This window comes from Pocillopora damicornis, chromosome 11 (genome assembly GCF_964200805.1).
Source record: "Pocillopora damicornis chromosome 11, jaPocDami1.2, whole genome shotgun sequence".
NCBI classification, from domain to species: Eukaryota; Metazoa; Cnidaria; class Anthozoa; order Scleractinia; family Pocilloporidae; genus Pocillopora; species Pocillopora damicornis.
Window position 1 is genome coordinate 20188110 of NC_142680.1, and position 72089 is coordinate 20260198.

A 72089-nucleotide genomic window follows, 5' to 3' on the forward strand; every position below is an offset into this window, starting at 1 on the left:
GAACACTGGGAAGGCGTAGTCTAGGCAGGACCTGATGGTTGCGCAATAGATTACTACAAGATCGATTGTAGGTACTTTAGCCCGCTTAAGTTGAATCAAAAAATAGTGTTTTGAGTTGGATTTCTTTATTATTTCTGTAATATGGTTGTTCCAAGTTAGAGTTGAATTAATATTGAGTCCAAGAAGTTTAACACACTGCACAGATTCAATTAGTTCCCCGTCCACGTTGGTTTTTGGAAATTGGGGGTATTGAGGGCTAAAGCTGATCAACAGTTCTTTGGTTTTTGCGCAATTCAATTGAAATAGATTTTCCTCAGACCAGGACTGTACTTGGTCAACTGCACTTTGCGCGTGACTAATCTTTCCTTTCGGGACGGTTTCTGATACCGTCGTATCGTCAACGTATTTCCACAGATTAAAATTGTCGAGCGAAACTGACAAATCGTTTATCATTAAAAGGAAAAGCCAGGGGCCCAGTTTGGTTCCCTGTGGTACTCCGGCAGGCACTTTGCTCCACTCAGAGAAACAGTCATTGCCAAGTTTAACTCTCTGAGCCCTATTTGAAAGGAAGTCAACTATCCAGTTAATAACGCTCTTCGGAATGTCCAGTTGATTCAGTTTTGATATTAGGATGGACTGATCTATTAGGTCACGGCCGGTTTGATGAAGTCAGAAACTATAAAATCCTCAGCAAGTTTTGATAACGCAGGTGTAAGTGAAATTGGCCTTAGCTCCTTCTTGGGATCAGTCACTTGTTTTACCTTTGGGAGGGGTGTTATATTCGCCAATTTCCAAACTGACGGCAATTTTTGTTCTTTGTAGGAAGTGTTCAAAATGTCCGTTATGGGCTGTGCTAAAATTTCGGCGTATTCCTTTAGAACCCAATTAGGTATGCCGTCCGGGCCAGGAGCTTTGTGTTTGTTGAGGCGTTTCAGATTAATATACACTCGATGTGTTGATATTTTAGGGCATATCAAACTTACGTTTAACATCTGCCTCTGTAGATTTTCGTGACATGTCACGCAGTCTGAGGTCAGTCAAAAACACGCTACTTTTCGAACATTTTCCTCTTTTTCGTGTATTTCATTTGAATTGCTATCTTTCTTACCTTCAGTTTCTAAAACTAACGTACATAAGCTTTCTATACCACTGTATTTGAAGGAAATCATTAAAATATTTCGTTCGGGTTTTTGAAACTTATGGTTAGCGATTCAGATATGTCGAAGAGGGGTTCACGCCACATGCAAGCAGTGGCCATGGAGTCTGGGACTATAACTCTAAAGTGCATGCCTAAAACTGGTCATTACCGCGAAATACGAAAAAAACAATAAGTTTGGCGCAATTTGATGTATAATACATGAGGTTTGGATATTGTTTGGGTTCGGGAAATGGGACTCGAAGTTTACGCACTGGTGATTTTTTCTTCGCTGGCTCTTCTCGCGGTGGCGGTAGATGCACAAAACGATTTCGGCGAAGAAACAAATGGTCCAAAAGGGGAAAAACTGCCTTGGTTTACTTACGAAATAAACAAGTAAGTAAAAATTGCGTTTATCGAAGTGTATTCCAACCTGTTTCTTTTTTCTTTTTAATTTTTTTCAATTTTTTTTCACCGAACTGATTTTTTTTTTATCAGCTATCTCATATATTCCCTGTCGAAGAAGTCTGATCAAGAGCCGAACGACGAAAGTGCTGATTCTGTGATTGTGGGAATCGTGGAAAAAATATTGAGGGAATCTGAGATTCGCGGAGTTGTTATAAATTCCAGAATTCTCAACGTCTTCAGGAAAAAGATTTCTCTCCTCCATTCAGCGTTCAAGAAAGCGTCAAAAACTGGGGGGAAAAGTATAAAGAAGCTTATTGATGCGTGGAAGGCAAAAAACCACTCCTTCAAAATTTTCTATCATGAGCTTGAAAACAACTCATTGATTGAGGAAAACCAACAGCTTCGTGGGCAGAAAAGGAAAGCTGAACTGGATTTAGCCGCAGAGCAGGCAAAGAGATTAAAAATTGAGCAGGAGTTTGAAGATGTTATTAGGGATTCGGAAAACAGAAAAGAACAATACAAACAAAAATTCAAAAGATTAGCGAAAAAAGCAGCAAGAATGCAAAAAAAGGGACAAAGAGGTCCAAACAAAAGCAAACGTTTCACTGATTATACCAAACAACATCAGGCAAGATTAAGGCGAGGATTTAAAGAAGACTGCCACTCAGCACTGTCATTTTTAGGCCTCTACAATTTTATTGCCACCAAGGTTGAGGTATTTAATAATGACACTCAACAATATGAAACTATTTCATTGGTAGAAGAGGGAGAGTTACAACTATTGGAAACAGAGCCAAGAGAACTGACTGACAATGATATTGATGACATCAATATGTGGGTTTACTTGAAGGAAAAATTGAATATATCTAATGAAGCTTGGCATGAGTTGGCCATGAAGTGTAAAGACATGCCCACAAAATATAAAATATGCAAACACCTAGATAAACTAAATGCCAATTGGAATCTGAGAAGTACACCAGGGGAGGCAGAGGGAGTACAGATTTCTTTCAGGGGGAGTCTTGAGGAACAGATAAAAAGGCTGCAGAAAAATGGAGTATTGGACAAGGTTACTACTATTAAAGTAAAGCTCAGTGGTGATGGTACCAACATTGGGAAAAGGCTTAAACTTGAAAATGTCACATACACAATTTTGAATGAAAAGGATGCAGCAATGAATGAAAAAGGGAACTATGTTCTAGCAATAATTAAGACAACAGAGAACTATGACAATCTTAAAGAAAGCCTTGCTGATCTAAATAATGAAATGTCAAATTTAAAAGAAATTACTTTAAATAGTCATAAGTATAGCGTTGAGTATTTTTTGGGAGGAGACTGGAAGTTTCTAGCCTGTGTTTGTGGTTCAGGGGCTGCTAATCAAAATTTCTCTTGTATTTGGTGTAAGTGCCCAGGAAATGAAAGGTTTGACATCAGTTAAAAGTGGTCTATAACTGACAAATCTCTTGGGGCAAGAGATTTACAAGAAATAGGTAAGTATGCAAAATCTAAGCAATATAATTGTAAAACCAATCCATTATTTGATTTTATTCCTATTGACCATGTAATAATTGATACACTACATTTATTTTTGAGAATATCTGATAATTTAATTGAACTTCTGATCAGGGAACTTCGCAGGAAAGATGCCATTGACAAGGTATCTACTTTTTCAAATGGGTTTTGTCGAAATAAGTATAGACATATGGCTGGGTATGAGAAATTTGTAAAAGAACTTGGAATTAATTTTGAATGGAAAATTAATAGGGACAGCAAGAAGTTGGAGTACAGAGACCTTACTAGACCTGAAAAACTCTTGCTTTTCCAACATATTAATTTTCACTTACTATTACCAGAGTTTCATAATGTGGACAAGCTGCAAGCCCTTTGGGGTAATTTCATAGATATTATAGGTGATCTTAAACTTAATTACACTACAGATGATGCTATCTCTAGCCTCAAGGACAAAATCAAAAAATGGTTTCAAAAATTCTTAGACCTTTACCAAGCAAAAGATGTAACACCATATATGCATTCTTTATATGTTCATGTACCTGAATTTTTAAAGCTATACCAAAATTTAGCTTATTACACTCAGCAAGGTATGGAGAAGTACAACAACACTGTATCAAAGGACTACTTTCGATCATCTAATCATAGAGGGGTTTCTGCTCTAAAGCAACTTTTCTTGAAAAAACACAGAATACAGCTTTTGGAAGCTGCTGGTTTGGAAAGGGTGAAGGAAAGCTACAACTGTGGAAACTGTTCAACTTCTGGCCATACCATCAAAACATGTACTGCAAAATGCAGCAAATGCGATGCTCCCACTTTCTGTGCACATCTTGTTAAAATAGATGGTAAATGGAAGCCAAGATGTGATTTAATCAATCAGTAATGATATAATATATCAATGTATTAAAGGAGTGTATTACCCAAAAACTGTTAGTAGAAGTTGTGTAGAATAATTTGCTATGCCTGTGAAATGTTTCTTGTATACAGTATTCAAGGAGTCTTTTTCAAAAATGTTACTGCATTGATTACAACAGAATCACAGACTGAAATATATGGGTCATTTATAACCACATGTTTACATTTTATGAAGGTAATTCACATGCAAGTAAAATAATTCTTTGACATCAACTATCAAAATCAATAAACATGTGCTAAATCAAATATATTAATGATGGACCATATTTTTGTATCCACATCTGTTGCCATCTCCACGGACAAATGTAAAAACGACGCGATGCCCGTCTTCGATTTCAGATCTCACGTATTTATCGCCAATTAATTTAAATTCCACTATGGGGTTTCTTTTTGTCAACCAAAATCTCACAGTCCCTGGTACAACATAAGCAAAATCGCCGTTTTCATTCATGATCCGCTCATTCCACTTTGTGCCGATATAACAATCCAGAATTTCATTTGAAAGAATTTCATATATGAGTTTATTCCTCTGATATTTTTTGGATGAAATCCTCCCAAGACTTTTATAGAAAACATCGTCATCGACTTGAATTTCAATACGAACTTTTGAATCCTCTCTGCGCCCGGAGTACAACTTTCACTTGATCTCCCTGTAAACGCGTTCATAAAAAGTTTGCTGGCGATCGCTGAAGGAATCATCGATTGGTTTTGACATCGGTTCCAATCGCATTACGGGCAAATTATGTTCATCGCAAGGCCTCCATTCGTCAAATTTCTCGCAGTACCCTTTGAAATGAATTTTGCCATGTTTTCTCGCTTTGTCGACCTATATTATCTCTACAGGATAAATATTCTTATCCGTAGTTTTTATTTTCTTGCATTGCTTGGTCTTAGCTTCTGCGAATTCGTCAATAAATCTCTTCGGAGTCTTATGCTCCCGCTTCACTCTGTTAGCCGCCATTTTTAACATTGGCGCTCTTTGCTTATTTAATTGCTCTGCGCATGTCAGGTGAGTAATACGGTGGCTTGGGACCAATTTAAGCAAATGTTCAGTTTTCTATGGGATAAGTTTGATATGGAATTCGGCGCCTTCTCCTGTAGGAAGGAGAACAGACGTGTTCTCACAGTTGATAGGCTGATAAGACTGGAGCGGTTCTAGAAGAGCTTCATTTATTGCACTGGCGATTTCTTGGGGGGACATGTTGGTGAATTGCTGTACATCGAGGGAGGACAGTAAATTGGGGTTTTGTTTTTTGGATCCACTCAGTTTATTTATCTCTTTCCACCACTGACGGGGATTCACGCCTTTGAGATCTTGCACTTTTGAAGTATAGTAGGCTGCTTTGCATAGTTTCCTTTCTCTATTGACAGCATTGCGGTAGAATCTGAAAACTGGACCCTTCTTGTTGGAATGAAATGCATTTTGACGCAAACGAATCAACTCCTTGAGTTTTATTGTCATCCAAGGGGCGTCCTTCGGGTAAACTTTAATCGACCTTTCTGGCATGATGTTATTTATGCCGTTAATTATCAGTTCGTTGAAATTGCGGAGTTTTCCCTCACAGGAGCTTTGCATATTGATGCATGACCAGTCGACATTGCTGAGATAGCGGCCGAGACTTGTCTTCTTGCTTTCTCTCATATCCCTGATATTGATCTTTTTCCTGGTATGTTGGTTCAGTATCCTTTCCTTCGGCTTTACGATGACTGTGCTATGGTCTGACAGACCAAAGGGGAGGAAGCTCTCGGGCGTTGAGAAGCGATTGCCCATGTTTGTTAGTATTAGATCAAGCGTGGCCTGGCCTCTTGTGGGGAATTTAACAAGCTGCTTTAATTTAAAATGGTTCCGCAAATGGCAAATATCAAGACGGTTAAAATCGCCAGTGACAATAATTCCACAATTTGTATACAGAGATTCGGCTGATTTTAAACTGTCAAATAGATGGTTGAGCAAATTCTGACTGTCGGATTCTGCTGGACTGTTACGGCCTGGGTAGTAAACGACGGCCAGCAAGATACAAGAAAAACCGCGGGGAGAGCGTGATGGATCTAATTTGAGCCAGATTATTTCATGGTCGTTACAGCAACGTAACTTCTCGGGAATTTCATATTTGACGTCCTCCTTGACATATACACAGACTCCTCCATGCTCGTGAGATGATCGGTCATTCCGTGTGATGTTATATCCTTCAATGTTTACAACTGTGTCGCTGATGTGGTCTTTCAGCCAGGTTTCTGTAATGCAGCAGACCTGAATTTTTTCCCTTAAGATTAGTTCTTCAACTTCACTCAGCTTAGGAACCAGTGACATAGTATTCGCTAACATAATGGTTGGTACGAAATGGCTGGTGTTTTGCTTTTGCATTTTGCCATTCTTTGTTGGAATTGTAATCAAATTATTGATGTTTCTTCCCGGTGCCCTTTGATAACTTCTTTGCAAGTGTCGTGTTTTCAACGATTGATTGGATATAATTACTGGTATTCGGTGCTTTCCTGCTCTCTTTCCACGATATCTCAGAATTCCAGCAAGTTTTAACGAGCCTAGAGCATTAGAAGGTGGCGGTATTGAGATGGTACGGCGAATATTGAGAAGATCTTGGCGTGAATAACAGAGTCTCGTGCAGTCGTTAGTATGCAAATAGGAAAGACAAACTGAATTCCCGCGAATTTTAAAACTTGGAGGATGATTTATGGTTCCATCTGTTTGCCAGTTTCGTTGATGTAAGGACGAGCTTGGGCCCGAGTTGGTTGCAACATCCATATACATAGTTATTTCAATCGGAGGATCGTGTCCGGGAATGCTGAGGGAAACAAAGCCATGTTTTCTCCAAACGCAAATTGCACGGCCTGTTCGGTGGAAACCGGTGGAACCGCTAATGTTGACAGACGTTAACACTTGAGATATTTGATAGGGATATTCGATTTGGTCTTGTAGTGGCAAGTCTTGCAGCTGATTAACTGGTAAAATACCAATATAAGATACTAAAAGCAAGCACAAAAGTGCAGAACGAAAAAGATTCGTGGCTGCCATTTTGGCGCCTGCGCAGAACTCTAATGCTAATTTATGTTTTCATTAAATTTTATAATTTAAACAAACTTGCAGTTCTGTCTCACACTATTGTTTAGCAATAGACCTTAGCCTTTTACCTGTGACATTCAAGAGCAAACACTTAGAATAAAATATCATACAAAACTGCTAATCAACGAAGACATTTTTTTACGTTTGCTTGATGTAAAAACTGCAAGGCACAAGCGTGAACTCCAGGCAAATAAAACGCAATAATTATTAATCAAAGGACTTTCGAGCGCGCATTTTTAACCAGTTAAAGATGACTAGTTGGTGTTTGGCAAACACAGTGCTCTAATTTGAAGTCAAACAAGTTATCGAATGCGTTATCCAACTGTTAACTTCCGGCTATGATCAATAAATTGTTTTGCTTCAGTATTGTAACATAACAATCCGTCTTATCGAACGAGGATCGTTAATGGGGTAAGAAAATCACTTGCATCCAGAAGAACTAATTTAACCGGCGTAGGCAATACAGCTGGCTTGATACGAAGAAAATTCCGTATCTTACTAACAACCAATGGCTTAAATCGCGGCTACTGTGGATAAACTTTATTTCCAAGTGTACGCACAGCTAAAGGACAGAGAGTTGCATCACTAACGGCAATACATGGGACGAGTAAGTTTCGTGCTACGGCAGTTATTTTGAATTTAACAGCTCATGATTTGATCGAAAAAATGGTTTCCACGTAAGGTAGTGCAAGAAACGAGCTAGTTTGATTTTACTCCTATATCTTAGTGATATGAAAGTACATTTATAGGATAAAGTGGACCCTAAAAGAGAAGTGAAGGAGACACTTCCAAGTTCTTCTCTTACGGATGGTGAAACAATTTCAAATTCTTAACCTCACTGCATGAAATAAAGCGCTTGACTTTGACTCAATATTATCGTGCGAACCGTTCAAAGTAAGGCTTGTTAAAGACACGAAATTGCAATTTTGTTGGAAAAATTCAGAATGTTTATCAGTGTGTGAAGATGCTTCTATAAATTGTAGGGGTATGAAATAGTTAGGAAGGTGGGGGTATGAGAAGGAGTTTAACATTACAGGCTCTTACTGAGCGAGTTCTCTTAAACTGATTGTCCTTATTTGTTGCTTACAATTACAAACTTATCCTAACGTGTTTAATGCCCTTTAAAAGGTGCCACCTGTTGTTTGTCTATTTCCTATTGTATAAAGATTTAAGATACATCTTAACTAGTGCAGTACTTGAAGAAGTCGCTAAGAACCGAGTTCCGGTTTTAAAGAAAAACCCGAGAAATGAAAAAGATCAATAATTTAATGGACGGTGAAAACGTTTTCTCCGGCTTTTTAGAGAGCAAACGCCAAAACGCAAACGCAAAAGCACTAGCGCTGTTGCGTGTTTCGCCTGTTTTCCTGCCAATCGGCTCATTATTTTGTGCAAAAGTGACTTTAAAATGCAAACGCACGCGCACTACCTTCGTAACAGCGTAGTTCTGTTGAAGATGTGGATGGAGATTCACAACGCTGTAGCTGTGTCTTGTTGTGGGTATTGCTCAGTGTCTTGATTTCTTTGTATAACTGGCAAAATGGGAGTAAAATTTATTATCTAAAGTAAACGTGAATCGAATTTCAATCATTCAAAATTGATAACGATGATCATGACTGATTTTGTTTCAGACTTTTTGAGTTCAACCCAAGAATTCAAGACATAGTTCCCGCCTTTACGAGTTTGAAACTTGAAGCCGTAATCAATTCTCGATCGATCTCTGTATCTTCACGTCAGACGAGTCATGACTGCGCTGGAAAATGCTATGTTTTCTTTAAACGACACAGAGGTTTTCATCGAGTATTCAATTTAGTAACACAGGACGAAATTGCAAGAATCCGTAAACGGAAACGTGGCAGAAACATGTTAAACCGTTCCGGAAACACGACGGATAACCTGTGTTTCCGTTACCGGTTTCGTGACGTTTTCTCGCGTTTCCGTTGCTGCGTATACAACGGAACCGGACCACTTTTTATGCATGTTTCCGTCAAGTTTCAGCTAGAGGAAACAAATGTTTCCGCAATCGTAATTTCGGGTTTACATTTGCGGAAACACAAGAAAACGTTGCGGAAACATGTCTTTTCCATGTTTCCGTTGACGTATTCCGGGCTACTGAATGGGTGATGGAACCTGCGGAAACACAAGAAACCGTTCCGGAAACTGAGGTCTGTTTCATGTTTTCCGCTACAGCTTACCTCTCGGAAACGTGTTAATTCAAATTTATCTTACCCTTGCGGAAACTTTCTAGCTTTGGTAAACCTTTTTTTCCCTCTTTCTTTCCGAAACGCACCCTTATAATGTTCATGGTAGTTGGAAAGTCTTATTAATTAATTTACAGAACACCTCTTATGGCGTTTTCCCCTTCAGTCAAAGAAATACTACAGCTATATTTTGCCAAAGCGTCATTTATTTTTCTTCCATAAGATAAGGTTGTAGTTAAATAGAGCTTCAATTCATCACAGAGCCTACTATTCGTAAAATACTTGTAGTATATACATCTACTTTGGTTTCTATGTCAGACTGGGAAAGAAAACTTTTCACCAATTAACAAATCGCATTCCAAATTACTTTTGAACAAATGTTACAATGGCTGTTCTGAGCACTATAAATGAAAACAGGCATAAAGTTTGCCAAGAACAATGAACGTCTTTATAGTGTTTTCTAAAATAATGTCTATTCTTAGGAACCTCTCAGTCCAATTATTCGGTACGAATTGCCCAACGAGGGCCATTGGTGGGGCAAGGCCGTACAGATGGCTCTTCGGTTCTGGTCAAACGTGCACTTGCACGACGCTGCTTTTCGCTAAGTCCTTCCAAATAGGCCTCGTCCAGTTTTGCTTTCAAATTCTTCAGTTCGCTTTTCTCCCACACCAGTTTACGTACTTTCCTTGGTTTCGGACCCCTAGATGAAGCAGGATCATCGTTGTCGCTTTCTTCCGATGACATGAAGTCGATGGCATTTGGCGAACAGAAAATTTCTCTTGCCTTTTCTTTGTCGTTGTCCGACAGGATAGCCTTCTCTAAGCTTGAAAGGCGTCTTGATAGTTTCTAAACGATATAAACAGAGAACAAAAGTGTCAAAAAATGGATGCATTGACCCTGGCTTGTTGAGGCGAGGAATTGTGCGTTATTACATAGTCCATTGTCTGGAAATTCAAAGAAAGCAATATGTTCATGTTTTTGCAGTTGTGAACTGGCTGAAACCTTCCGAACAAGACTTTGGCTTTAAGAACCCACTATAGTTTGGCATGCAAGAGGCTACGAGACTTCAGGGCCATCTGTATTTCTACCTGTCCAGAGGATTCACTCAAAGTATTTGTCAGCTGAAAAACTTTTGTCAGGACAGAAATACTTGATCGTGTCTCCCATCTCCAGGAGAATTTTGTTGTAACTAACTTACAAACAGGGGGGGGGGGGGGGGGGAGTTTGAAAAGGGATTGATAAGATGTTATTATATGGCCAGACAAAAAGAAGAATTTTGTTTGTTTACATGTAATGTAAGTGTTTTGTACTAGCTAACATTTTGCTTGTGCATGATGATAAGCTGAACTTAAATTTTTCAAAGTTTGCTAGTCCTCTCTACTTTTTTCTTGTCAGGCATTTTTGCACTTCCATTTAGTATTTCTCACTAGAAGAAAATGTTGTCAATATTTTTTGCTTTTGTTTCCAAGTTTTTTCACCACTTAAATGTACCCTTAATTTACACTAAAATGTGGTTTAAATGCCGATATAGTTTGGAAAATCTAGACCAAGGTCAGTATTGATTTTAGCCAATCAAATTCAGGAATAGTTTCCAGTCCTTGTGAGACACGGCCAGATAATAAGGTACTTTATATAATTTACCAAATTTATTATATGCTTTTGTTTCTAATACATGCAGGTGTGTTTAGAGTACATCTAAGCACCTTTGTAAGGTTTAGCTAGGTAACTATGTGTGGCTGTTGTGGTTCAATTTTAACCTTGCTTTAAATTTTATTTTACTTTGTGTTTAGATATGATAATATCTGTTGATGAGTTTGAAACAAAGGAAAATTTAAATCAGGGATAATACCGAACCACAATAATGATGTACTTATGAGAAACATTACTCTTGAGAGTGATTAATAACTTTTTTCGTGTTCACTTAGTGTCATCAACAAATGAGGGAGATTGGCAGAACTTCAGATTTTTAAATTGACAGTTTTACAAACCAAACTCAGTTGGGAGTTTATAACTTTTGAATTATCCAAACCTCCAAAGGCAGTTCAGAGTTGTTAGGTAATTGGTGTTGTGTGACACTGATTGAACATTGACAATGTTATAAGGCCTTGTATGGGATTAATTATTAAGGTTGTTATCAATGAGTTCCTTTTACTACACTTCGGTTAACAAATAAGGAAATGTAGATTTTATTCTTAGCCATTCGCTTTTGCCTTTCTTAGGCTTTTCAGTGGTGTTTTGCTCTTTTGATTCTGTTAGATTTACTGACAATTTCTTTGTTTTTTTTTTGTATTGTTGGTGACTGGTGGAACTAATAAAAACAATTTACAGGTCTACTACCTGAAATTTAGAAAGTTGTGTACCTGACGTTGTTTTTTTTCTATCTTAGAAGGCAGGGGGGGGGGGGGTTAAGTAGGCTCATCCTCAACTGGTATAACAACTTTTTGGCTCAATCACACAACTATATGATTTGGCCACAGTGGCTCAAATGGCACACCTGTCTTATTTGGCTCATATAATCCAACCTACTCAAATCACACAACTGTTTCATTTGGCCCAACCGGCTAAAATCACACAACTGTCTAATTTGCCCCTACTTGATTAAGTGACACAACTGTGTCATTTGGCGCAACCGGCTCAATTTGTACAACTGTCTCATTTGGCCCAACTGGCTCAAATCAGACAACTGTCTCATTTGGCCCAACTTAATCAAATGACACAACTGGCTCAAAACACATTTGCCTCATTTGACCTAACAGGCTCAAATCACACCACAGTGTCATTTGGCTCAAATCACTTAACCCGTATATCATAAACTGGTGGTTAGGTTTTTTTGCGAGATAGAAAACAAAGAGTTATTTTCGGGAATCATGTCTGTAATTGGAAAACAGTTAACAAGGGCACTACCCAGGGTAGTGTTTCAGGACCTTATTTGTTCAATATATTTCTTAACGACCTGGAAATTAAATTAGGAAACGAGACACTTGGTTTCAAATACGCTGATGACTGTACGATTATTGCTCCGGTATATTATTATAAAGATCACTCTGTAGACTTAATAAATCAGTTTTTACAGTGGGCAAGCCAAAATAGAATGAATTCAAATTCTACTAAATGCAAAGAGCTTGTTATGTATAAAAAAAGGTCACACTGCTGAGGCCTACAAAAGTATTTTTGGCATACCTCAGACTAGTACAATAACCATTCTTGGTCTCACGTTTCAGCCGAACTGCAAATTCAGTACTCACCTAAAAGAAAAGTTAGGTAAAGCTAATAAATGTTTATACGTTATCAGATGCCTCCGCAAGGAAGGATGTAGCCAAGCAGAAGTAGATGTTTTATTTAATTCCATTGTCCTACCTAATATTACTTATGCTCTATCTGTGCATGGGGCCTCGGAGTCAGAGCTAACTATAGCCCAGCAGTTTTTAGATCGTTGTTTTAAACGTAGTTACATATCTAAGAAATTAGTGATAGGTGACTTACTTAAAACGCAAGATCACAAAATTTGTCGCAAGGTTTCAACTATCCTGAGCCATCCTCTTAGAGCCTACTTCCCTGAGACCAAGATCACGAGGTATAATTTGAGAAATAAATCCCCTGTCATGCCCGCCATTCGCACAAACCGTTTTAAGAATACATTTTTTAATAGAATTGTTTTTAAGTACAATGTAGCTTTGTAAAAGTGTACTTCCTGTATTAGACTTTTGTATTTGTTTCCACGTATATACTTATCTTATTTAGATACACCTAAGCTTATTTACATCCTTTTCTTTTTAATGTAACATAAGATATGTAATTTTATCTTTTGAACAATAAAGACACACTACAGAACTGTCTCAGAAATGTCTCATTTTGCCCAATCCACTCCACTCACATGAATGTCTCATTTGGCTTAACCAGCTCAAATGACACAATTGTCTCTTTTTGGCCTAACCAGCTCACATCCCAGAAATGTCTCACTTGGCCCAACTGGTTCAAATCACACAACAATCTCATCTGATCCAACCGGCTCAAATCACACAACTGTCTCATTTGGACAAACCAGATTAAATGACACAACTGTCTCATTTGGCACAACCGGTTCAACTTGTCTTACTTGGGCCAACCAGATCAAATGACACAGCGGTCTCATTTGGCCCAACCGACTTAAATCACACAACTGTGTCATTTGGCCTGACTGGCTCAAATCACACAACTGCCTCGTTTGGCCCAATCAGATCAAATGACACAACTGTCTCATTTGGCCCAACTGGCTCAAATCCCACAACCGCCTCATCTGACCCAACCGGCACAAATCACACAACTGTCTCATTTTGCCCAATCAGATCAAGTGACACAAGTGTCTCATTTGGCCCAACCGGCTCAAATTCCACAACCGTCTCATCTGACTCAAATAATACAACTGTCTTGTTTTGCCCAATCGACTTAAATCACACAACTGTCTCATTTGGCACAACTTGTCGCATTTGAGCCAACCAAATCAAACGACACAACAGTCTCATCTGGCCCAATCGACTTAAATCCCACAACTGTCTCACCTGACCCAACTGGCTCATATCACGTACACAACTGTCTCATTTGGCCCATCTCATTTGGCCCAACTGGCTCAAGTCACACAACTGTCTCATCTGATACAACCAGCTCAAATCACACAACTGTCTCATTTGGACAAACCAGATTAAATGACACAACTGTCTCATTTGGCACAACCGGTTCAACTTGTCTTACTTGGGCCAACCAGATCAAATGACACAGTGGTCTCATTTGGCCCAACCGACTTAAATTACATAACTGTCTCATTTGGCCCAGCTGGTGCAAATCACACAACTGTCTCATTTGGCCTTAAACTGGCTCAAATAATACAATGTCTAATTTTGGCTGTCTCGTTTGGCCCAACCAGCTCAGTGCACACAACTGTCTTCTTTGGGTAACCGGATCAAATGACACAACTCGTCTCATTTGGGTCAACCAGATCAAATGACACAATTGTCTCATTGGCACCAACCGACCTAAGTCACACAACTGTCTCATTTGGCCTAACCGGATTAAATAACACAGCCGTCGCATTAAGATTCCTTGTTGTTCAAAGAACCATCTCGCGTTTGTGTTTTGGTAAGATGTAGCAAAAAACTGCAAATCCGTTTGCAGAAACATGACGGAAACGAACAACGGCGGAAATGTGCTGGCTTAAATATGACGGAAACGTGACTTGGCATTTCCGTTCCGTTAACGTGACGGAAACACGTAGACTTTAATTTTCACGTTTCCGTAAACATAACGGAAACATGGAGTTGCATGTTTCCGCCACGTTTCAGAAATACAGAAACATGTGATTTCGTCTTGTGTAAGCTGTTCATTAACATTTTTCACGTGCGTTGCAAAATATTTTAAGGATAAAAAACGCAATATCGTCTATTTTTGCGTGAAAATATGCACGGATATTTATCCTTGGATATTATCTGTTCCTCGAGGCTCACAGCTTCCGCATCTTGGAACAGAAAATTCGAGAAAATGACCGCGGACAAATATCCGCACTTATTTTAGCGCCAAATTGGAGCAATTGTTTATACAGCGCTGTATGGTGATTTATAATTCAGTAGAGGGAGGCATAGTGCTATCTAGGAGTACAAATTGTTGTGAAGCGTTGTCTAGTTACTGCATTTTACGGATTTACAGTGCCGCTCATGGGTATAATGTTGTATTGTGCTGTATGATGATAAAACTTGCAGTAGAGGGATGTATAGGGACGGGGAAGAGGGGCATATTGGAGTGCGTATTGAAGGAGACATGGAGTTTAATAATCAACGGAACGTGTTTGCTCATAATGAATCTCAAGTTGTCATAGACTATCTCTCTAAGCACTATTGTAACTTATCCTTTCTTAATTATTGTTTTGTCAAAACTCTTCCCCAGGGTCTTCTCTGCGTCCACATCCGAGATGGCGGCTACCGACTCTATAGAGTCCGGCTGTGGATTGGCCTACCACCATCTTGGATTCGCAATGTAGCTGGACCCTGGGCGAGAGTTTGACCCATTCCCAATCAGATGATAGAGGAGGCCTTAATTATGAGATCGAGGGACTCGTTTCCAACTAAATGCACCGATTATGTCGCCGCGACTTAGAGGGAGCTCTTCCGCTTTATAACTACTATCATGATGAGAGGACTGAGGAGAGCAAGCACTGGCACCCTGTGGACTAGGAATCAATCGAAAGGAAAACTGAGATTTTACTAGAGATGACTTTAAGAGGACACCATCCCAAAGTGGACATAATACGCAACGTAACAACTACTATGGGTGAGTAACGAGGTATATGAGTTGTAAGAAACCTGACGTTGCGCGAAGATTAAGACGAATGAAAACTGAAACAGACAAGGAGATAGTCACGTCCTTAGAAGCTTGTAGAAGAATAAAGTTGAGGGCGATAAAAGAGGTGTGCGTAAATATAGGAATAGAGGAAAATTGCGATGAAAAAAAAAAAAAAAAAAAGGAAGGAACCAGAGGAAGGAGAAAAAAAAGGGATGCGCAAATGTGAGGAAAAAGATAAAAAAGGCGCACACATATAACAGTATGAACACGTCTGTCGGCGTTCAAAACCGTGTGGCAAAACGGAGAACGATAGACAGTGAAAGAGACACAATCGAAGAGATGACGCGCTTTTCTTAAGGGAGCGGGGGCTTGAAACATGTAATGTTAGTACACTACTAGCTGCACACATTATTAACTTGGCGCGCGGGTCAAAACAAGCATTGAAGTCCCCATAGGATCTGCTTTCTCTTACGTGCATCCTAAGAATATGAAGACAGACAACGTAAATCAACGCAGTTTTTGTATTTTATACACTGTATATTTCTCTTACACAAAGAAGTAAAAAAATAAGCACAATTAAAACTGCATTAAATCGTTCAAGGCATTAAGTAAAATACGCGCTGAACGGCGACGCTAAAATGAACCCATTTACTCCCAAAACCGATCATAATTTAAGTCCTCCTCACGGTATTAATACACCGACAAACATGGAGTCAATAACAATTAGAGAAAATCCAAACTGGAGGATAATCTTTTACTAGAAACATAATGTTACATCGAATTCTCGGAACAAGCGGCAGCAAAGAGAAACACATTCTTATCAGATGGGAGAATTTTTCTTCAGAACTTGGGAGTTCATGAGTTAATTAATATAAACTTAGGTAAATGAACAATTATCTTCAACTTAAAAAAAAAATAGCATCAAAACACTTCACACGAAATACATTGATATTATACAAACCATGTTTATTTGAAACTGTCCCAGCATGTCTTTAAAATCCTAGTTACATTATATTCAACCACGCATATTATCAGACATCCTCAAATCATGCTGAGGTAAATTTAAAGCGATGAAAAAATTTCAAGAGGTGATTTTCAACAATTAGAAGTTTTATCCTGAAGCCCTGAACATTTTCAACTACGCACTAGGTTTACATTAATTAATGAGCCTTTTCACCAAAATAATTCCCATTGAGGACTACATGGCTTACGTTAACTGCTTCTCTCATTTATGAGCGTAAATATTGTCGTACTAGAAACAACAAATTCCATGTCACATACAATAAAAGTCACACCAGTGGAAACTTTAATTATAGTGAACTCTGCGTCCCTCTTTCCTAGTTTAGATTACATGGACAATTTTTAGCCTCTCTGTTATCGTTCTTTAAAACGAACGGAGAAGTGTTTGGTAAAACGGACACAAATTGACCGGACTCGTTTGATTGAAGAGAGGGTTGTAGCCAGCTTTTTGACTAAATTTAAGCCTCTTCCCTCACAAATTTCAGTTTTTGTTTCAACATTTGCAAGAGTCATATTATCTTTCAGTAAAAGGCAAGCGGGCAGATAACAATTGTAGGCCGAGCCTACGGGACTAGAGGCTGGCTACACCCCTAAAAGTAGGTGTAATGTCTCTAACATCATCTCTGATGTTTACTTCTTCAAATTAAGCTTAGAATGGCAATCTTGGCACTGACAGAACTAGATTGCATTAAAATGGATTGAAAAAAGTTGAAAATGATAATGATTTTTTTTGTAAAGATAATTGCAAATTGCAACAAAGTAATTTATGACGTAGAAAAACCATTAAGATCAATTCACATATGCGAATCACATTTTTGAAATTAAAATTTCGCCACCTTTTGCAAAGGACAAACTGTTTCTTTGCTTATCAAAAGCTTAGAGTATCAACGTAATTAAAACCCAGTGGACAAGCTCCTGGTTGTGTACAAGAAAAAAACCTTTAAATTATTTTACACATGACTGATTGCAATAAAGGAATAGATCTGAGTGTCATTTTGGCGAAACGAAAACCTCGTAGTCGCCTTCAACAACTTCAGGCATTAACAACTGAAGCCTTGTTGCATCTTGTTCTCTTCGTAAGCATCTAAATTTGTAAAGGTAAAAAAATAGCAATTCCACAGAACGAAATATTCAAAATGGTAATCAATTTTTTGGTAAAGATGAAGGTAAATTGTAACAAAGTAATTTATGATGTAGAAAACGGTCTAAGATCAATTCACATTTTCAATTCACATACATATTCAATCGAAGTTTTGGAAATAAAAATTCGCCAACTTTTGCAAATGACGAATTGTTTCTTTGCTTATCAAAAGCTTAGAGCATGAAGGTAATTAAAATCCGGTGGAAAAGCCCCTGGTTGGGTAAAAGAAATAACCTTTAATTAAATTATTTTCCATTTTTCAGCTGGTGTCTACAAATCTTCATCTTTGCGGCTTACACCAGTCATTGCCAAGATTTGTATCACAAAATGCGTCCCTGTTTCATGAATATAATTTCAATTGCTGACGCATTGAGAAATGAGAAATTTAAGGGACTAAAATAGCGTCCACGTTAATCATCTGACAGCAGACTTGTAGTTTAGGGAACTGAGCTTAAAGAAAATCAATTTTGATTTCAATGCGTTCATTCGCCGTTAAGCAAATTCATAAATCTATTCAGCTGGTGTCTACAAATCTTCATTTAAGGTTTAACAGTCAAACTGTCGAACTGAACTGTCAAATCGAAATAGAAGTCAAGCTATCACACGAACGAAAACGGATTTGAAGAGAATTTTGGCAGCTCGTTGAGCCCGTTAAGAGCGTCATGTTGAAGAAAATGTTTAAACGGTTAGTGTTTTAAATACGTGGTATCTCTAGTTTGTTGTGTTTCATTTCATCAAGAAAAAATTAATGCAGAGTCTCGAGTTGACATTAGCTTTCTTATGCAAATATGATACCACTATTGGGATTGGAATCGTTTAAATGAAGAAAAAAAGAAACAGTTTGCTGATCTTAGCTGAACGTCACGTTAAATGTGAAAGCAGGTTACTGGCACATGTACAATCCAGTGGCACGAATTCCTTGGTATATAGGAAGGTCTTAAGTGCGGTTATTCCTCCGCGATTATTCCACCTTTGTGATAGCATAGCTCTACTGAGGATGAGGATGGAGATTTACAACTGTGTAACAAGCTTAGTGTATTGATTTCTTTATATGATTGGCAAAATGGGAGTAAAATTTATGATCTAAAGTAAACGTGAATCGAATTTACATTATTTAGAATTAATAGTGATGTTCGTGAATGATTTTGTTTCAGATATATTTCCCGCCTTTAAGAGTTTGAAATTTAAAGCCTTAATCAACTCGCCATCTCTGTGTCCTCACGTCAAACGAGTCACGACTGCGCTGGAAAATGCTGCGTTTTCTTTGAACGACGCAAAGGTTCTCATCGACTACCTCTTAGGAAGCATTACAATAACTTAACCTTTCTTGATTATTGTCTTGTAAAAACACTTTTTCAAGGTCCTCGCTGCGTCTACATCCAAGATGACGACTACCGACTCGGAGAGGTCTGTAGATTGGCCTGCTGCCATCTTGGACTCGCGATGTAGGTGTACCCTGGGCGTTAGTTTGATCCATTCCCAATCAGATGACAGAAGAAGCCTTAATTTGGACATTAAATGACTTGTTTCTAACAAAATGCATCGATTATGTCGCAGAGACTTGGAGGGAGCTATTTCGTTTTATAGCTGCTACTGTGATGAGAGGACCGAGGAGAGCAAACACTGGCAAGTGAGACCCAAAATTGAGACCCCCTGTGGACTGGGAATGAGTCGAAAGGAAAACTAAGATTTTACTAGACATGATGCAAAGAAGACACCATACTAAAGTGAACAAAATAAGCATAATAACAACTACTCTGGGGAAGTAAGGAGGTATATGAGTTCTAAGAGACCTGACGTTGCGCGAGGATTGAGACGAATGAAAACTGGAACAGACAAGGAGATAGTCGCGTCTCATGAAGCGCGTAGAAGAATAAAGTTGAGGGCGATGAGAGAAGTGCGCGTAAAAATGGGAATAAAGGAAAAGTACGATGAAAAAAAGGGAAGGAACAAAAGAAAGGAGAAAAAAGAGATGCACAAATGTGAAAAGGTGTAAAAAGGTAAAAAGGGCGCACACAGGTAACAGTATGAACACGTCCGTCGGCATTCAAAATCGTGTGACAATATGGAGAACGGTAGACAGTGAAAGAGACAATCGAAGAGTCGACGAGCGTTTGTTAAGTGGATGGGGGCTTGAAACATGGATTGTCAGTACACTGTCAGCTGCAAAGATTATCAACTTGGCGCGCGCGGGTCAAAATAAGCATTGAAGTCCCCGTAGGATCTGTTCTCCCTGCATCTCACGCGAATCCTTAGAATATGGAGACAGACAATAACAACAAACGCAGTTTTTGTATTTTATACACTCTCTATTTCTCTTACACAAAAAAGTAAAAAAAAGTGCAATACAAACTGCATTAAATTGTTCAAGGCATTAAGTACAATAGGCGCTAAACGGAGACACTAAAATGAACCCATTTATTCCCAAGATCATAACTTAAATTCTCCTCACAAAATTAATGCACCGACAAATATGGTGTCAATAAGAATTAGAGAAAATCTAAACTAGCGGATTATTTTTCACTAGAAACGTTATGTTTCATCGAATTCTCAGAATGAAGCAACAAAGAAACACATTCTTATTAGTTGGGAGAATTTTCCTTCATAACTTGGGAGTTAATGAGTCAATGAATAAAAACTAAGGTAAATGAACAAATTGCTTCAACTTTAAATACAAATAGCATCAAAACAATTCCCACCAAATACACTGACATTATAAAAAGAATGTTTAGTCAAAATTGTCCTAGCTTGTTTTTTAAAATCCTACGTTATATCATATTCAACCATGTGCAAGGTTAACTATTACATTTTATACCAGCATATACCAATGGTAGTTGTGAAAATCTGTCAAAAATTAACATTGATTTGACAAAATTTCTTTTAAAACAGCTGTGATACAGTATACCTTAAACTTTTGACCACATAACGGGTTCTAATTACACAGCGTGCTCTGAATACCTAAGTATAAATTCTTAAATCTAAGAAAGATATCAAACATCTCCAAATTATACTAAGGTAAATTTAAATCCATGAAAAAAATTTGAACAGCAAATTTTCAAAAAAATGCAAGTTTTATCCTGAAGCCCTGAACCTTTTTAACTACGGCCACCAAAATAATTCCCATTAAGGACTACATGGCTTACTTCAAGTGTTTCCCTAATTTATTGGCGTAAATATTGTCCTAATGAAAACAACAAATTCCATGTCACATACAATAAAAGTCACAGCAATGGAAACTTCAGTTAAAGTAAACTCTGCTTCGCTGTTTCCTTGTTTAGACTACATGGACAGTTTGTCTCTGTTGTCGTTCTCTAAAACAAACTGATGAATGTTTGATAAAACGGACTAAAATTGATCAAACTCGTTTGATTGAAAGCAGGCCGTTGTAGCCAGCTCTTTGACTTGCTGTAGGCCTTTTTCCTAAGAAATTTCAATCTTTGTTTCAACATTTGTAAGAGTCATATTAGAAAAGTCAAGCGGGCGGAAAACAATTGTAGGCCGGGCCCACGGGACTAGAGGCTGGCCACACCCCTAAGAGTAGGTCTAATGTCTCTAACATATAGTCAGTAAATTCAACAACATCATCTCTGATGATTACTTCTTCAAATTAAGCTTAGAATGGCAATCTTGGCACTGATGGAATTAGATTGCGTTAAAATGGATTGAAAAAAAGTTGAAAATGATAAAGAATTTTTTTTTGTAAAGATAATTGCAAATTGCAACAAAGTAATTTATGACGTAGAAAAACCATTAAGATCAATTTACATATGGCTGCGAATTTTACATATCACATTTTTGAAATTAAAATTTCACCACCTTTTGCAAATGACAAACTGTTTCTTTGCTTATCAAAAGCTTAGAGTATCAACGTAATTAAAACCCGGTGGACAAGCTCCCGGTTGTCTACAAGAAAAGAAACCTTTAAATTATTTTACACATAACTGATTGCAATAAAGGAATAGATCTGAGTGTCATTTTGGCGAAACGAAAACCTCGTAGTCGCCTTCAACAACTTCAGGCATTAACAGCAGAAGCCTTGTTGCATCTTGTTCTCTTCGCAAGCATCTAAATTTCTAAAGGTAAAAAAATAGCAATTCCACTGAACAAAATATACTGAAATAGTCTGTTTTATTTCTTCACCAAAGTAAAGTCACACATCTCAAGTTCCATTTAACAAAAAAGTGAAAAGTAATGAAAAATAGCCAAAAAGCGCCAAAATAGAGAAGCATTTAAACCTTCCAAGTTCCTGCGTTATTCATTTTGAGATGAAATAAAAAAGTTTTCATTTATGTGATTTCATATTCAAATTTTCTCTTTCCTTTGCCTTGAAGTCAAGAGTGACGTCATCTCCAATCAGCAAAAAGGGCGCCCAGTGTTTGATGTCGCAGAACTTGTCTGATTCTCTGAGGCTTTTCATGGCCAGGTTCAGTGACTCGCTTGCTGGTTTACCGCCTGCAAGTTGTTGATAAAAGTATTTCATGAACTCAAGAGTAGCCTCGTCATCAATCGCCCATAGGGACACCACAATAGACCGAGCACCAGCCCCCATAAAAGCGCGCGCAATGCCAACCACACCTTCAGCCTTGATCTCGCCCCGGCCGCTGTGGCAGCAACTAAGCACAACAAGTTTGGCCCGAAGTTGAGCATTCAACACATCTCCAATTGTTAAAATGTAATCCTCCTCCGTTGGCACAGTAGATATTCGGTGTGGGTCAGGTGTAAGAGCAATTTCGCCAGTTTCCATACATCCGTGTGCCGCAAAGTGAACTAGGGAAACGGAACTGAGTCTTTTCAACACCTCGCGTTTCGTGGCCTGACTGCCAGTGATTGGTGTGATATTCAGAATTTTTCCGATCATTTCTACTTCTTTTTTAGCATACTCAAGCTGCTCGAAGACTTTCTTTCCCTCGCTGTTAGTAACCTCGGATACCCACGGATCTCCTACAAGTAACGCATCACTGCTTTTGTGATAATCATCTGGGCAATCGGCAATGAGTCTAAGACTTGCTAACGATGGAGCGACTCGGATTGTGAACGATTCACACAGGTATTTAGAATTACCATCCTTCAATGCAGCGTAAGGAGCGATCCACAGGGGTCCATCAGGAATAATGAGTAGCTCATCCCCTTTAATCAAGTTTGCCACCGGCTTCATAACGATATCATACAAAGTGCTCAAGCATCCGTCTTGTTGGATGTGAGGTTGAGGGTTGGCTTCTTTGGTTTTCTCATCCACTTTCGGATGGCCCTCCCTCAAAGCATCTAAAGATCGATTCTCGCATCTCACATTAGAACGAACACCAAGTTGTGTATAGACACCGAGCATGAAAGCCTCAAAGGACAGGCTAGATCCACTATTCTCTGAAACAAAACCTTTGAGTTTACTTTGTCTTAACTGAACTTGTTTTCCTTCGGACACAACCCAAAGATTGACGTTAGCTTCGTCCACTGCCTGAAAGACAGTGTTTGATGGAACGTTTTTTAAAACTGCGCAATCTTCATCTTCTCCCTTGTGGTGACTTGTTCCACCACAAAAACTGGATTCCATGAGGTCGGTCAGAGCTTGAGCTCGTCCTTTCTCAGCAACAAATAAGGCCTCATCTACATTACCTTGTTCTACGAGAACTCTCCACAAAGCCGTATACGCCACTTTATGCTGATTTCGAAAATTAACTTTCCACTCATCTTTAGATATTAGAAGTACTCTCAAGGAATTGAATAAGTTTATGCTAGCTTGGTAATGTTCAACGGCTTTTTGCAGTCCACCTTGCAACTCAAAAACCACTCCTAATGAATAGTAGGCCGTTGCCTCCATGGATTTGTCTCCTACTTCTTTAGCTACTATAAGATGTAGGTTGTGGTACTCTATTGCTTTTTTGAAATCATCCAGACGGCCATGAGCATTGCCAAGATTGCCATAAGCAACACCCTCCCCATGCTTGTCTCCTACTTCTTTAGCTATTTTAAGATTTAGGTTGTAGTACTCTATGGCTTTTTTCAAATCACCTAGACTAAAATAAGCATTGCCATGATTGCAATAAGCACCACCCTCCCCATGCTTGTCTCCTACTTCTTTAGCTATTTTAAGATGTAGGTTGTGGTACTCTATGGCTTTTTTGAAATCACCCAGACGGTGATAAGCATTGCCAAGATTGCCATAAGCGCCACCCTCCCCATGTTTGTCTCCTACTTCTTTAGCTATTTTAAAATGTAGGTTGTAGTACTCTATGGCTTTTTTCAAATCACCCAGACTAAAATAAGCATTGCCAAGATTGCCATAAGCAACACCCTCCCCATGCTTGTCTCCTACTTCTTTAGCTATTTTAAGATGTAGGTTGTGGTACTCTATGGCTTTTTTTAAATCACCCAGACTGTGATAAGCATTGCCCAGACGGCCATAAGCGTTACCCTCCCCATGCTTGTCTCCTATTTCTTTAGCTATTTTAAGATTTAGGTTGTAGTACTCTATGGCTTTTTTTAAATCACCCAGACTAAAATAAGCATTGCCAAGATGGCCATAACCACCACCCTCCTTATGCTTGTCTCCTACTGCTTTAGCTATTTTAAGATGTAGGTTGTGGTACTCTGTGGCTTTTTTGAAATCACCCAGACGGTGATAAGCATTGCCAAGATTGCCATAAGCAACACCCTCCCCATGCTTGTCTCCTACTTCTTTAGCTATTTTAAGACGTAAGTTGTGGTACTCTATGGCTTTTTTGAAATCACCCAGACGGTGATAAGCATTGCCAAGATTGCCATAAGCAACACCCTCCCCATGCTTGTCTCCTACTTCTTTAGCTATTTTAAGATGTAGGTTGTGGTACTCTATGGCTTTTTTTAAATCACCCAGACTGTGATAAGCATTGCCCAGACGGCCATAAGCGTTACCCTCCCCATGCTTGTCTCCTATTTCTTTAGCTATTTTAAGATTTAGGTTGCAGTACTCTATGGCTTTTTTGAAATCACCCAGACTGAAATAAGCATTGCCAAGATTGCCACAAGTGTTACCCTCCCCATGCTTGTCTCCTACTTCTTTAGCTATTTTAAGATGAAGGTTGTAGTACTCTATGGCTTTTTTGAAATCACCCAGACGGTGATAAGCATTGCCAAGATTGCCATAAGCAACACTCTCCCCATGCTTGTCTCCTACTTCTTTAGCTATTTTAAGATGTTGGTTGTGGCACTCTATGGCTTTTTTGAAATCACCCAGACTAAAATAAGCAATGCTAAGATTGCCATAAGCGTTACCCTTCCCATGCTTGTCTCCTACTTCTTTAGCTATTTTAAGATGTAGGTTGTAGTACTCTATGGCTTTTTTGAAATCACCCAGACGGTGATAAGCATTGCCAAGATTGCCATAAGCACCACCCTCCCCATGCTTGTCTCCTACTTCTTTAGCTATTTTTAGATGTAGGTTGGAGTACTCTATGGCTTTTTTGAAATCACCCAGACGGCCATAAGGATTGCCAAGATTGCCATAAGCGTTACCCTCCCCATGCTTGTCTCCTACTTCTTTAGCTATTTTAAGATGTAGGTTGTGGTACTCTATGGCTTTTTTGAAATCACCCAGACGGTGATAAGCATTGCCAAGATTGCCATAAGCGTTACCCTCCCCATGCTTGTCTCCTACTTCTTTAGCTATTCTAAGATGTAGGTTGTGGTACTCTATGGCTTTTTTGACATCACCCAGACGGTCATATGCATTGCCAAGATTGCCATAAGCACCAGCCTCCCCATGCTTGTCTCCTACTGCTTTAGCTATTTTAAGATGTAGGTTGTGGTACTCTATGGCTTTTTCTCCCCGATTATTGAGATCTATGACTTTCTTGACATCACCTGAACTTGCACTACCGTGGTCATGACTAATAGGATCTTTTTCCTCCATGGATTTATCTCTCACTTCACTGACAGACTGAAGTCTTAATGACAAGAAGATCCTATTGTTTTTGTCAATCTTTTTTTATGTTAAGGGTTAAAAATGTGGAAAAAACAAAAAAGATTATGTTTCTGATCATATTGATATGTAAAAGTCCACTTTAACATTTGCGTGCTTGGTTCCCAAACCTCTGAGCAAGAGAGATGATTAAGGGTGACCTTGTTATGATAAAAACATTGCTGCCTTTTAAATGCAAATTACTTTGTTATTATCGTTTCTAGATACTGGTCTCTATTACAACAAGGTCACCTTCAGCCTCACTCCAAATCAAAGGCTTGGCAACTAAGTACACAACTATAAAATGGCCCATTAGGAGGGCTTTGCATGAAAGGTAGAGGATTTATCAACATTCAGTCTTAAAGTCAGTTATGAAGTAAATTTACACTTCAAAAAATGTTTTTTTTTCTGTGAGCAGCCTCAAAATTTAACGCGCAATATCTAGATTTAATCCCTAGTTTCCAAAAACTTTTTTAAATTTTTATAGCCTTAACATCAGACAAATGTTTTACAGCAGTGGAAGAAATGAGTCTATAACACAAATACATGTCTTTAAAATTTTTATTTGTCCATAGGAAAGCACAAAGAAAGTTTCCGAGTCTCTAAATAGTGGCAAAAGGTCGAAGGCAAGAAAATCTGCATAAGATATGTAAACATTACCGAGCTTTTTGTTTTGGCTTATTTTAGAGAGATCATCTACCCAAGTACGATGTATAAACTGGATAAAATTTAGTCTTCTAACCCTTTAACTCCCGTGAGTGACCAAAAGAGAATTTCTCCTTACAATAGCAATACAATATCAATCAGATAAGTGTTGAGAGTAAAAAAGATATATCAATTTAAAAATAGTTAGTTGATGCAGTACTGAATTCTCTGTACTAACATTACAAGAATTGTATGGTTGACAGTAAGGATAATTACAAATTTGGTCTGGGAAATTAAAGGGTTATCTAAACTAATCTACCAGTTATTGGCATGGATAGTAGAACTAAGTCAAATTGGCTAAAAGGAGTAGTGTCATTAATAAGTCATGAGGTAATAACTTCTCCTATGTTTTTAATCACACACACTTAAAGTATATGAGCTGACAAGTTCCCATCATAATTAATACTCTTCTTTGTATTTTCTCCATTGAAACATCAAATTATGGAAACTTTTTTTAGTATACCCACGGTTAAAAATGAAAGATTCCTTAAAAGGATACAGCTAGTCCCTTATCACACCAAGTGATTGCTTCTTCAAATCTCTTCAATTCAACACAAGCAGTGGCTCCTGTAGGCAACAACACAAGGAAGCATATTATTACTGTAGCTCAATTCTGAGAAAAGAACCTGAAACAATTGAAATCATCACAGACCAGAAGAAAAAAAAAGACAAAACAAAACGATACAAAAAAACTAAACGGAAAAGAATAAACAGGCCCTATTAGGTTTCAGTTAGATTTATTTAGCCTTACAGACAACTGAAATTTCTAAGAACACTTAAATTGGGATCAACAACTCCTACAAAAACACTAAGAGTTAGGTAAGTCCTGATCCTTCTTTTTAAAACAGCTAGATAGTGACTTAAGAGCGTGTCCACGAGAGCACCGGGCAGTCGTGCTACATGCCATCTCACCGATTTCAATGAAACTTTGTCAGTTTAAAGGGTCTACCCCAAAACTCAAAAAAAAAAGACTGGTTTCTGTTTTGGTTTTTTCTGCGGGGAGATAGACAACCCCCCGGTTTTTCTGGATTTTCACCGAGGAAATCGCTTCAAATAGGTAAAATGTAAGAAGCTCTCACTGCGATGGTATTTAACCGATTACTTAGAGGATTTGCACACATATTTTTACACCCTTAGTTAATGGCTGCCGCGAGTATCAGTCAGTTTGATCGACGGCTTGTTAATCAACAGAGGCAAATATACGACTGTGTTTTTTGACTTTTCGATTCATCTAAATATTTTAAAACTTTGAGGTCAAATATCTCCCGTTGCCAGAAAGCTACAACACTAATCCTAATTCCCCTTTGTAACCCATCATTTCATATCTGAAAATCATCAAAAAAATCTTTGGGCACTATCGTGTTTTTGTCTGGGATGCCTTTTAAAATCTGCGACTGTAACAAGTTTCTCTCAACTACACCTGTCACGCAATTCTTGCTCTAGGCGGTCACTTGACAAAATAAACCTACATTTTTTAACTTTTTATACAAGATGATTGATCAAGAAAGGTGAAAACTGTGAAAAACTTTCCAGATTTTTTGTAGGAATGGAAAATTTCACGTTTAGAGAGATGCATGTTGACGGAAAATCAATGGGAAAATCGTAGCGTTTCTTTCTTCAGTCGTTTATTACTTTGAAGATTTGCTAAAATCAGGGCATAGGGCTCTTGTACAGAACAAAACATTCATTCGCCTATACTTTGATCGTCTATTATCATTATTGCACAGTTTACAATAAGGAAACTGTAACAGGAGAGGAGATTTTAAAGTCACATGTAGCCTGCTTGTTGACGTACAAGTTTCCGAGTGTAACAACTCCGGCTTTTCCATACCGCGGATAATGGGAAACTCTGCCTCCTTTATTTGTTAGGAAAGATCAATAGCCCCATAAATTCATTAACTACGCCATGTTTCCAGAAAATAAGACTGGAAAATGTTTCTTCCACTTTCCATCATCAAGAAATTCCACCTATAGGAATAGTATTTGTAGGGTTACTGCGTGACCTTTCATGAGAAGTAAAAATTGTTCATCTTTTTTTTTTTCAAGAGAACACTTTTAGAAAGTTCCTAATCCTTCTGTTATCTTATTTTCCTGTTTTTTGACTGCAAATATCATCTGCATTTGCTATTATTTTCGCTGATTGTCATGGCCTTTCCTGCGTGCACGTGCGAGCTAGTTCATATACAGGACTCTTTCGAGTTTCTCTGGCTGGTGTCGGGCTTCTGCGTAGGTCTGGTTCAAAAGATATCTGCACGCTGCAACACGGGTTCCTATGTTTTCTCCTTTTTCTTTATTTGTATTTTCATTCTCTTGCTTGCATTATCACACATTTATGTTTTTTTATTCCCTCAGCACGTTCCCTCAGATTTGGAAGTAGGCCATGAAAAGTCAATATTGACCAGAACTGAAATCCTTTTCTATCACTATTTGTTTCAGAGAACCCCCGTCATTTGTGACTTTATTTCTCAAGAAAATGTGTTTTTATTTGCTATTTTTTTTCCATTAGAACATGAAACTAGGTCCTGATAAGTTTTTTTGTCTCGTGACTCCCAAAAACTGTGTTTGCGACAACATCAATTTAGAAATCAAAGGCAATTACGCCTGAGAAATTCGCTTGTAGTCTTCTACCCGCAGAAGGCAACTCCATATAATGAAACGTTCTAAGACCTCTGTAAGCTAGAGACATTGGGTGATGTTGAGGAGTGAAATATTTACACTAAATCTGTGACCCTTAAACGGATCACGTACTCGTACGTGTAACGTCCGGAAAATGTAACGCATGTATAACACCGTAGGCGCACCCGGCGTATTCTATCGACTGACTTCAATAGTAAAGGGACAACTTATTTACTATTTGTATATGAGTCAAACGAAACGCGTGGGTGATAAATACAAGTTTTAACTTTCTCAGTACGTGCAGTGATGCTCACTAGTTTGTTCGTCAAAAATGCTTTCAATGTGAAGTCACGTCGACCTCGACAGAAAAACTGAGCTCACCCTGTCATAATCAATGGTTTGATACCGTAAGTACCAATTTAGGTACATCATTGGGCTTTTATCACAATGATGGAAAAAAGTGCGTTTCCTCACACTTGCCACGTTTATTCTTTGGAAAATTTTTTTACTGGAGGGTGATGTCGCTTAGCTTGGCGCGTCTTGACTCTGGCCGACGAGAATTATCGAGGTGAACTCCACGAAATTCAAGTCAAATGTTTTAAAAACTTTGTCTACCCTTGATTTGCACGCAGAAAAAAAAGGCAAATCTCGAACGGTATTTCAAAACACTTTATTCGTTAGTCAATTTATGAACTGTTTCATAGCAGCCCGAGGAAAAAGAAAATTTGAAACAACCGGCGTATCGGTCAAATGAATTCCAATTTTTTCAACAAGCATTTGGTAAGTTCATTTTTCCTACTAAATTTAAGTGGGGGTCATTTTTTTGTGACAGCCGATCAAAGATAGACATCTCTGAAACGTCTCTGAAACTCTTTTTAAAAAGAGCGTACACTTCCGGGAATATTTTCCTCCTTCTCGCAAGAGCGCAACAGACATTGTTAATCCTATGTAGTGTAGGTGTATCAGCTGTATTACATCTTTATAGTAATGCCATACAAGAAATCGAGTGTCTAAAAAGCCCTCAATTCAATCTAACACTCGAATTGATAAAGTCAAGATGGTGCAGTTGTCTTGTTCATTTGTAACTAACTGTACAACCAAATGTTACTTTTCTTGCGCTGGCCAGGGACGGCAACAGCTCACACCTCTAAATTCGTGGGTATACAGCTTAAAAAAAAAACATTTGAGAGACGTCGATGTATCCCAAACATGCGTTTCGTCCGAGATGAAGCTTATTCTAGCGCGTATTGGCTTATTTGGAGATTACGAAGGCCACGATTTCACGATGTACCTCAAATATCGTGCACAACTTGGTGTGAGATTCAGATCTTCGGGTTCGTAAATGCCAGTATCCTCCTCATAAAAATCGGAGACATAAAGTGAGAGAGAGATGAATCTGCAGATGGCAGAAGAAATCAAAGCTGGTGACGAATCTTTCTGGTGGCGGCAAGGTGACTGTAAACCTAAATAGAACGCGTACTGTAGCTGCTATCTTAGAGTCGACAATGAATAAGGAGAAGGGCAAGAAGAGCGCTTATCTGAACATCAGTTTTCCTAACTGGTGATTTGTGACTGAGATGAACTTTATATCATATGATTGCTAGGGATACGCAGGTACTGTAGAGGCGCTCACATAGATAGAGGTGGGCGATCCTCCCTCTGACTTAAGAACTGCGACAAGTTTATAGCGCAGACCAACTGGCACAGTTTGAAGCACCTCAGGGTCTCACTAGGCTCGTCACATTAGAAAACTTCAGTAAACTAATCGTAGAAGCGGGTGGTTATCAGCAACGTGCACAGATTTCTGAACGCGGGTCATCGCGAGAGCTATACCCAATCCGTCATAGACGGAACAAGAAAGCGAGATATTCTTACTAAAAGAAGGATGTATCAAGACGTTTCAGTCATTGGCTGCCATCCAAATGTACCCTGACAAAGACAAACACAGTGAGGCCGACAAAAAAATTCCGCCTAGGATAAGATCAAGAGGAAATGGACTAAGACCGGCTTGCAATTCTATAGGGGATGGCTACGTTCAAGGTCGGACCTCAGGTAAAAATTCTGACGAACAATCCCTAACTAGCCGAGAGGACTTTGGATGGACTCTTTGGAAAACACAAAAAACAGCTACCTTTTCTCAGAAAGCAGAGAATTATCTCCTAAACGTGTGTTGGACAAGGGAGGAAACTAGTAAGGTAACCACCTCTAATGTGATTTCCAAAATATCGAGTTTAAGAGAAGATACCAGCCAGAAATGTTGTCTAAGACTGACCGGTTGATAGAGCAGCAAATCGCTCGATACTTCAGCCGGTTATCTGCCGTAACAAAAATTGGTTTCATGATGAGGTCCCCCTCTGTAAATATGAATAAGGACGGAGGGGCCGATGCCAATGATCTAGCTTCAGAATTCGAAACTGACTGAACAAGGCAGAAAATAAGGAGAGACCTTGCAAAATTTAGACGAAGACTACAGGAGAGGGTAAAGCTGCTATAAAGCTAAAAAAGAAAAAAAGAAGACATTTGCATCTCACTTTTCTCTCATATTTATCGTCTTTGCTGACGAAAACAACTGGCTATGTCTTGGGATTTCATCAAGGGAAATTTGCAGGAGGGCTACTCGTCAAATTACCGCTGGCTCAGATTCTTATTTTAAAATTTTACAAGTCACGCAATTAAACGCCGGCAACACTCGATCTAGAGAGATGTAGATTTATGTGTAGTAATAGAATGCTTGAAAAAAATATGCAGATATTCTACGATCGAAGCAGGCAAATAATCATAGAGATCTGCAGATTATTCTGAAATTGTTATCTAGCAGACAGCATGAACAACGCGCTTGAATAATTCCTACTAAGAGTCTTCGGGTCACACATCAGATGTTAGCTTAGCGGAGTTCTGCATGGAAATGTTCGATGGCGGTAAGTGACAACGACAACACTATTTTAATTTTATTTTCGGGATAGAAGCACAGTTTTTAGTCCGATAGAACTATTGATATTTGCTCTCGAGCGAGAGCGCAGAATTTCTCGTCTGTAAAAAGCCGAAGTTGTAGCACACTGGAACAATTAGTAATATCAACCAACACGCAGCATGAAATAATATGAGCAATGATGATGATTAACAATCATACTATAGACTAATGAATGTTTTGTGCCGTACAAAAGCCATATCTGCTGATTTTACCAAATCTTCAAAGTAATAAACGACTGAAGAAAGAACGCTACGATTTTCCCATTGATTTTTTGTTTACATGCATCTCTCTAAACGTGAAATTTTCCATTCCTACAAAAAATCTGGAAAGTTTTTCACATTTTTCACTTTTCTTGATCAATCATCTTGTATAAAGAGTTTAAAAATGTAGGTTTATTTTGTCAAGAGACCGCCTAGAGCAAGAATTGCGTGACAGGTGTAGTTGAGAGAAACTTGTCACATTCGCAGATTTTAAAAGGTATCCAAGACAAAAATACGGTAGTGCCCAAAGATTTTTTTGATGATTTTCAGAGATGAAATGATGGGTTATGAAGGGGAATTAGGATTAGTGTTGTAGCTTTCTGGCAACGGGAGATATTTGACCTCAAAGTTGTAAAATATTTGGATGAATCGAAAAGTCTAAAACCAAAGTCGTATATTTGCCTCTGTTGATTAACAAGCCGTCGATCAAACTGACTGATACTCGCGGCAGCCATTAACTAAGGATTTAAAAATATGTGTGCAAATCCTCAAAGTAATCGGTTAGATACCATCGCCGTGAGAGCTTCATACATTTTACCTATTTGAAGCGATTTCCTCGGTGAAAACCAAGAAAAACCGGGGGTGGTCTATCTCCCCCCGGAAGAACCAAAACAGAAACCAGTTTGTCTCTTTGAGTTTTGGGGTATACCCTTTAAACTGCCAAAGTTTCATTGAAATCGGTGAGATGACTTGTAGCACGACTGCCCGGTGCTCTCGTGGACACGCTCTTAACATATCTGACACCTGTGACTCATTGGACTTAAGGAACTAAAATATTCATGTGATAAGAATACATGAAAGTCATATATTTGTACTGCGGAAAATACATTTTAAGCAAATGAAGATCATCGCAGTATATACTCAACTTAAGCAGTTGAGAAATAAGGCCTGAAAAAAATTCAGGCCTGAACGGGAATCGAACCCATGACCTCTGCGATACCGGCGCAGCGCTCTAACCAACTGAGCTATCAAGCCAACTGGGAGCTGGTCAATTGTGAGTTCGTTATATACCCGTAGATGGAGAAGAGTGTGATAAGAATACATGAAAGTCATATATTTGTACTGCGGAAAATACATTTTAAGCAAATGAAGATCATCGCAGTATATATTCAACTTAAGCAGTTGAGAAATAAGGCCTGAAAAAAATTCAGGCCTGAACGGGAATCGAACCCATTTTTTTCAGGCCTTATTTCTCAACTGCTTAAGTTGAGTATATACTGCGATGATCTTCATTTGCTTAAAATGTATTTTCCGCAGTACAAATATATGACTTTCATGTATTCTTATCACACTCTTCTCCATCTACGGGTATATAACGAACTCACAATTGACCAGCTCCCAGTTGGCTTGATAGCTCAGTTGGTTAGAGTGCTGCACCGGTATCGCAGAGGTCATGGGTTCGATTCCCGTTCAGGCCTGAATTTTTTTCAGGCCTTATTTCTCAACTGCTTAAGTTGAGTATATACTGCGATGATCTTCATTTGCTTAAAAAAAAAAAATGTATTTTCCGCAGTACAAATATATGACTTTCATGTATTCTTATCACACTCTTCTCCATCTACGGGTATATAACGAACTCACAATTGACCAGCTCCCAGTTGGCTTGATAGCTCAGTTGGTTAGAGCGCTGCACCGGTATCGCAGAGGTCATGGGTTCGGTTCCCGTTCAGGCTTGAATTTTTTTCAGGCCTTATTTCTCAACTGCTTAAGTTGAGTATATACTGCGATGATCTTCATTTGCTTAAAATAAAATATTCATGCTGAAATTTTGCTTTGCATTCCGCATTGAGTTCTTCACCCCGTTCAAAATAATATTCTTATCATGATTAATGGAAAGTAATGGCGTAACAGTCAAGAGCTGGATTCAAATGTACATCAGGGTGGTCTAGACCTCTTAATTAAAGTCAATTGAGACAAGATTGAACTCCATTTAACCTCATTTAACCTTAGAGTGTTGAGTTCTTTTGTTATCATTATTATAGCACAGGTAACATATCTAACCTCTCACAATTGCCTTAAGGAAAGTTGGATTTAACTCAATGGCTGCTTCTGCATCCCTTAGTGAATCCTGGTGATTTCCTGTTATTGAAATAAATATCTCTGACTAGCCATACATGTTGCAAACCAACTACCATTACTATAATTTTGGGAAAAACTTGTGATGCTCGTTGATATCTGGGGTAAGAGGTTACTTCTTTGTATATTTGAGAGGCCAAGATAAGATCTAAATTTTTCTGGGAATGCATTCAAAATTATCGCCTTTTTCAGAAAACTACTACTGACAACTCAATAGCTTCAAAATAGAAAAAAAATGCCTATTAAAGCTCTCATCATCTTACCAAGTTTAGAATGTGCAATAGCCCTGTTGTTGTGCAGTTTGGCCTTCAGTTCTTTCTCGTTGCAGTTCATTTTAATTCCTTTGGTGTAAAAATGAATGGCATTGATGAAATCTCCTTTCCTGAAGGCCTCATTACCCTCATTTCTATAAACATCAGCTTTGGCTGCAAAGAAAAAATAAAATAATTCGAAAAAAAATTTAAAAATAGGTGTCAAAGTCTGTGGTCGTAGTTAATAATTATTAGTGTATAATTAGAGCTGCCAAGATCTGGAAATTTAAAATCTGCAGATTTTCAATAGTTATGATGATGCCAATGATGTAGGTGACATCATGGGTAAGAATAATGATGAGAGTTAAGCATCACTCAACTTGAGGCAAACCCCTGGGCATTTAAATTTTTGGAGATAGGTTTCCTAAAATTCCCATTCCCTGGGCAAAGTTAATAAAATGTTCAAATGCCCCACACAATTTTATGTAAAAGGCGAAATAATTAGCTCACCTCGTAAAGTGTCCTCGTCAAAATCTGGTTCATTTTCTTTGTCAGGTAAGTCTTCATTTTCACATGGAACTTTAATTGAACTTCTTCCTGTAGCCATAGCAACTGTAAGAAGACTGATGCTTCGTACAAAGTTGTTCTTTTATGTCATCCTAGCCTGAAAAAAAGGTGATTGAAAATGGTTACAAACAACAGCTCAACATATTACCCAGTTGCAATTCTTGTGAGAATGGGAGGGATACATAGACACAAAATCAGAAGCCAATTAAGAGCTAATGTCAACATGCATCAGACAAACGGCGGCAAGTCGCCCAAATTCGTTTTCTCTCCTACTTTCATATTTTGTAGCCCAATATGTCCTAATAATTGTGGTGTAGTTTTTTTTGTGAGAAATGATTTTTTTCGTTGGACCGCTCAAATATGCAAATTTTCACTCTGAATATTGCCCGAGTTGTGTGACCTCATGTAACGAATTTACTTGACCTCCGGTATTTGTGTCGGCATAATCCTTTGTTTTATCAACTAAACTTAATCCCTGACATTATTGAGGATGGCAAAGAAATATTTATTTTTTGGTAAATATTTTTGTCCGACATACTTTTTCTATGTCGAAAAGTAGCATCAAAACAAAGACAGTTTTAACAATGACCGATATGACAAAATCTACTGAGCTTCTAGCTTTTAAAAGACAAAAGGATGGTTATAAAGTTACTGTAAAAATTTTCTTGTGCAATTGTGTTGTTCTATTGTGAGACGAACTCAAAGTCCAGCAAAATTTACTTGCTAGCGACTATGAAATATACATGGTGTGCCTACTTATCGCCAACTTTTATTGGCATATCGAGGCATAAACCACTACAATTTGTTAAAAAAATCGAACACAAAACTCTTACATAGTTTATTTATGATTTTATAAGACCAATAACTGTTTCGGTCATTATATTACGCTTGGGTATTACTTTTTGCCGGGAGCTCAGGTTTTACGTTGTGTTTTCCCCTATCCCAGTTATATTAGAAGCCAGTCACGCAATAATTGATACCAACACAAATGAATATTTACCCTGTATGAAGATTTTTGTTTATGTTGAATTGACAATATTACAGTATGTTGCTTTTGTGGTCACTAATCGTTGTTTCAGTGGCAGCGTAGCAGTTCAAAGCGGGTTGTTGCTTCAACGCTATTGAAATTTATAGTGTTCTGGCAGGAAAGCAAAGCATAATGCTCTGGGAATAAAAACTCTTTGGGGCCTTTTACATGATATCGAATGAGTTTTGTTCAAGAACGAGTTCATCCCGGTTGTTGCATGATACCAGAATAAAATTATTTGAAACGAGTCATTTGTGAATGAGTTTATTGAGGTTTTCATTCCAGAACGAAACACTTATTCTGGACGACCTTTTGTACCTGTGTAAAGTAAACGCGGCACGACACTCATATCTGTATGAATCCTCTTTAGGAGCGAGGGAAGCATAGAAAAAGGACGTAAATACTTGTTTTTACTACTTGTTTTTATGATCTAAATTATCTTGCATGTAAACGCGGCATGAAATTCATTTCATTCAGGAATGAAACCGATTTTGGAATAATGTAAAAGGTACCTTATTGACGGACCATTAGATTTTTGATGCAGGGGGGGGGGGGGAGGGGGAGGGGGTTCTTTTGTCAATTGCGCGATTTGTCTTCTTCCATTGAGCCCGTGCTTGGATTCCTCACATGAAGCGACTTGGTATTACTACTCCTCCCTAGACATGATGACAGTCCACCCCATGGTTACCCCGCCTCCCCCCTCCCTCTTCCCTCTTGTCATTTCATCAGGTTCCCCTGACTAATTTCTGGTACCCATTTATACTCCTGGATGGAGAGGGGTACTATGAGAGTAAATTATTTTTCACAAAAACAAGAAACATGACCTGGCCAGGTTACAAATGCAGATCTCTTGACCCTGACTCCACCTCACTAATCATAAGGCCACCATGTCTCCACAAGAGGGGAGAGTTTATGGTGAATCCTTTCTCATAAGAAACAACTTTTGCAAAACCAAAGTAAAATTCTCTTAGCTGATTTTTAAATAGGGATTACTGGTCAAAACTTACAAAATGTGTAAGTTTTTTATTCAATTTCCTCCAGTTGAACCGACATCCATATGTGTGCAGCTGGCTGTTAGTTTAACTGGACACTTATGACAGGAAAAACAATGAAATATATACACTAATACATGCTGATGTATGTTGATATGGATTTCAATTTGGTACAGGTGCTGATGTTTGTGGTTTACCAGTATATGTATGTTAAACTAATTGTTTTTGCAATCATTTCATGTTTACACTGTTTTGTGCACAGAATTGACTTTAACTTAACTTTAACTATCCTGATAATCCAAACTAGTTGTTTTTCAAATATCATAAAAAAAAACCTTGCTGGCTGTCTTCACGTACAAAAAATTTCAAGACACGTAGAGGAACAAGGAAATCAATTGTTCTGGAATTCAAAATAGCCTTAGATACATGTACAGTGTAGATCACATTTTCGAAAGCCAGTACTAACTTCTTACTAACCATTCGAGCACGAGTCTTTACTAAGGAATATTGGCCCAAGGTTACGGCAGTATAGAAATGTCATAGTGCCAATATTTCTCAGTACAGCTCACGAAAGCAAGGTGATACTCATGCATTAATGTCACTTGCACTAAACTAGTTTATTGGGAATTTTCTGGCTTCCAAGTAAAAACATAGGCATGCGTAGCATGCAAGATTTATTTTTTTTGACCGGGTGGGATGAGATGGGACACTTTGTGTACCTAATGTTTTTATTTTTGTAACAGAAAAAGAGCATAACTTTATAAAAGATCGAAAATATTGCATTACTTCACCTTAAGAGAAAGAGAGAAAAAAGGTAATTTAGCTTAACTCACACAGGTATCTTTTGGTCTATTTTCTCTATTGTCTAAATACATCTAAGCAAAAATAAAATGGATGGGTGCCACGCTTACTGTTTTCTCCTTCGCAGCAGTTGTTTGGTCTCGTCACACAACGCCATCTATTCCCCGACGGAGAGAGAGCGCGTAGCGTGATGAGACCAAACGCTTACTGCCGTTTCTCTACCAGAGAGAAAATCAAAATTATTCTTCTACAGTTAGATGCCAAAAAAATATAATTCCATGTCATTCTACTACGAAAATCAAACTGAAACTCTGTTGTATCTTCAATAGACTCTAACCAAAGATATATTGCGATCTCGACCAATGAAGATACATTTCACAAGAGAAAAGGATAATATTTGAGAGAGGGCTCCTTGATTGGTTGTTGCCTATCTGGACTTTGCCCACTGTGTGTGAAATATTTTATAAAATGCAGGTTGTTTACAAGGAATAAACATGCGATTGGATTAAGTTCAAGGTAGTTAAAAGCCGAGTTTATTCGTAGAAAAAGTTAAAACGCGGGAGAATTGCGTTAAAAGTTCACTATCGGTAGCAGTTAGTGTGAATTTTTTCCAGTGGGGTTGGACATTGCGATTAGAATACGTGATTAAATGCAGATTGTTTACAAGGAAATGACACGTGATGGAGCGAAGTTTAATTTGGCAAAATGGAATTTAATTGCTGAAATAAAATTTGTAATCAGTAGACTAAGCCAGGGAAGCAAAATAAAAAGAAATATACATATCCCAAAATATGATGGCAATTTCGTTTCTAAGTATTAATTCACTCTATTTGAGACAACAAGGTAGTTTTCCATTACCAGAAATCCGAGATATCGATCATATTTGACCTCTCCAGGCCTTGGCCAAGAAACAATTATAAAGAAATGTGTGGGATAAAAAATAAATGTTCAAAATCTTCAAGGATCTTTCAGTTCTTGTCAAGATCTTCAGGGTCTCTTATTTTCTTTCCAAGATCTTCAATTTTCTTGCCAAGATCTTCACGGATCTTCAAAATTTTCCTGCCAAGATCCTGAACGATCTTGGCAGGAAAGTAAAAGATCCTTGAAGATCTTGGCAAGAACTTTGAAGATCATTGAAGATCCTGACAAGAGAATGAAATATCCCTGAAGCTCTTAACTATAATTGTGAAGATCTTGAAAGGTTTTCACAAAGATCTTGTAGGATCGTTAAAGATCCTTCAAAGATTTTCACCAGGGATGTATCACAACAAGTCAAAAAATATAGAGAGCGCTCGCCGTATCGGCATTTTTTTTTTCGCTGTTTTGGTAGCCACTTTGAAAATTTAGCTAGGCATTCTAAGGTAGGTAATTTAAATGTGATATATTATAGTGTACACGTAAATACGCTAGTCATAAAATCAGCTGTCCACTGTTTGCAACTCTGCAAAATTATCATAATAATATGCGAAACTTTGTTCGACCATTTCCATTTGCCGACAAGTCTTTCCACTTGATAAAATTTTACCCCAGGTTTATATTTCCTTTTCCCTTTAGAAGCAATAATAATCTACACGATCTTTACTTCTTACCGATCGCGCCATGTTGTTTATGCAACCACACCTTCGGGCATGCTCCCTAGAACTTTGAATACACCACAGTCAGGGGGTATGGCACTAACGAAATGACTCGGATTAATTGTTATGTTTTCTTTCTTTCATATTGAACTATTTCTTTCTGTCATTTCAAACTAAACTTAATAGATAGATATTCGCCACCCAGAATGCCTTCAATGAAAATCACCAACGGGTAGCACTCATGATTTTATGTGGAACGAGCAAATGCAATTAGCAATCTCATTTCAAATTTTCGTTCAATTTCCGACTCGAGTTATGACGAACAAGAACGAGGAGCATGTGGTTCACTCGTTAATTTATGTAGGACAAAAAAAAGAACAAAGAAGACGATCATTTATTCCAAAATCTATGTGTGAGCTGGATTTCAGCCTATTTTCATTTTCTACAGGTGTGCTGATGAATATTCAGTTACGCTGTGTTCTTAATATAACCTACATTTTTCAAAAGAAGTCAAATGATGTGTTAAAGAATTCGTATTTTGATTTGTCGCCTTAAATTTTTTCTCTGACTGAAAATACCTGCCAAGTTTTGTATCATTTAATAAGCAAGAAGCGTTTTACATCTTACCCTCGAAACGTGTGTTTGTGACAACTGCTTCCTCTTTCAATTTCTATAATGCGAACAGGATGTAACACGTAGACGGTAGTTTATAATCAATAATCGATAACATTTTCATAACTTGCTCTTGTCTGCGATCATATGGTCTAGTGTGTTGTTACCGGCTCACTTTGCTGAAAGGCCTATATGAAACCAAGACCCCACGCCTCATACCGGATTGTCTATATTTTAGAATGCAATAAGTTTTTCTTTGTTAATACAAACTGGCAATGTTATTGATAGAACACTGCGAGTGGGTGAGACAAAAATCCTCTTGGTCTAATCAATTGTTTCAGAGCTTACCTTAAAACGACGTTTCGTCAGCGATGGAGCGTTGGATTCGTCCTTAAGAACCTGTTAAATTTGTAAAATTTTGCAAGACCGAAGATATTTTTATGAGTTCTTCAGAAGGTGACTTATAACACGAACGGTGTCGAGAGGGTACTCTTTTCCTAGTGGTCTCACGACGTAGGAATGTTTGATTTTATTCCTCTGAAATTTAGCTCGCGATAACCTAGAAGCAACGCTTCGAGCTGGGGATGGCGAGCGTTAAAAATTTCTCGCTGCCACCAAAAGGATGCAAATGACTCACTTTTTGTTTCACGACCATAATGATGTTTTTACCATTGCGTGACATTCTCAAGAAAACCAAAAGTTGATGACACATTGTGAAGTTTTCCGAGGAAATGAGTCATAAATAGTGAATAATACACGGGCGCACGTAGATGCGTTATACGTTATTTTTATTATTTTTACATTTTTTATTATTTTACGTTTTTTCAGTCTATCTAGTTCATGTTCCATTCAAAGCCGTTTTCTTCTTAATTAGTGTTCTTTGTTTGAAAGAAATTTGATCATATGAATTAACGTTTAAGCGTTTGGCGAAAATGAAATACCCTATGCATAAATCAATTGATTGAACAGCTCGTTAAAAAGAAATGTGTAGCAGCGAGAGAGGAGAATTAACAATCAGATCTTGGGAGTTAAGGGGTTTAAGTCTTATGGAGTGATAGAATTATCACTAGTTCTTCGGATTAGACAGAGATACTCTACTAGATTAAATCGTTTTGTAAAGAATCCTTTTACGGTGGCATATATGCGTTGGTAACGAAAATCTGAAAAGGAGAGGCGAAAATTAATTAATATTACATGAGCCCCAAAAAATGTTTAGCGAAGACGTACATCAATCAACAAAAACGTCTTCCTCGGCGTTACTTCCTAGTTCCCAGAAAAGAGTATGCGTAGCCTCCATGCAAAAGTTTTAAACTGCTTTCCCCTATGAAGGAGCGATTAACTGTCCTAAACTTCCCCCTATATTTCTTTCAAGTCGTTTCATAAATTTTTTTTAAATTCAGAATTGACCAAAATACAGCGAGAATATTTCCAATTGATTATCGGGCTTAGATAAACTCTTTTTAACAAATGCAGACGTACAGTTATTTTAATCCCTACCAAATTATGTCAAGACGAACAAAACTTCAAAAGTACGGCCGTCCTGCCTCCTAACAGGACAGATTTTGTCAACAGGAACCCGTTAGGGTAATGAGCTCCTGTGTCAACCATAAACATCTGACAGATAAGTGCCTAAAGGTTTTTATAATTGATTAACCAGTTCACGTGAATTTTACAAGGTGAAATTGACAGCTCGTAGTTGGCAAATCACATTTTTTTGTTTTTTAGGTGCTGACCTGGGGGTGGGGGGAGAAGGGGTAGGCGATGACAAATGGGTGAGGATGCTTGTCGTACCTTTTAGGGGTCAAAATCAGTGATCTGGTACCTTTTACGGTGTCTGAAACTTTAGTGGACTACCAGAGACGTAGTTGGTACCTTTTAGGGTGTTTTTTCGCTCAAAAAAAAATCCTGAAATATGCATTACTAGGAAGATTTTTGTCTTATTGTCTTCAGGGTCCCCCGGGGGATGCTGATACGTGCAGCATGCTTCAAATTTAGCAAGGACAAATTTGATGTGATTTTTGGTGAAGAGAAACAAGTTTTGTCAGCGTCTAATAGCTAGTACGGGAGGGCCCTTTACTACTGTGTGCATAATTACGCGTCCCGTCAGACGGCGGGAAGCCAACAAAGTGTTCAGACATTAGTATAGAAAACTCCGCCTCTGTCTGGATTTTTGGTAGCCTACTGACCAATTCCCAGTCGAGACTTAAGTCTGACGGGAGGCGTAATTTTGCACACGGTGGTAAGTAGCGTACTTACCGGAGCCAGGTTGTAAGAATTTTCCAGATACCTTGAGTATTATCCGTGAAACACGCTTGCCAATTCCCCTATCGCCTTTTGGAATCGACTTGACCCTGCCTTCACCATGGCCGAACACTTCTTTTGGCAGTCTACATCTGCTATTGGAACCACGACTCCACCCAACACCGAGATTTGATCTATGAGTGGGGCAAATTGTCAAATCATCGATATCTTTCGGCGTTTTGAAGATGCCGGCTCGCGAAAAAATCAGATCAACTTCATTTTCAGTTGTAGTGATTTATGCCAGTAAACGGTTTTCAGCATCTGAAAACTTGCAAAACTTTTTTCGTAAATTGTAGTGATTTATGCCAGTAAACGGTGGCGACAAGTAGGCACCATGTATATTTCATAGTCGCTAGCAAGTATATTTTGTCCGAATTTGAGTTCGTCTCACGTTAGAACAACACAAATACACAAGGAAATTTTTTACAGTAACTTCATAACCATCCTTTTGTATTTCAAAAGCTAGAAGCTCAGTAGATTTTGTCATATCGGTCATCGTTTAAACTGTCTTTGTCTTGATGCTACTTTTCGACATAGAAAAAGTATTTCGGACAAAAATATTCACCAAAAAATAAATGTTTCTTTGCCAGCTTCAATAATGACAGGTGATTAAGTTTAGATGATACAACAAAGGCTTATGTTGTCAGAAATAGCGGAGGTCAAGTATATTCGTTAAACGAGGTCACACAACTCGAGTAACATTCACGGTAAAATTTGCATATTTCAGCGGTCGAGCTAAAAAAATTATTTCTCGAAAAAGAAAATATATTCTCACAAAAATCTACACCACAATCATTAGGACATATTGGGCTACAAAATATGAAAGTATGAGTGAAAACAATTTTGGGTGACTTGCCGCTGTTTGTCTAATGTTTATTGACATTAGCTCTTAAATTTTTCCGAGATTAAACGGAAGACTTCATCTCCTCCGCTCAACTAAAGGCGAATTTCTACCTGAGAAGGTGGCGTTTAAAATAATTGCGAAATACTAATAGTATCAAAGATGTCTATCTTTACGTTTGACTCTTAAATTAAGGTAATTTGTTGCTATTTTGGTCACTTTTCCTTATGAACTTTCATCGATAGGGAGCTTATCAAGTGTCCATATCATCTGTGTGAAATTAGGACTTCAATCATTATCAGCCTCGACAAACTGAAATTACAAAGATCAGGCGGGGAACTTTGAATGATGTAAAAAAAAATTGGACTCGTGATTGGACTAAAATTGGACTAAATATTCTGATTATTTCATTACTTAGAAAAAGTCACACTCAAGTTCCTTTATTGTTTTGAAAACAGCAATATAGCTGATATCTTCGTGTTTGCCATGGGATTTGACTTTAGCGCTAATTAGTGCTCGAATTAAATTTTATTGATTGGAGTGAACAGCTAGTAGCGGCCAATTCAACCACAGCAGTCAAACACTGCGCATGCACGTGTTTTGAAAAGAATACGGGGGATTTTCAAACGCGTGTTCTGCGTAAAGTGGAGAAGGAGAGGTTAAGTTCCTAACTATTCCAAATTGAATGCGTAATACAGTTGAGAGACGGATTTAGATTTTGGTCTAAATAAAATTACAGAACCTTTCTTCTACCCTCGCTACACAGTCTACTATCATAACATAGACCTGTTATTGTCACCAATATCTTATGTGGCACTGGTTCGTCCTTTTTTCACACATTTCCCTCGGTGATGACGGCAACTCCACCATAAATGCAATAAGGAATAACCACCGCCAGCACGTCCAGGCTTACGATTTCATCGCGCCGCTAGGCAAAGTTTCAAAAAAAAAGTACGAGAGTGTAAACTAGAACCACATGGGTTAAGTCTAGAGCAACAAAGTGTATAAGTCTAGGCCTTAGAAACTTAGAACTTTCCTAAGAAACAGCAAAAAACTACGCATCATTTGGATTCTCAATGTCTAGAATAGCAAATTATCCATCTAAAAGCGCACGCGTAATCATTTGACCGCTGTGTTGCTTATTTATAACTGTTTTCCAGTCAAGCTGCAGTCGCTATTCGGAATAATTAAAGAAGAGATAAATGGGAAGGAGAATTGCCGAGAAAAGAACTTTACACAAGAATCAAATAAGTTGTTGCATTTTTTTTGACAATGAAGGCACTCGTGTGGTTTGCCTCTCAGCTATTTCCCCATCGATGAATAAAATAATGGTTTAAAAGTTAAAATAAATAATGTAGAGTCGAAAGAAAAGTAAATATGTTACGAAATGAATAATTTAGTATTTGATGAAATTTCGTACTCAAAACGAGGCCGAGGGTGTCATGGCTGGATGATGTCTCCTCAGTTTCCTGTGTGCTTCATATCTTAATTAATTAACCCTTTAACTCCCATGAGTGACCAAGACAGAATTTCTCCTTACAATATCAATACAAAATCAAACAGATAAGTAGTGAGAGTAAAGAAAAATATCAATTTGGGGATAATTAGTTGATCCAATAATATATTCTCTTGACTAACATTATAAGAATTGTATGACTGATAGTAAGGAGAAATAAAAATTTGATCTGGGAGTTAAGGGGTTAACACACACTATTTACTAGTTAAGATGCAGTCGCTATTCGGTTGACGCGATACAGAGAGGCTGTGTAGAGTGCACTGCGGGTGCAGTTAGCGTTAGTTGTTTCTTGCGCACCAATCTATAGTAAAACATATCAATCAGACTCAGTCGTTGTATGGAGAGTATCAGTTGACTCATTTTACTTTAACTTGAAGTTGTATCCGTATTTTGTTGTTAGAAAATTTAGGAAGTAAGACATGCAGTAAAACAGACAATCAGAGAAGTACTTTGCCGTCCTTAGCGTTACCTCCTCCTCGGTTTGGTCTTGTAAGACTTTCATTAAGTCACGATAATTGTTAGGGAGCGCTCGTCAAAAATATGATTGCTTAAGCGGAGAAAATGAGAGGTTTAATGGAATCGTTGTACATCGATCTTTTGTCAATAGTCTTTTCAAAGAGTAAACGCTAGTGAGGGAGTCTGAAGTAAATGTTGCTGATGAAGGTAGAATTGAAGAACTGTGCGGCGAGTTTTGATAATTCCTTAGAATACGTCCATTGATTTTCGACCACCACTTATAAATTGTTTTCTTCACTTCAGTATTAAGATGTAACTGTTGTGATGAAAGGGAAATTTTGACATTTGACCCAGAGCATCGCAAAATTACCTGCCTTTTACACGAGAGCTTTCTTGGTACAAAAACACTTTTATTATCTCAATAACCAGACGTAGGAAGATAGAAAATTAGATCAAAGGGTCACTTAGGCTAACTTTTCCTCGTTATTGTTTAGTACTGTCTTCAATAAAGGAAGAATATTTCAATTGGGCACTCAGATGACATCTTATCTTGATGTACTGCTTATTTCATCTTTTAATAAGATGACAAAAAAAGTTTTCCTATCGTATTGTCAAACAGTAATACAACCGATGTCTATTTGTTTGTCAACGAAATTACCTTTTGGTGCTAATTTGTACCAAAACTGAAATTCTTTGAGATTAAAAACTTGTCGCAGCCCACACAAACGCCTTTAGTGGTTTGATCGGCTGCAGAAATTGAAAATTTCTGGATAAAACTCTTACTCTGTATTAAAGAATTGGATGAGTTGTTGGTATGTCTATCAGCAGTCTTCCCGTCCAGAATTAAAAAAATGAATCTAAAGTTGATATATGAATATATATAAACCTATTTTCGAAAATGCTTTGCTATTTAAAAAAACATTGTCAAGAGTCTGTATAAATGTATATATTTTTTCTTTTCTCATCACAAAGTGTCTCTTTTTGATGGAATTTGATACTGATAAAGAGCGACTCTTTGCCGCATTGTAAAAACACTGAAATAACAGATGTTTCTATATTTGCCTTTAGTTGCTATTTAATAACTGAGGAACCCAAAGGTTCCCGAGGAAAAAAATATTTTTTTGACCCAACAGAAAATTTCCTGATGCATTTTAAATAAGTAAGTCTTTATGCGACTGTTAAGTAGAAAGTTAGGCTTAAGGAGTCATTGCTGCCATTTTTCGTTGCAAGAACAGAGACCCACAAGAAAAGGGAAAAGCCGACGACAGAATTATGTTGATATCAAATTTCAGTAGCGGCAGAAGTCACACGAAATCATATAAAGAACTGATATGCTCTCCCTCTTTGATGGGTGGACATCAACAACTATCAATTTTTTTCTTAGCAGTTGACATTCTCCTCTCCATCACAGCATTTGCAGGAAATTTTCTTATCCTTGTGGCCCTTCACAAGGAATCTTCCCTACATCCGCCGTCCAAACTCCTGTATCGTTGTCTGGCAACAACTGATCTGTTGGTTGGTCTTGTTGCTCACCCTCTCAGTGCTCTATATTGGATGTCCGTGGTTCAAGAACACTGGAGCCTTTGTCGATACGTAAGGGACGCAGCCATCATCACAGGCTATGTATTGTCTTTAGTGCCTTTGATGACGATGACGGCCATCAGCGTGGACAGACTTCTCGCCCTGTTGTTGGGACTGAGATACAAGCAAATTGTAACTTTGAAGCTTACGTATATTATTGTAACTACCTTTTGGGTTTTTAACCTTGTCGCCACTTTAAGTGGATTTCTCCATCATCCTAGAACCTTTTTGTACTTCTACCTAGTTATATCATTTTGCCTGGTAATATCAGTCGCATCGTACGCAAAGATTTTTTGCACTCTCAGATATCACCAAGCACAAGTACGAGATCAACAACAGCTGAGCCAAACAAATGCACTGAACATGGCGCGATTCAGAAAGGCAGTATACAGTGCACTGTGGGTGCAGTTAGCATTAGTTTTTTGTTATGCACCAATAAACACAATGACAATTGTGACCGCTCATACTAAAAAATACTCATTGCTCTTAGTCGTCACATTGAGTGTAGCAACTACTTTACTTTTCTTTAACTCGACGTTAAACCCGTTTCTTTATTGCTGGAAGATTAGTGAAGTGAGGCAAGCCGTGAAGCAGACAATCAGACAAGCACTTTGTTGACTTAGGTTTTCCTCGAGTTCTTCAGACTTTTAAAGCAGACTTATTAAGTCACGATTATTATTGGAGAGAAGTCGTCAGATAAGTTATTGGATCTAAACAAATAAGTGGCTCAATAGAATAGTTGCGCAGGCTGTTGTCGATAGTCTTTGTATCTCTGAGAACAATTTAATGACAGACTAGGTAACCTTAGCTATGTGTTTTCAAAAATAAGGTTTTTTGCCGCTATGCTAAAATACAAGATGTTGTAATCGAAGAAAAGATATGCAAAAAATTTACTTTCATGTTTTCTCCTTTTAGCAATATGATGGCATCAGATAAAACTTCAAAGAGTAGTTTAAGAGATGTCTTTGAGGCCGATGTTGTGTATTACGAGAAAGCTATTACTATTAGTTTTCCTATAATTAAAAGAAAGCGCTTGACGTTGATGTTGACGCCATATTGCCAAAAGAGATGGTCCAGCTTTAGTCTTGAATTTGTTTTGCCATTAGAAAAATATCCCTAAAGCTTATGTGAAGAAGTTTTTGTTACTTGTATATTCAACTGAAGGTTACGAAATTATATGAAATAAAATTGACCATCTCTGTTTGTAGCACAATTTTTTTTTACAGATCGATCGATGTTCTGAAATTATATTGGCCACGGCGAAAAACAAGTTTCGCATCATTTGTATAGAGGTCACCATATGCCCAGTTTGTCGCTGGTGTATCTTTAGGTTGCCTCTGAGTTTTAAGGATTTTATTTCCTCCATTTCTGAGCGATTAACTGCTGTCCCTAAGTTCCACAATTTTTTTTATTGAGTCGTTTTCAAAGCTCTTTCATCAGCTCAGACTTTGCTTCAATATCATACCATCTAATTACCGCCCTAAGACTTAGGAGTCCCATATCATATTGTAAAACAAAAAATATAGCCCATGTCTTTGTGTTTGCCAAGGGAATTCACACTTGGTGCTAATTTGAAATTAAACTGAAATGTTATTTACGGAAATCAACAGTTGCTTGCAACAAAGGAACATGTTCTTGTTTAATTAATTTCCATTCTTCCTTCGCTGTGCTGAATTATTAAAGAGGACCAGAAAGAAAATTCCCTGGGGAAGAACTCGTGTTAAAGGAGGGATTGACGCATCTATTAGCGATTAAATCTTTCGTCTGGTTTTTCAGGGAGCTGGTCTTTGTCTGCAGTTCACATATATGATTTTCAAATATTCACAGTCATATATTCATCACTTCACGGGCTAATATCGAACTCACAGCTTGTTTGCTCAGTTGGTAGAGCACTGCATCGATATCGCAAAGGTCATTGGTTCAAATCCCGTGTAGGCCTAAATTCTTTTTAGGCCCTATTTTCGCTACTACTCAAGAAGTGTTCATTACTGTGAAGATTGTTTTCATATTCACGTTTCTTGTTTTGTCGGAGACGAAACGGAGATAAAAGAGCCACAAAATGTTATTAATTACCCAGTTAAATTCAAATATCCTAGATTAAGTTTGCATCAGTGGCCTTACATTAATTTTGAATCGCTATATGCATTTAAATTGCTGGACTGTCTGTCATGGATTTGACACCCTTAGCTTAAACCTTCTTTATTTTCAGTTTGCTGAGGCTGATAATGATTCAAGGCTCAACCTTACACAAATATATGGACATTTGATTGACACCCTATCAATGAAACTAGGTCGCATAAACATAGGCCTTCGATGATTCCAGGTTCCCATTATTAGCACTGCCTGATGGCGTTCCTTCGCCCACGAGTCGTGTTACTAAAGGCCTCAAAGTTATTGACGGGCGAAGTAACTCGTATTGAAGCCTTAATAGTGAGTGCCTTATGGCAGGCTAAGTAAAGTGGAATTGTTTGTTGCAACATGAAAAAATAATCTTAGAGATGTCTTTAAATATTTGCCTCTTATTCCTATTTCACACGTGATGTACATGGCAAGTTAGACACAAAAAAGGCTTTTTTGACACAACAGACGATCTTCTAACGTATTTTAAACGAGTAAAGATTAACGAGGAAGTTTTTAGAAAATTCATACAGGAAATAGGGTTTCAGTGATCGTCGTTGTACAATTGCTGTTTTAACGAAATATGTTTCTCGTCGCAATCATGAAAGAAAGAAGAAATGAATACAGAATCAAGTCGACCAAGCTTTTTTAAATTTATAATCTACCACCATAGAGGGATTATTTCTCCAATTAATCATCATCCAAAATAATTACATTACATCTAAATAGGCTGCTTATTGTGTCTCTCACAAACTGACAAAAGAGAGTTTCCTTATTATATCGTCATACAAAAATATACCAGACGTCTTTGTGTTTGTTAAGGGAATTAACTTTTAACGCTAATTTGAATTTAAATTAAACTTATTCTACTGCGGGTATTTACATATATGTAGAACGTCGAAAGAAACATAATCCGGTACGTAAACGAGGCCTAATACAAGTCCGAATCTGTCGTAGCAAGCAGGTGTCTTCTTAACAACTTATTCATTCCTCAGTGTGCGATATTAAGCACGAGGCAATGTTAGATAGTTTGAAATACGTGTCAGAGTTGGCAAAGACGAAGCCTCTCCTAGAACAATTGTAAATTTTTCATCAACAGTTGATAAGCTATGACGACCCACCCCTTCATTTTCACTCGATTAATAAATTATCTTGTTAACTTCATTATTGGAAACTAATTGTCATCACCAAAGGAGAATTGTTAATTGCTCAAGAGAATCGTAAGAACAAAAATTTAATAATTTTCCTTTTACATTAAAGCTTACTTGGTACGGAAGTATTTTTTCGTCATATTGTGAACAAGAAATTAGACGCAAATAAATTGTATCAAGGGTCTGCTGGCGAAAGGAGAAGGACAAAATTTGAAAGTAAAAGGGGAAATTGCAGAAAATTTTTTGCTGGCGTGATAACTTGATTTTGTTTTTAGTTCTAGTCGGATACGAAAGGGAGAGAAAAAAAGCTACGAAGCGCAATTAGATACACAGTTAATTTCAAATATTTTGAAACAAGTTTGTATGTGTGGCCGTACACTAATTGATTGTCACGAGTCCAATTTTTCTCCTAGTAAAATTGACATCGCCGGCTTGAGCTTTTGAATTTTCAGCTTTCCGTACCTGATAATGATTCAAGCCTCTTTATATGGAATTTTTTATCGCCGTATAATCTTTTTGTACGCCCGCCTAGTTATATCATTTTACCTGGTAATATCACTCGCATCGTATACAAAGATTTTTCGCACTCTCAGATATCATCAAGCACAAGTGGGAGATCAACAACAGCCGAGCCAGACAAATGCACTGAACATGGCGCGATTCATAAAGGCAGTATACAGTGGACCGTGGGTGCAGTTAACACCAGTTGTTTGTTATGCAACAATGTATACAGTGACAATTGTGATCGCTCATACTGAAAAATATTCTTTACTCTTAGTTGTCACACGGAAAGTAGCAGTTATTTTAATTTACTTTAACTGGACGTTAAACCCGTTTCTTTATTGCTGGAAGATCAGTGAAGTGAGACAAGCAGTGAAGCAGACAATTAGACAAGCACTTTGCTGAGTTAGGTCTTCCTCGAGTTGTTCTTCAGACTTTTAAAGTAGACTAACCAAGTTACGATTATTATTGGAGAGAAGTCACTAGATAAGTTATTGGATAAAAACAAATAAGTGGCTCAACAGAATAGTTGCGCAGGCTGTTGTCTGTCTCTGTCCGACATGAAAGCTAGTGCCAAACACGATTGTGTACATGCTCCGCATGACACGCAAACGAAACTGAAAGTGTTGCGATCAAAAGGGCTTGCACTAAATCAAATCGATAATTTAGATATCCTTTGTAACTCTCCCGAATTACCGATTTTGTCCAAGGTAAATGCCAAGCATTGCTTGCGAATTTTTGTGAATTGGACAGCTGTAACTTGTTCAAACAAGCTCAGCTTAATAAGCTTGTAACTAACACGAAGCGGCAATACAATTAATACACGCCAGAATAATGTAAAAGTTGGCAATCGTCGTCACTTAACTGCAGGAACGTCTTTCATTGTCGGAAATCACAGAAAGTTTGGAAAGATGAGGAACATTTGAAGGAGGAAATCTCAACTAAAAAAAACTTAAAATAAAAGTATTTACCTTACACTCAAAAATCTGATACAACCATGCGTTCTTACCTCTGTCGCGGAAATGGAAGGCATGTTTGACTATTTTACGACCTTGCTTCCTCAGTCCGTCATGAAAATGTTTCAAAGTCGCTAAGACAGAGAAAGTACTATGAAAGACTCGAAAGCTATGAGAACGGAGAATCGCAACGGCGTATTGTGAAAATGAAACTGGGAGTTCCTTGGCCCAAAAATCTGTGCAAGCTTGAAGCCGGAAATTCTCCAACTGAAATTGAAAGAAGAGCCCACATATGGGCGGCTGTCACCGCCAAAAATGCAAAAATAGAATTGGTTTGTAATAACAGATAGAGTCTAATTGTCTTTTGGAGAACAATTTATCTTATCCTAGGAGATTTATTTAAAATACAAATGGACAAGTCGCATTTGGTGAATGAAATATTCAAACAAAAAATGGTTTATACAATTGAGGAGCTGTGTAGCCACCCTTGTTGAACTGATTCAATAAAAACATGAGTGGCCAAGTGTTAACAGAAATGGTTCAGTGTCGAAATGACAAACGGTTCAGCTAACTGTACTTTGGTTCAGTAAGTTGACAAAAACGGTTCAGAGTGGTGTGAAATGGCCTAGGTTATCGGCAAATGGGTTATCGTAGCTGCAATGGTTTAGTATCGCATCAATCTACTCACCGTAAAGTGAAATAGTTTAGCGTGACCCCAAATGGTTTAGCGTGACGACAAATGGTTTAGTACAAACCGAAATGGTTTCGTGTTACAGCGGTTGGTGCAGTTGGTTTACGCCGTAACCGCCAAAAATACAAAAGTGAAATGGAAAAGTCAAGCTTGAAATTGAATAGGATAAGAATCTCAAGGGCGCCTCAAAACTATAAAAACTATATAGTTTTTAGGCGCCCTTTAGTAGTAGTTTTGTCGTCTTAAAACAATGAATCGCTTCATCACGTTTCCCAGCTATGGTTCTTACTGTCTAGACGGTATATGTGCTGTCGCGTAAAATGATGCATTTTATTTGTATTTTTGTTATTCCCTTTGTTCCGAAATATCATTTACTTACTGATATTGCGAATTTATTCGTTAACAAGCTAAAATAGACAAATGTGAAAAAGGTTATTAACGGAGTGAGGCTCTTTGAGTCCAGTGGACAAGGACGACGAGGCTACAGAAATAATTTTTTTCCTGTGGTGAACATCGAGTGGAGGGCGTGGCGAATACCTCGTTCTGGCGAATTTCGCGCCAAATTGGATCTGAATGACGTAGGTTGACGTCAGACCCCACATAGACTGTTTCATTTCAAGCTTGACTTACCTATTTCCATTTTGTATTTTTGGCGGTTACGGCGTAAACCAACTGTTCGTAACACTAAACCATTTCGGTTTGTACTAAACCATTTGTCGTCACGCTAAAGCATTTGAGGTCACGCTAAACCATTTCACTTTACGGTGAGGAGATTGATTCGATACTGAAACCATTGCGGCTTACAATTAACCTTTTGCCGATAACTTAAGCCATTTCCCACTACTCTGAACCGTTTGTGTCAAGTCACTAAAGTACAGTTAGCTGAACCGTTTCTCATTTCGGCACTGAACCATTTCTGTTAACACTTGGCCACTCGTGTTTTTCTTGAATCAGTTCAACAAGGTTGGCTACACAGCTCCTGAATTGCATAAACATTTTTGTTAGAATATTTCATTTCACCAAAGGCGACTTGTCCATTTGTATTTTAAATAAATCTCTTAAGATAAGATCAAGCGTTCTCCAAAGGACAATTAGATTAATTACCAACCAATTATATTTTTGTATTTTTGGCGGTGACGGCCGCCCATAGGTGTAAATTAGAAATCCTACAGCTAAACTTTTGAGAATATAACTTATTATCGAGGAAAAAAATTATGACCCAAGATGAAGAAGACTCGATAGAAATGAATAGGTTGATGTATCGACACAAGGCAAGGGTGAGAAGAAGAACCAAAGTCACGAATGAAGGAACAAACATGAGCTGATATAGAATTGCCTTAATTATCGACCCCATCTTAGTCACTTTTGGTAATACGCGCTGGTAACGACCTTCTAACTGCGAACTTTCCATCATTTAATCCCTACTTTCTTAGACTTGTCTTACCCCTAAAATTTCGAAAATGTGCGACCCCATTATTGTAATTAACTCTGTTGAAAATTCTATAGTCAATAGTCAGTTCGGTCGTGATCGTGACCTATAACTAGGAAGCGCACCCCACGGGGTGGTCATACATGCAGCTGTGCCTCTGCTACAATCTACATACAGCCGGAATACACAGTACATGTTCTTGTAGTAAAGTAACTGAAGCTTAAAGCGAACCTCGTAAGTAGTCTTCATTAACATCCTGAGTAATTTCTTTGTCAGCTGTTTCAACGTCCACAAATTGGAACTTCAGTTGAAATCCTCTCCATAGCCACTAAAAATGTGAAGAAATGTTTGCTACTAAATTTCTGTCTTAACGCTATCATATAAAAAGATGACTACAGCAGGTAGCAGTAGCCATCAACTCAACTTAGCCTGAATTACATTTAATATATATGCTCTCGACAAATGGGGTTAAAACAGAAAAAAGCAGCATTTGGGTCTCAATGCGTGACTTTTGTCACGAAGCATCTCCATTCCTACGAGTTCTCACGTGGTCTCGATATCGAGTCACGCACTCCTTAAAAACAGATATTCTAAAGCAGGTATCTATTTTACGAAACTCTTTACAACTCGCATTTACTTTTGTTTTTCACAAGTTTCTTTGCGGAACTTTATTGTTTCTTGCTTAATGGAGTGACAGACTGTCACGCACTAACGTAGACACCACTATTATAAAATATTCACTAACATACAACTAGCGGCGTGTTGATTTGGTGTTGCACTCAGGCGGAAATTATTTGGCTGCGTTTAAAGACTAATCTTTCGCCGTTTAGAACAGACTGATGGAAATGTACACTCACCATTAGCAAAGAAATTTTATATTAGATTAAAACCATTCCAATTTTCGTGCGTGGGAATCGATGACTCACGCCCGAGATTCTCCTGATTGACACGAACACTCATGGTGCCACTTGGAGTTAGGCGCTTTTCAAGTTCAAAGCCGTTCACTGCAACGATTTTGCGCTATAAATATGTGCATTGAGGATGCGCAAAACCTTTGCATTAAACTCACCTTTTATTGGTTTAAACACTAAATTATTTGCGTTTGAACGTGTACGTAACAAAAAGAGCAAGCAAATAAAAATATAATGAGTCTCAGTAATAAAAATGAAATGAAATTGGCATATTAGGATTTAAACCCGTTTATATGTTAAGGGAAACATCTAAGAATTAACTAACAATTTCGCTTGAGACACGAAAACACGAATATTGTGTCGTGTGCTTTTTTAACCAGAGAGATGGGGAACGGGCTATTTACAATTGCTTAGAGACATTTTCTCGGTCGTTCGCATAGATAGAAAGTAATAGAATTCCTAATAGTGCATTTCGATTGCGTGTTTTCAAACCAAAGCCAAAGTTAATACATCGGCCAATCAGAGGAAATTATCTCAAAGAACAGATACGAATTCAAAGTAAAACCAAGCAAAACTGCAAAGGTCGTGGAAACAAGCGAAGGTACGAGTCGCAATTGGGTTTAGCGTTGCATCTGATTAGTTCCGAAGGGAGCTAGAGTTTAAATTTTCTGGACCAATCACAGAGCGTGGTGAAGCAAATTTCCGATTACTTTCGATACTCAATCGAAAATTGCGCCAAATGATCATTTATCATTTCAAAATATTCTGAGTGTTGTGCTCCCATAGATCGATGCGCCTTATGAACTTGAACAGTAAGTTCTAAAATGGTGGCAAGCAAGTTCATTAGAGAAATGGCAAATAACACCAGCACGGAAAGCTTTGACAACACAAAGATATAACTGGGATATTGACGGTTCAACAAATTCAACTGCGTACAATTCAAAAAGCCAACAAATAAAGTTCTAAGAATGTAGTTAAAAGCCAAACCCATCAATATCATCCAGGAATTGATGGATTTGGCAGATATAGCGTGCTTGATGTATCTGGTCAAGGATACAAACAAAAGAATCATCAGAGTCCAACAGGAGGGAAGAAATTTCAGCTGATGTAGGATGGCTTTGTATCCAAGAAAATCTGGAACTTTCTGCAGTGCCAAAATGATGATGATTGTGAAAACAGAGAGTTTAGCAAGCCATGTTATCAGTAGTTCTTCGGAATATGGAAACACTGCGCCTTTCTCACAAAAATAGAGAGTGGAATTGTCTTTGAAACAATTTACACCACGAATCATGTACACACATGGGCCACCAACATTCCATAGTAACAGCAAGGCAAAGCCTACAGCCCAGAGTTTGATGGATCTTTTGTTTTGCCTGTCTTCGTTTGGAAGAGGCAGCTAATAGCTTGAGCGGTGCAGGAGTGATGCATGCTCGTCTATGTCCACACGGGTTGTCATCGTAAAATCTTCCATAAATATTCGTTCAATCACTTTGTTGTTAAAACACAATACACTGATCTCTCCTTAAAAACTGTTGATCCTTTGATCAATACTAAGGAATAAAAAAGAATCAAAGCAGAACTTTTTAGATGTACGTCGTTAGTTTCGCTTCATAGTAAATAGACATGTTGTTTTGATAGGCGCGTATTATATTCAGCACACAATTATTAAGAAACACTTAACAACAACGATTCACTGCTGTGTAGTTTAGGAATTTTTCATAACAGTAAGCCGTGAAGACTACAACACCATCGTACTGAATGAAAAAGTTATGAAGTAAGAGGGCTCTGAACTTTGAGAGAGCAAAGGTGCTGAAAGTTTATTGTGTAAGAGTTCTCTGTGTTAAACTGAGAAAAAAATAAAAAAGATCAGCGAATGCGAATTCCTACCTGGTTCGGTTAATAGGGCAGTCATAGCTTGGCCAGTTATTTTGCTAAAAAAACTAATCCTAATGTCCCAAACAAACTTATCATTTTAAAGGACGAAGACAGACGAGCAGCGAAACAACACAAGAAGCCCAACATGAATTCTGTGCGGAAGCTAGAAATGGTTTTCAATTTTTTAAATGCCGTTTCAGGGTAAACATTACGGAACTGATCACTCAAATCATATGATTACTTTCTAAATATTAAGTCATTGTTTTAGAGAGCAAAGCCAAGGTTATTTCATCTTTATTAGGGACATTCAGCTGTCATTGCACTTGCAAGGGTGTTTCAGAAAATTCAAAAGGCTTCATTAAAATCAAAAATAATTTGTTTTTCTTACATTGATATTACTCCAATGTTGTGTGTTTAAGCGAAAATCTCCAGGTCTCTGCAGTTTTGGTGAAACTTTTGCAAGGGTCTGCTTAGGATCATGCTTATGACCACAAGTACTACGTTAGCAATGACCGAAAAATCAGAATGACCAGTAATCATCCGTTGTACCTTTGCGGCTTACACCAGTCATTGCCAGGATTTGTATCACAAAATGCGTCCCTGTTTCATGAATATAATTTCAATTGCTGACGCATTGAGAAATGAGAAATTTAAGGGACTAAAATAGCGTCCACGTTAATCATCTGACAGCAGACTTGTAGTTCAGTGAGCTGAGCTTAAAGAAAATCAATTTTGATTTCAATGCGTTCATTCGCCGTTAAGCAAATTCATAAATCTATTCAGCTGGTGTCTACAAATCTTCATTTAAGGTTTAACAGTCAAACTGCCGAACTGAACTGTCAAATCGAAATAGAAGTCAAGCTATCACACGAACGAAAACGGATTTGAAGAGAATTTTGGCAGCTCGTTGATCCCGTTAAGAGCGTCATGTGTAAGAAAATGAATAAACGGTTAGTGTTTTAAGTACGCGGTATCTCTGGTTTGTTGTGTTTCATTTCATCAAAAAAAAAAAAAATAATGCAGAGTCTCGAGTCGACATTAGCTTTCTTATGCAAATATGATACCACTATTAGGATTGGAATCGTTTAAAATGAAGAAAAAAAGAAACAGTTTGCTGATCTTAGCTGAACGTCACGTTAAATGTGAAAGTAGGTTAGTGGCACATGTCGGATCCAGTGGCACGAATTTTTTTTGGCATATAGGAAGGTCTTAAGCACGGTTTTTCTTCCACGATAATTCCACCTTTGTGATAGCATAGTTCTACTGAGGATGAGGATGGAGATTTACAACTGTGTAACTGTGTCTTGTTGAAGGTATTGCTTAGTGTATTGATTTCTTTGTATGATTGGCAAAATGGGAGTAAAATTTATTATTTAAAGTAAACGTGAATCGAATTTACATTATTCAGAATTAATAGTGATGTTCGTGAATGATTTTGTTTCAGATATATTTCCGCCTTTAAGAGTTTGAAATTTAAAGCCTTAATCAACTCGCCATCTCTGTGTCTTTAAGTCAAACGAGTCACGACTGCGCTGGAAAATGCTGCGTTTTCTTTGAACGACGCAAAGGTTTTCATCGACTACCTCTTAGGAAGCATTACAACAACTTAACCTTTCTTGATTTTTGTCTTGTAAAAACACTTTTTCAAGGTCCTCTCTGCGTCTACATCCAAGATGACGGCTACCGACTCGGAGAAGTCTGTAGATTGGCCTGCTGCCATCTTGGACTCGCGATGTATGTGGACCCTGGGCGAGAGTTTGATTAATTCGCAATCAGATGACAGAAGAAGCCTTAATTTGGACATTAAAGGACTTGTTTCCAACAAAATGCATCGATTATGTCGCAGAGACTTGGAGGGAGCTCTTTCGTTTTATAGCTGCTACTGTGATGAGAGGACCGAGGAGAGCAAACACTGGCAAGTGAGACTTAAAATTGAGACCCCCTGTGGACTGGGAATGAGTCGAAAGGAAAACTAAGATTTTACTAGACATGATGCTAAGAGGACACCATCCTAAAGTGAACAAAATAAGCATAATAACAACTACTCTGGGGAAGTAAAGAGGTATATGAGTTGCAAGAGACCTGACGTTGCGCGAGGATGGACACGAATGAAAACTGAAACAGACAAGGAGATAGTCACGTCTAATGAAACGCGTAGAAGAATAAAGTTGAGGGCGATGAAAGAAGTGCGCGTAAAAATGGGAATAAAGGAAAAGTACGATGAAAAAAAGGAAAGGAACAAAAGAAAGGAGAAAAAAGAGATGCACAAATGTGAAAAGGTGTAAAAAGGTAAAAAGGGCGCAAACAGGTAACAGTATGAACACGTCCGTCGGCATTCAAAATCGTGTGACAATATGGAGAACGGTAGACAGTGAAAGAGACACAATCGAACAGTCGACGAGCGTTTGTTAAGTGGGTGGGGGCTTGAAACATGGAATGTCACTACACTGTCAGCTGCAAGGATTATCAACTTGGCGCGCGCGGGTCAAAACAAGCATTGAAGTCCCCGTAGGATCTGTTCTCCCTGCATCTCACGCGAATCCTTAGAATATGGAGACAGACAATGAAAACAAACCCAGTTTTTGTATTTTATACACTCTCTATTTCTCTTACACAAAAAAGTAAAAAAAAGTACAATACAAACTGCATTAAATTGTTCAAGGCATTAAGTAAAGTACGCGCTAAACGGAGACACTAAAATGAACCCATTTATTCCCAAGATTGATCATAACTTAAATTCTCCTCGCAAAATCCATGCACCGACAAACATGGTGTCAATAAGAATTAGAGAAAATCTAAACTAGCGGATTATTTTTCACTAGAAACGTTATGTTTCATCGAATTCTCAGAATGAAGCAACAAAGAAACTTATTCTTATCAGTTGGGAGAATTTTTCTTCACAACTTGGGAGTTAATGAGTTAATGAATAAAAACTAAGGTAAGTGAACAAATAGCTTCAACTTTAAATACAAATAGCATCAAAACAATTCACACCAGATACACTGACATTATTAAAAGAATGTTTAGTCGAAATTGTCCCAGCTTGTTTTTAAAATCCTACGTTACATCATATTCAACCATGTGCAAGGTTAACTATTACATTTTATACCAGCATATACCAATGGTAGTTATGAAAATCTGTCAAAAATTAACATTGATTTTACAAAACTTTCTTTTAAAACAGCTGTGATACAGTATACCTTAAACTTTTGACCACATAAAAGGTTCTAATTGCAAAGCGTGCTCTGAATACCTAAGTATAAATTCTTAAATCTAAGAAAGATATCGTCAGACATCTCCAAATTATACTAAGGTAAATTTAAAGCCATGAAAAAAATTTGAACAGGAAATTTTCAAAAAAAAGCAAGTTTTATCCTGAAGCCCTGAACCTTTTTAACTACGGCCTAGATTTACATTTATTCGTGAACATTTTCACAAAAACAATTCCTACTGAGGACTACATGGCTTACTTCAAGTGTTTCCCTAATTTATTGGCGTAAATATTTTCCTAATGAAAACAACAAATTCCATGTCACCTACATTAAAAGTCACAACAATGGAAACTTCAGTTAAAGTAAACTCTGCTTCGCTATTTCCTTGTTTAGATTACATGGACAATTTGTCTCTGTCGTCGATCTCTAAAACAAACTGATGAGTGTTTGATAAAACGGACTAAAATTGATCAAACTCGTTTGATTGAAAGCAGGCCGTTGTAGCCAGCTCTTTGACTTGCTGTAGGCCTTTTTCCTGAGAAATTTCAATTTTTGTTTCAACATTTGTAAGAGTCATATTAGAAAAGTCAAGCGAGCGAAAAACAATTGTAGGCTGGGCCCACGGGACTAAAGGCTGGCCACACCCCTGAGAGTAGGTCTAATGTCTCTAACATATGGTCAGTAAATTCAACAACATCATCTCTGATGATTACTTCTTCAAATTAAGCTTAGAATGGCAATCTTGGCACTGATGGAGTTAGATTGCATTAAAATGGATTGAAAAAAAGTTGAAAATGATAATCTATTTTTTTGTAAAGATAATTGCAAATTACAACAAAGTAATTTATGACGTAGAAAAACCATTAAGATCAATTCACACAGGGCTGCAAATTTTGCAAATAACATTTTTGAAATTAAAATTTCGCCACCTTTTGCAAATGACAAACTGTTTCTTTTCTTATCAAAAGCTTAGAGTATCAACGTAATTAAAACCCAGTGAACAAGCTCCTGGTTGTGTACAAGAAAAAAACCTTTAAATTATTTTACACATGTCTGATTGCAATAAAGGAATAGATCTGAGTGTCATTTTGGCGAAACGAAAACCTCGTAGTCACCTTCAACAACTTTAGGCATTAACAAAAGAAGCCTTGTTGCATCTTGTTCTCTTCGCAAGCATCTAAATTTGTAAAGGTAAAAAAATAGCAATTCCACTGAACAAAATATACTGAAATAGTCTGTTTTATTTCTTCACCAAAGTAAAGTCACACATCTCAAGTTTCATTTAACAAAAAAGTGAAAAGTAATGAAAAATAGCCAAAAAGCGCCAAAATAGGGAAGCATTTAAACCTTCCAAGTTCCTGCGTCATTCATTTTGAGATGGAATAAAAAATTTTTCATTTATGTGATTTCATATTCAAATTTTCTCTCTCCTTTCCATGAAGTCAAGAGTGACGTCATCTCCAATCAGCAAAAAGGGCGCCCAGTGTTTGATGTCGCAGAACTTGTCTGATTCTCTGAGGCTTTTCATGGCCAGGCTCAGTGACTCGCTTACTGGTTTACCTCCTGCAAGTTGTTGATAAAAGTGTTTCATGAACTCAAGAGTAGCCTCGTCATCAATCGCCCACAGGGAAGCCACAATAGACCGAGCACCAGCCCCCATAAAAGCGCGCGCAATGCCAACCACACCTTCAGCCTTGATCTCGCCCCGGCCGCTGTGGCAGCAACTAAGCACAACAAGTTTGGCCCGAAGTTGAGCATTCAACACATCTCCAATTGTTAAAATGTAATCCTCCTCAGTTGGCACAGTAGATATTCAGTCTGGGTCAGGTGTAAGAGCAATTTCGCCAGTTTCCATACATCCGTGTGCCGCAAAGTGAACTAGGGAAACGGAACTGAGTCTTTTCAACACCTCACGTTTCGTGGCCTGACTGCCAGTGATTGGCGTGATATTCAGAATTTTTCCGATCATTTCTACTTCTTTTTTAGCATACTGAAGCTGCTCGAAGACTTTCTTTCCCTCGCTTTTAGTAACCTCAGATACCCACGGATCTCCTACAAGTAACACACCACTTCTTTTGTGATAATCATCTGGGCAATCGGCAATGAGTCTAAGACTTGCTAACGATGGAGCGACTCGAATTGTGAACGATTCACACAGGTATTTAGAATTACCATCCTTCAATGCAGCGTAAGGAGCGATCCACAGGGGTCCATCAGGAATAATGAGTAGCTCATCCCCTTCAATCAAGTCCGCCACCGGCTTCATAACGATATCATACAAAGTGCTCAAGCATCCGTCTCGTTGGATGTGAGGTTGAGGCTTGGCTTCTTTGGTCTTCTCATCCACTTTTGAACGGCCCTCCCTCAAAGCATCTAAAGATCGGTTCTCGCATCTCACATTAGAACGAACACCAAGTTGTGTATAGACACCGAGCATGAACGACTCAAAGGACAGGCTGGATCCACTATTCTCTGAAACAAAACCTTTCAGTTTACTTTGTCTTAACTGAACTTGTTTTCCTTCGGACACAACCCAAAGATTGACGTTAGCTTTGTCCACTGCCTGAAAGACAGTGTTTGATGGAACGTTTTTTAAAACTGCGCAATCTTCATCTTCTCCCTCTTGGTGACTTGTTCCACCACAATAACTGGATTCCATGAGGTCGGTCAGAGCTTGAGCCCGTCCTTTCTCAGCAACAAATAAGGCTTCATCTACATTACCTTGTTCTAGGAGAACTCTCCACAAACCCGTATACGCCACTTGGTGCTGATTTCGAAAATTAACTTTCCACTCATCTTTAGATATTAGAAGTACTCTCAAGGAATTGAATAAGTTTATGCTAGCTTGGTAATGTTCAACGGCTTTTCGCAGTCTACCTTGTAACTCAAAAACCAATCCTAATGAACAGTAGGCCATTGCCTCCGAGGATTTGTCTCCTACTTCTTTAGCTATTAAAAGATGTAGGTTGTGGTACTCTATGGCTTTTTTGAAATCACCCAGACGGTGATAAGCATTGCCAAGATTGCCATAAGCAGCACCCTCCCCATGCTTGTCTCCTACTTCTTTAGCTATTTTAAGATCTAGGTTGTGGTACTCTATGGCTTTTTTGAAATCACCCAGACTAAGATAAGCATTGCCAAGATTGCCATAAGCATTACCCTCCCAATGCTTGTCTCCTACTTCTTTAGCTATTTTAAGAATTAGGTTGTGGTACTCTATGGCTTTTTTGAAATCACGCAGACTAAGATAAGCATTGCCAAGATTGCCATAAGCAGCACCCTCCCCATGCTTGTCTCCTACTTCTTTAGCTATTTTAAGACCTAGGTTGTGGTACTCTATAGCTTTTTTAAAATCACCCAGACTAAGATAAGCATTGCCAAGATTGCCATAAGCGTTACCCTCCCCATGCTTGTCTCCTACTTCTTTAGCTATTTTAAAATGTAGGTTGTGGTGCTCTATGGCTTTTTTGAAATCACCCAGACGGTGATAAGCATTGCCAAGGTTGCCATAAGCACCACCCTCCCCATGCTTGTCTCCTACTTCTTTAGCTATTTTAAGATCTAGGTTGTGGTACTCTATGGCTTTTTTGAAATCACCCAGACTAAGATAAGCATTGCCAAGATTGCCATAAGCGTTACCCTCCCAATGCTTGTCTCCTACTTCTTTAGCTATTTTAAGAATTAGGTTGTGGTACTCTATGGCTTTTTTGAAATCACCCAGACTAAGATAAGCATTGCCAAGATTGCCATAAGCATTACCCTCCCAATGCTTGTCTCCTACTTCTTTAACTATTTTAAGATGTAGGTTGTGGTACTCTATGGCTTTTTTGAAATCACCCAGACGGTCATAAGCATTGCCAAGATTTCCATAAGCAGCACCCTCCCCATGCTTGTCTCCTACTTCTTTAGCTATTTTAAGATGTAGGTTGTGGTAGTCTATGGCTTCTTTTCCCTGATTATAGAGATCTATGACTTTCTTGACATCACCTGAACTTGCACTACCGTGGTCATGACTAATAGGATCTTTTTCCTCCATGGACTTATCTCCCACTTTACTGACAGACTGAAGTCTTAATGACGACAAGATCCTATTGTTTTTGTCAATCTTTTTTATGTTAAGGGTTAAAAATGTGGAAAAAACAAAAATACATAAAATAAATACATATCTTTAAAATTTTTATTTGTCCATAGAAAAGCACAACGAAAGTTTCTGAGTCTCTAAGTAGAGGCAAAAGGTCGAAGGCAGAAAATCTGCATAAGATATGTAAACATTAAAGAGCTTTTTGTTCTGGCTTGTTTTAGAGAGATCATCTACCCAAGTACTATGTATAAACTGGATGAATATTAGTCTTCTAACCCTTTAACTCCCGTGAGTGACCAAAAGAGAATTTCTCCTTACAATAGCAATACAATATGAATCAGATAAGTGTTGGGAGTAAAAAAAAATATATCAATTTAAAATTGGTTAGTTGATGCAGTACTGAATTCTCTGTACTAACATTACAAGAATTGTATGGTTGACAGTAAGGATAATTACAAATTTGGTCTGGGAAATTAAAGGGTTATTTAAACTAATCTACCAGTTATTGGCATGGATAGTAGAACTAAGTCAAATTGGCTAAAAGGAGTAATTTCATTAATAAGTCATGAGGTAATAACTTCTCCTATGTTTTTAATCACACACACTTAAAGTATATAAGCTGACAGGTTCCCATCATAATTAATACCCTTCTTTGTATTTTCTCCCTTGAAAGTATATGAGCTGGAAACTTTTTTCCATTATACCCACGGTTAGAAATGAAAGATTCCTTCAAAGGATACAGCTAGTCCCTTATCACACCAAGTGATTGCTTCTTCAAATCTCTTCAATTCAATACAAGCAGTGGCTCCTGTAGGCAACAACACAAATAAGCATACTGTTACTGTAGCTCAATTCTGAGAAAAGAACCTGAAACCATTGAAATCATCACAGACCAGAAGAAAAAAAAAAGACAAAACAAAACAATACAAAAAAACTGAACGGAAAAGAATAAACAGGCCCTATTAGGTTTCAGTTAGATTTATTTAGGTCTACAGACAACTGAAACTTCTAAGAACACTTAAATTGGGATCAACAACTCCCACAAAAACACTAAAAGTTAGGTAAGTCCTGATCCTTCTTTTTAAAACAGCTAGATAGTGACTTAAGAGCGCGTCCACGAGAGCACCGGGTAGTCGCGCTACATGCCATCTCACCGATTTCAATGAAACTTTGTCAGTTTAAAGGGTCTACCCCAAAACTAAAAAAAACAGACTGGTTTCTGTTTTGGTTTTTTCCGGGTGGATATAGTCCACTCCCCCCGGTTTTTCTTGGTTTTCACCAAGGAAATCGCTTCAAATAGGTAAAATGTATGAAGCTTTAACTGCGATGATATTTAACCGATTACTTTGAGAATTTGCACACATATTTTTATAGCCTTAGTTAATGGCCGCCGCGAATATCAGTCAGTTTGATTGACGGCTTGTCAATGAACAGAGGCAAATATACGACTTTGGTTTTAGACTTTTTGATTCATCTAAATATTTTACAACTTTGAGGTCAAATATCTCCCGTTGCCAGAAAACTACAACACTAATCTTAATTACCCTTTTTAACCCATCATTTCATCTCTGAAAATCATCAAAAAAATCTTTGGGCACTACCGTATTTTTGTCTTGGATACCTTTTAAAATCTGCGACTGTGACAAGTTTCTCTCAACTACACCTGTCACGCAATTCTTGCTATAGGCGGTCACTTGACAAAATAAACCTACATTTTTTAGCTTGATTGTTCAAGAAAGGTGAAAACTGTGAAAAACTTTCGAGATTTTTTGTAGGAATGGAAAATTTCACGTTTAGAGAGATGCATGTTGACGGAAGATCAATGGGAAGATCGTAGCGTTTCTTTCTTGAGTCGTTTATTACTTTGAAGATTTGCTAAAATCAGGACATAGGGCTCTTGTACAGAACAAAAAATTCATTAGACTATACTTTGATCGTCTATTATCATTATCGCACAGTTTACGATAAGGAAACTGTAACAGGAGAGGAGATTTTAAAGTCACATGTCGCCTGCTTGTCGACGTACAAGTTCCCGAGTGTAACAACTTCGGCTTTTCCATACCGCGACTGACGGGAAACTCTGCCCTCCTTATTTGTTAGGAAATATCAATAGCCCCATGAATTCATTAACTACGCCATGTTTCCAGAAAATAAGACTGGAAAATGTTTTTTCCACTTTCCACCATCAAGAAATTCCACGTACAGGAACAATATTTGTAGGGTCACTTCGTGACCTTTTATGAGAAGTAAAAATTGTTCATCTTTTTTTTCAAGAAGGCACTTCTAGAAAGTTCTTAATCCCTCTGTTATCTTATTTTCCTGTTTTTTGACTGCAAATTTCATCTGCATTTGCTATTATTTTTGCTGATTGTCATGGCCTTTCCTGCGTGCATGTGCGAGCTAGTTCATATACAGGACTCTTTCGAGTTTCCCTGGCTGGTGTCGGGCTTATGTGTGTAGGTCTGGTTCAAAAGATATCTTCACGCTGCAACACGGGTTCCTATGTTTTCTCCTTTTTCTTTATTTGTATTTTCATTCTATTGCTTGCATTATCACACACTTATGTTTTTTTTATTCCCTCAGCACGTTCCCTCAGATTTAGAAGTAGGCCATGAAAAGTCAATATTGACCAGAACTGAAATCTTTTTCTATCATTATTTGTTTCGGAGAACCCCCGTCATTTGTGACTTTATTTCTCGAGAAAATGTTTTTATTTGCTATTTATTTCCATAAATAGGTCCTGATAAGTTTTTTTGTCTCGTGACTCCCAAAAACTGTGTTTGCGACAACATCAATTGAGAAATCAAAGGCAATTACGCCTGAGAAATTCGCTTGTAGTCTTCTACCCGCAGAAGGCAACTCCATATAATGACACGTTCTAAGACTTCTGTAAACTAGAGACATTGGGTGATGTTGAGGAGTGAAATATTTACACTAAATCTTTGACCCTTAAACGGATCACGTACACGTACATGTAACGTCCGGAAAATGTCACGCATGTATAACACCATAGGCGCACCTGGCGTATTCTATCCACTGACTTCAATAGTAAAGAGATAACTTATTTACTATTTGTATATGAGCAAGCTTATTTGCCCTGCTTGAAAAAATCCTTGATGAAGTCTACTATTGTCAGACGAAACGCGTGGGAGATAAATACAAGTTTTTAATTTCTCAGTTCGTGCAGTGATGCTCACTAGTTTGTTCCGTCAAAAATGCTTTTAATGTGAAGTCACGTCGACCTCGACAGAAAAACTAAGCTCACCCTGTCATAATCAATGGTTTGACACCGTAAGTACCAATTTAGGTACATCATTGGGCTTTGATCACAATGATGAAACAAATGTGCGTTTCTTCACGCTCGCCACGTTTATTCCTTGGAAAATTTTTTTACTGGAGGGCGATCTCGCTTAGCTTGGATAGACATCTCTGAAACGTCTCTAAAACTCTCTTTAAAAAGAGCGTACACTTCCGGTAATATTTTCCTCCTTCTCGCAACAGCGCAACAGACATTGTTAATCCTATGTAGTGTAGGTGTATCAGTTGTATTACGTCTTCATAGTGATACCATATAAGAAATCGAGTGTCTAAAAAGCCCTCAATTCAATCTAACACTCGAATTGATAAAGTCAAGATGGTGCAGTTGTCTTGTTCATTTGCAACTAACTGTAGAACCAAATGTTACTTTTCTCCCGCTGGCCAGCGACGGCAAGATCTCATACCTCTAAATTCGTGGGTATACAGCTTAAAAAAAAAAAAAACAACATTTGAGAAACGTCGATGTATCCCAAACATGCGTTTCGTCCGAGATGGAGCTTATTCTAGCGCGTATTGGCTTATTTGGAGATTACGAAGGCCGCGATTTCACGATGTACCTCAAATATCGTGCACAACTTGGTGTGAGATTCAGACCTTCGGGTTCGTTAATGCCAGTATCCTCCTCATAAAAATCGGAGACATAAAGTGAGAGATAGATGAATCTGCAGATGGCAGAAGAAATCAAAGCTGGTGAAAATAGAACGCGTACTGTAGCTGCTATCTTAGAGTCGACAATGAATAAGGAAGAAGGGCAAGAAGAGCGCTTATCTGAAAATCAGTTTTCCTAACTGGTGATTTGTGACTGAGATGAACTTTATATCATATGATTGCTAGGGATACTCAGGTACTGTAGAGGCGCTCACATAGATAGAGGTGGGCGATCCTCCCTCTGACTTAAGAACTGCGACAAGTTTATAGCGCAGACCAACTGGCATAGTTTGAAGCACCTCAGGGTCTCACTAGGCTCATCACATTAGAAACCTTCAGCAAACTAGTCGTAGAAGCGGGTGGTTATCAGCAACGTGCACAGATTTCTGAACGCGCGTCATCGCGAGAACAATACCCAATCCGTCATAGACGGAACAAGAAAGCGAGATATTCTTGCTAAAATAAGGATGTATCAAGACGTTTCAGTCATTGGCTGCTATCCAAATGTACCCTGACAAAGACAAACACAGTGAAGCCGACAAAAAAATTCCGCCTAGGATAAGATCAAGAGGAAATGGACTGAGACCGGCTTACCATTCTATAGGGGACGGCTACGTTCGAGGTCTAACCTCAGGTAAAAATTCTGACGAACAATCCCTAACTAGCCAAGAGGACTTTGGATGGGCTCTTTGGAAAACACAAAAAACAGCCACCTTTCTCAGAAAGCAGGGAATTATCTTCTAGACGTGTGCTGGGCAAGGGAGGAAACTAGTGAGGCAACCGCCTCTAATGTGATTTCCCAAATATCGAGAGAGTTTAAGAGACGACACCAGCCAGAAATGTTGTCTAAGACTGACCGGTTGATACAGCAGCAAATCGCTCGATACTTCAGCCGGTTATCTGCCGTAACAAAAATTGGTTTATTGATGAGGTCCCCCTCTGTAAATATGAATGAGGACGGAGAGGCCGATGCCAATGATCTAGCTTCAGAATTCGAAACTGACCGAACAAGGCAGAAGATAAGGAGGGACCTTGCAAAATTTAGACGAAGACAGCAGGAGGGGGTGAAGCTGCTATTAAGCTAAAAAAAAAGAAGACATTCGCATCTCACTTTTCTTTCATATTTATTGTCTTTGCTCACGAAAACAACTGGCTATGCCTTGGGATTTCATCAAGGGAAATTTGCAGGAAGGCTACTCGTCAAATTACTGCTGGCTCATTCTTATTTAAAAATTTTATAAGTCAATTAAACGCCGGCAACACTCGATCTAAAGAGATGTAGATTTATATGTGGTAATAGAATACTTGAAAAAATATGCAGATATTTTACGATCGAACCAGGCAAATAGTCATAGAGATCTGCAGATTATTCTGAAATTGTTATCTAGCAGATAGCATGAACAACGCGCTTGAATAATTCCTACGGAGAGTCTTTGGGTCACACAACAGATGTTAGCATAGCGGAGTTCTGTATGTAAATGTTCGATGGCGGTAAGTAACAACGTCAACACTATTTTAATTTTATTTTCGGGATAGAGGCACAGTTTTTAGTCCAATAGAACAATTTATATTTGCTCTCGAGCGAGAGCGCAGAATTTCTCGTCTGGGAAAGCCGAAGTTGTAGCACACTGGAACATGTAATAATATCAGCCAACACGCAGCATGTGACTTTAAAATCCCCTAAAATGAGAGACTAATGAAAATAGAAAATAATGAATGTTTTGTGCCGTACAAAAGCCATATCTGCTGATTTTAGCAAATCTTCAAAGTAATAAACGACCGAAGAAAGAAACGCTACGATTTTCCAATTGATTTTTCTTCTACATGTATCTCGAAAGTTTTTCTCGAAAGTTTTTCACAATTTTCACCTTTCTTGATCAATCATCTTGTATAAAGAGCTAAAAAATGTAGGTTTATTTCGTCAAGTGACCGCCTAGAGCAAAAATTGTGTGACAGGTGTAGTTGAGAGAAACTTGTCACAGTCGCAGATTTTAAAAGGCATCCAAGACAAAAATACGGTAGCGCCCAAAGATGTTTTTGATGATTTTCAGAGATGAAATGATGGGTTATAAAGGGTAATTAAGATTAGTGTTGTAGCTTTCTGGCAACGGGGGATATTTGACCTCAAAGTTGTAAAATATTTAGATGAAACGAAAAGTCTAAAAACACAGTCGTATATTTGCCTCTGTTGATTGACAAGCCGTCGATCAAACTGACTGATACTCGCAGCAGACATTAACTAAGGATGTAAAAATATGTGTGCAAATCCTCAAAGCTATCAGTGTAATACCATCGCAATGAGAGCTTCATACATTTTACCTATTTGAAGCGATTTCCTTGGTGAAAACCAAGAAAAATTGGGGGGTGGTCTATCTCCCCCCGGAAAAAAAAAACCAAAACAGAAACCAGTTTGTCGTTTTGAGTTTTGGGGTAGACCCTTTAAACTGCCAAAGTTTCATTGAAATCGGTGAGATGGGATGTAGCACGACTGCCCGGTGCTCTCGTGGACACGCTCTTAACATATCTGACACCAGTGACTCATTGAACTTAAGGAACTAAAATATTCATGCTGAAATTTTGCTTTGCATTCCGCATTGAGTTCTTCATCCCATTCAAAATAATATTCTCATCATGATTAATGGAAGTAATGGCGTAGCAGTCAAGAGCTGGATTCAAATGTACATCAGGGTGGTCTCGACCTCTTAATTAAAGTCCATTGAGACAAGATTGAACTCTATTTAACCTCATTTAACCTTAGAGTGTTGAGTTCTTTTTATTATTATTATTGTTGTTATTATTATTATTATTATTATTATTATTATTATTATTATTATTATAGTACAGCTAACATATCTAACCTCTCACAATTGCCTTAAGGAAAGTTGGATTTAACTCAATGGCTGCTTCTGCATCCCTTAGTGAATCCTGGTGATTTCCTGTTATTGAAATAAATATCTCTGATTAGCCATAAATGTAACAAACCAACTACCATTACTATAATTTTGAGAAAAACTTGTGATGCTCGTTGATATCTGGGGTAAGAGGTTACTTCTTTGTATATTTGAGAGGCCAAGATAAGCTCTAAATTTTTCCGGGCATGCATTCAAAATTATCACCTTTTTCAGAAAACTACCACTGACAACTCAATAGCTTCAAAATAGAAAAAAAAAATGCCTATTAAAGCTCTCATCATCTTACCAAGTTTAGAATGTGCAATAGCCCTGTTGTTGTGCAGTTTGGCCTTCAGTTCTCTCTCGTTGCAGTTCATTTTAATTCCTTTGGTGTAAAAATGAATAGCATTGATGAAATCTCCTTTCTTGAAGGCTTCATTACCCTCATTTCTATAAACATCAGCTGTGGCTGCAAAGAAAAAATAAAATAATTCGAAAAAAAATAATTACAAATAGGTGTCAAAGTCTGTGGTCGTAGTTAATAATTATTAGTGTATAATCAGAGCTGCCAAGATCTGGAGATTTAAAATCTGCAGATTTTCAATAGTTATGATAATGCCAATGATGTAGGTGACAACATGGGTAAGAATAATGATGAGAGTTAGGCATCACTCAACTTGAGGCAAACCCCTGGGCATTTAAATTTTTGGAGATAGGTTTCCTAAAATTCCCATTCCCTGGGCAAAATTAATAAAATGTTCAAATGCCCCACATAATTTAATGTAAAAGGCGAAATAATTAGCAATTTGACTTTCAACTAGTTGATCAAGCTTTAAAAACTAATTGACCAAGCTTTAAAACCTAGACCTTGAAGCCTCATTTCTACTGAGCCATTTGTTAGTGAAAGTACACTATCTACCTTAAACACCTCCATATTCAATGATAATTAACACTTGTACTCTACTGGAAATTAGATGTGACAGTTTTTATTCAAATTCCCTAACGCCAGTCAGGCAGGGTAAACCCCCCCCCCCCCCACCCTCTTTGGCTTGGATGAAGATCAAATACCTGTGGGTTGCTCGAGGAAAAGGGAGGGAATGTTGAAGGTTTCAAAGTGATTGTGTTTCATTAAAATAGAAAGATGATAGTGATGATGATGATGGTACCTTTGATGCAAACTTACACAATGGATGCTATATGATGATCAAATAAAGTCTTAACTTATTATAACTTTGTGTTATTGCTTTGAACTGTTAGAAAAGAAAATAGCAAAAGTTTCTGTGTCATAGATCTTCTCAATGAACAGCATATTGTAATCATAGAAGAGAGTCATGAATGACCAAATATCCTTTAAAGTGGTCATGCAGTGTATGTATCCTTTTCCACATCTGCTTGCATTCTTGAAACTGATCCTGATCGAATAGAAATTGTTCTAACAATTACTGAAGCCGAAGTTGAACCTAGCTCACCTCGTAAAGTGTCCTCGTCAAAATGTGGTGCATTTTCTTTGTCAGGT

The 72089-nt window shown here is 38.0% G+C and overlaps 4 protein-coding genes, 1 non-coding gene and 1 pseudogene across 6 annotated transcripts; 2 read left to right on the forward strand and 4 right to left on the reverse strand.

Annotated features, from left to right (window-relative positions):
• The first annotated feature begins 1316 nt into the window (after positions 1-1316).
• On the forward strand, positions 1317-3119 carry LOC149038089 (uncharacterized). The gene is made up of 2 exons (XM_089186310.1): positions 1317-1531; positions 1634-3119. The coding sequence occupies exons 1-2, from the start codon at positions 1389-1391 to the stop codon at positions 2976-2978; spliced, it is 1488 nt and encodes a 495-aa protein (XP_089042436.1). The 5' UTR covers positions 1317-1388; the 3' UTR covers positions 2979-3119.
• A 23717-nt stretch (positions 3120-26836) lies between these two features.
• On the reverse strand, positions 26837-37650 carry LOC149038090 (hsp70/Hsp90 co-chaperone CNS1 homolog). The gene is made up of 4 exons (XM_089186433.1): positions 37587-37650; positions 34536-34697; positions 34198-34275; positions 26837-26916 (listed from the first exon to the last, which is right to left on the reverse strand). Exons 1-4 carry the CDS (start codon positions 37648-37650, stop codon positions 26837-26839), a joined length of 384 nt encoding a protein of 127 aa, XP_089042559.1.
• Positions 33098-33171, reverse strand: Trnat-ggu (transfer RNA threonine (anticodon GGU)). The gene has a single exon. It is a non-coding gene; the product is annotated as a tRNA-Thr (tRNA).
• An 8832-nt stretch (positions 37651-46482) lies between the features above and the next one.
• Positions 46483-47881, forward strand: LOC149038092 (adrenocorticotropic hormone receptor-like). Its single transcript, XM_089187147.1, has one exon. It carries the CDS (start codon positions 46483-46485, stop codon positions 47407-47409), a length of 927 nt encoding a protein of 308 aa, XP_089043273.1. The 3' UTR covers positions 47410-47881.
• A 13148-nt stretch (positions 47882-61029) lies between these two features.
• Positions 61030-64182, reverse strand: LOC149038093 (tetratricopeptide repeat protein 28-like; annotated as a pseudogene). Its single transcript, XR_016181046.1, has one exon. The product of XR_016181046.1 is annotated as a tetratricopeptide repeat protein 28-like (transcript).
• Positions 64183-64402: 220 nt separating this feature from the next.
• LOC149038094 (hsp70/Hsp90 co-chaperone CNS1 homolog) lies at positions 64403-71038 on the reverse strand. Its single transcript, XM_089187176.1, has 3 exons — positions 70881-71038; positions 70541-70618; positions 64403-64524 (listed from the first exon to the last, which is right to left on the reverse strand). The coding sequence occupies exons 1-3, from the start codon at positions 70948-70950 to the stop codon at positions 64427-64429; spliced, it is 246 nt and encodes an 81-aa protein (XP_089043302.1). The 5' UTR covers positions 70951-71038; the 3' UTR covers positions 64403-64426.
• Between the last annotated feature and the right edge of the window lie 1051 nt (positions 71039-72089).

Bases quoted from the DNA above. Each gene is read 5' to 3' on its own strand.
- LOC149038090 (XM_089186433.1), bottom strand. From the start codon at position 37,650: ATGACATTTCTATACTGCCGTAACCTTGGGCCAATATTCCTTAGTAAA. The intron at 34,276-34,535 runs GTAAGATGATGA...TTTCAATAACAG, and splicing joins TATTGCACATTCTAAACTTG to GAAATCACCAGGATTCACTA. The intron at 26,917-34,197 runs GTTAGATATGTT...TGTTGCCTACAG, and splicing joins CCTTAAGGCAATTGTGAGAG to GAGCCACTGCTTGTGTTGAA.
- LOC149038092 (XM_089187147.1), top strand. From the start codon at position 46,483: ATGTTGATATCAAATTTCAGTAGCGGCAGAAGTCACACGAAATCATAT.
- LOC149038089 (XM_089186310.1), top strand. From the start codon at position 1,389: ATGGGACTCGAAGTTTACGCACTGGTGATTTTTTCTTCGCTGGCTCTT. The intron at 1,532-1,633 runs GTAAGTAAAAAT...TTTTTTTATCAG, and splicing joins TTTACTTACGAAATAAACAA to CTATCTCATATATTCCCTGT.
- LOC149038094 (XM_089187176.1), bottom strand. From the start codon at position 70,950: ATGAACTGCAACGAGAGAGAACTGAAGGCCAAACTGCACAACAACAGG. The intron at 70,619-70,880 runs GTAAGATGATGA...TTTCAATAACAG, and splicing joins TATTGCACATTCTAAACTTG to GAAATCACCAGGATTCACTA. The intron at 64,525-70,540 runs GTTAGATATGTT...TGTTGCCTACAG, and splicing joins CCTTAAGGCAATTGTGAGAG to GAGCCACTGCTTGTATTGAA.